The 72089-nt window shown below is 39.2% G+C and overlaps 1 protein-coding gene across 1 annotated transcript; it reads left to right on the top strand.

Moving 5' to 3' along the window:
- Window positions 1-26917: 26917 nt before the first annotated feature.
- On the top strand, window positions 26918-58226 carry ENPEP (glutamyl aminopeptidase; the record flags this gene model as incomplete). Its single annotated transcript, XM_079534111.1, has 20 exons — window positions 26918-27534; window positions 32186-32327; window positions 34873-35004; window positions 37384-37504; window positions 39729-39883; window positions 40514-40627; window positions 42397-42531; window positions 45844-45909; window positions 47766-47831; window positions 49010-49161; window positions 52201-52280; window positions 52636-52763; window positions 52908-52963; window positions 53771-53921; window positions 54685-54758; window positions 54855-54956; window positions 55051-55221; window positions 56662-56802; window positions 57765-57843; window positions 58089-58226. The coding sequence occupies 20 exons, from the start codon at window positions 26918-26920 to the stop codon at window positions 58224-58226; spliced, it is 2820 nt and encodes a 939-aa protein (XP_079390237.1).
- Window positions 58227-72089: the final 13863 nt, after the last annotated feature.

Genomic DNA, 72089 nt, shown 5'->3' with positions numbered 1-72089 from the left:
GAAGTGTTTAAGAAAAAGAGTAGGTTTAGTACTTAGGGACATGGTTTAGCAGGCAATACTGATGGTAGGTGGACAGCTGGACTAGAGGAATCTTAGAGGTCTCTTTCAACCGTAATGATTCTATGGTTCTCACCCATCTTTCCATCAGCTTAATTTCCCCACTGGTATCACCTGGGGACTTCTTCCTCACAGAGGCATATATCTTAGATCTGGAAGAAGTCTTAAAGTTAAAATTATGTTATGTATGCACTGTAGAGGTGGGGTTGAAATAAAAGTAGTCAGCCCAGAAGTCCTACATGCTATCTTAACCCACACTTTCCAGTTAGTAGGAAGCAGCACTGTACATTATTGTAACAGTAAAAGGATAGGAAAACTTCAGAGTGGAAGAAAAGCTCAGGAAACAGGCCAGCAAACAGATTCTTCTTTTAAAGTTGTTCTGAGGTGTGCATACTGGGCTACATAATATTTGGTATAGCATCATGCAATGGGGTGTGCACTGAACTCCTTCCAGGCTGTGCTAGCACTCCATTACTAGCAGGTTTTACATGTTGATAAAGACAAATATACCCTGCAGTGATGACCTCTTGAACTAAGCAGTGTTCAGTGTGCAGGACTGCGTTGGCACAAGGCAATTGTCAAAATGTTTCTCTGTCCTCAGCTGTCTAATTGCGCTCAGGGAACTGACAAAAAGGACAACTCTCATCAGCTGCTTTTTACCTAGCACAGAGCAGGCCTTCTCTCACCTGATAATTCTTGGTCTGTCCGGGGAAAATTAATTACATGAAATAATTACAATTCTACAAATCTCACCATTCAGAGTTGTCTCTGCTGTGCTAGAACTCTAGAGTACCAGGCTTTGGGCAAATGCTGCACAGGAGAGGAACTGTCATCATGCCAAGTGAAGAATGTGCTTTATACCATCTCCAAAATTGAGAGTCATAAAACCAGCAGGAGACAAAGACTCACAGTTAAAATTAGGGCATTTACACATGCTTTGAAGTTCAGATGCACGTTTGAAAAACTTAAGAACCCCTAAGTTCATCAGTTCCTTCTTCATCCTTAATTCCTATTACATATGGAATATTGTTTGGTGTTTTTTTTTTTGAAAGCTCTCTACTTTGTAAACACAGATAAATCCGAAGTTACCCCACAGAAACTCCATTAGCGTCCAAACCCTTTTGAATCTCAGAAATTTCCAGTTGTACCACTTCATCTTTGTCTCTACAACTCATTAAAACCTGTCTTTATTTTCCTGAGAGTCAGGTTGATTTCCTTTCTCCTGTGAGTTACATACCAACAACCAGATTTGAGAGAAAGACTGAATTGTGGTCAGAATCTGCCTGGGACTCTGGAAATGAGCATTTCTGTTCTGCTTTACTAAAGGTGAGCTTTGTGATGTTGGGCAGATCATTTACTATTTCTCTGACCCATTTTCCTTCTCAAACCTGATGAAAATAATATTTCCATGCTTCACAGAAGAGTTATGAGCATAAATTAATTCATATTTATGAGGTACTAAAGGAATTCTGATGAGTACCATAAAAACGCTGACTTACAAATAAAGACCTCTCTGTGTTCTGGCTGTCCACTGATATAGCTGTTTTTCTCCACTTCTTAAAGTAAGGACTTCTTTTCCCAGAGTAATATTTTTCACTTGTGACACTTCTTGATTTTACCTCAGAACAATGAGTACTTGTACACTGCAGTTGCAGTGATTATTTTTATGCATGATGTGCTATATATGAAGTTTCGGTGTCCTTTATAGCCAAATAGAACAGAAGAGTTTCTTTTTAAGATTTATTTTTAAAGCCTGTGAAAAAGCAGCAGACTTGCAGCTGACAAGGGCGAAGCATGGCACCTTAATACAAAAAAGCAGAGGGAGGATGGGAAACAGAAAAGAGCACTGCTTATGATTGCCATTCAATCCTAGGGAGACTCCCATGATCCAGGATGTATAAAGTGCCCCTTCTTACTCTATCTGGAAGGCAGGTCTTTAGTGGGCTTCTGTAGTCCTTTACCAACTTTGTTGGTGACAACAACAAATAAATAAACCAGAGTGAGGAAGCAGAGAAAAGCAGTCTTACATTCTTTCCCTTTCATGGATGAACTTGAACCCTGTTGTTGGCACACAAGGTAGGAAATCTTTAGCAGAATCTACAATGCATACATTGTACCGTAGTGCTTCCAGTAATTGGTGCAGTCCTACCTAAAGAAGGGCTGTTCCTATGGGGAATGAGCAGCATTGCTGTCACAGCCTCCTCAAACCTGTGCAGTGCTTGGATCAATCCCATTTTCCACGCCTTGCCACAGGGCAAAGAGCAACGTCTGCTTATTGCTATGAAATCTGACTAAGGCCTATTGCAGTCGTGTCGAGTCGAGTCAGCAGAAAGGCTTGGGAAGGCTTACAGTAATGCAAAAAGTTTATCTTTCTCTCTCAAAAAACAGAACCAAACAACAGTTTTAACATCAGCTTTCCAAAGGATATCACATACGCAAATTAAGATTTTCGTTGCTTGAATGCACTTATTTCTCAATGTATATTTATGTTAACATGCAAGTACTGTATAGGAGTTAGCTATACCATGCTATTTTGAAGTCTGCATGGCTAAAAGGAAGTCAGTATATGCGGGGAAGGAAGTTTCCCACTGTGCAAAGCAGCTTTAAAAAAGCAGTCTTGAAAAAAGAAAGTGATTGAAAATCCTTCCCCCTATGCTTGAGCAGCATTAGGAATAATAGGAAGCTGTGTGGCATCATTCAAAAAAGAAGACAGTTGTGTAAGTAAGACCCTGGTAACAGGATTCAGGCAGCCCATTGAGTATTCTTGCCTTTGAATGTCCTCAAGCTGGACGAGAGGAAGAAGGCAGCATTTTAAGCCATATACTGCCACTTGCAGGTCAAACTAAGTTCACATCAGCTACACGTGGCACAGATAGAAGCCCATAAACGCATATACATGTAGTTCAGGCTTTCAGAGAGGGATTTGACAGATGCACTAGAATTTGACATCCTCTCCAGACAGTAAATTTGAATAAAGCTTGCTTTTGCACCTGTGAGAAAGCCTTTAGCGGCAAACATCTCAGTAAGTTGGATTGCATGCATGAGTTACTGGCGGAGGAGCAGAATCCCTAGATTTTCACAACATTGACATTAATGCATGTTGAGAAAATGCTCTTGAACAGCCAAACCAATTGATATTATTACATGCAGCTAGTTCAGGACTGCATCAGTGTGAGTCCTGGTCTGGGGAAAAGCACTCGTGCTTTCACACCATCTCAGCCTCACGTCAGAGCACTTCTTGCACTTGGTGCACACCCATGCTGCCATTGGAAAGCTCTGCACTGCTCCAAGCAGCTACTTTTCTGAAAGAAACAACCGTGAGGCTACCTGTGCAAAGGGCTTGGCCAGAGGAGATGCAGCAGTTCAGGCTGTGGGCATTATCCAGGCACTGTTCATGTAGCAAGCACTGGATAGTGAGCAATCAGAGGGGAAGGAGGGCAGCAGACCTGTCACTCCCAGAGCATCATGCTGCTAAGAGATTTCAAAGCTGGCAGAAGGACCCAGGACAGAGCCAGAGTGACACTAGTTCAGTATGTCCCAGTTGGCACGGTCCCCAGGCTGAGGTTCAGAAGTGTCACCTCAAACAGCACTTTAAAGCCACTGGCTGAATTTGAAGGATGGAGGGTTGGTGCTCTTCAAGGCCTAAGAAACAAAACACAGCAATGCTTGCCTCAAAGTCTTCAAGCCAATGTACATTTGAAGAGAATTCAAAGAGTTGGACCTAAGTGGTCTTTGACGTCCCTTCCAAACAAAGCCATCCTATGATTCTAAGGTTTTCCAGGGAGTCGCAGAGAAAATTAGGTTCAATGCAATGTATGTAAGAGGTGGCCCCCATCTCGGAGTATAGGTGCATTCCTGTTGGTATTTTAAATTTGTAATTCATCAGCAGAGCCTAAATTGCCCTGTAAAGATCATATTACCACACAGCCATATTATGCCCGCATGACTTCATCACAGTAACATCCCAGTCATAATTTGGGCTGCTGTAAAAAGTAAAAAAGTGTGAGATTATGAAAACATTAATTGCTTTTCAGGCAGCAGAGTGACCAAGCTCTGCACTCTTGACAATATGGGATCTGTTCTCTTGTTAGTGCACTGCTGTACTCTTACATGCTCCAACAGTTGGGAAAGAATTCTGTTAACCTGTGAAAGGGTGACTGAACCTGCTCATCTTTGGATTTGGAGTACACAGACAGCTTATATAGGGAAGAAATAGATATGCCTGCTGTTCCCACTAAGCAGTTTGAACAGCTGAAAAGCAAGGAAGCTTAAATAGCTGCACTCAGCAAATTAAGTGGCAGTGAGAAAACTGCTCTGGAATTAATTGGTTGTGGTAACTGAACATGCTCCTTGATGTAAAACTTAATTGCTCCACTTTCAATATATTATATGCATTTCGCTGGACTTAAGCTCAAAGTCATTACTCCTTTCTTTCAGATCATTTCATTCTTGCATTTTTGTAATTAGGGATTTTGTCTGAAGCATCTTAAAGTAGTTAAAACTTGTTTACATTTGTACAGGCTGCTCCCTGACAAGTTTTAGTAAAAGGTTTTGCTAATTTGTACCACAGGTTAGGGGAAAAAAAAGCACTTTTTTTTCCTAGTAAAAAGACAAAAACAAAACAACACAGAAAAAAACTCATCTGTGAAAGTATATGTATAGAAGTCTGTTGTATGCATACAAATACATAGGTCGCTCTGAAAGTTATGCCTCATTTATTTCCATGTAAAATACAACAGATACAAAGAGCACAATAACACTATTGGATGGTGTAAATTCTCAGCTACAAAACACTGTTTTTTAAGCCTCTGCCCTTAGCTATGCATTTTTGCCAGCAATGAACGAGAGCCTCTATGTCACACATGTAAAAATCTGCACCAGCAGAGGTGAACCATTGTTGCTGTCATCACTGCTGAAACACCACCCCCCACTCCCCCCCACCTCACTGTGCTCACACCCAGTGTTTGGTGTGAGCATTCGGCAAGCTTTGATGAATGTCAGTGGGCACCATTTCGTCAGCATGAGGAATTCGGTAACACACTTCCACATCAGACATTAATCTGTCAGACTGCCCCTCTGCTGCCATCTGTCGCACAGTAACAATATGCAACGAAACAGTGTTGGGAAGGTTCAACTGCTGCTGCCAGACCAACAACATCCACCTCTGATGTCTTGGGCCAACATAATAAAACAAGGGGCATTAGTTTCTCAGCAGCTCTCATACATTTTATTCATTTAATGTGATTGTAGTATAGTATTCATATTTCTAAGTGTTTTGGCAAACTTATATTAGCAGAAGAATTAGCAGAATTAGCATGACAGCATCTAAACCTAAATAGTAGCATTAGTAACCTAAGCTTGGGTTCTTGATTTTCTACATTTAGTTCTTCTAGAAAAAAAAAATATATATATATCCTTGGAATCTAGTGGGACAAATGTATTAAGCTGTTCATTTTTTTAAAAATGAACAAACAAAAAACCCACAACATTTTAAGAGCACAGGAAAAGGATATTTGAATTTAAAAGCTTATGTATTTTTAATCTAGACCTTACACTCTATTTATTCCTTCAAGTCTGTCAGCCCCTCAAAGGTTGAAACATCTGTAACTCAATCAACTAAGGGAAAGACTGGAGCATCCTCATTGTAACTCATTGTAACAAAAAGTGCTGCATGCAGTATCTCTGATTAAGAGGGACACAAATTATGTAACCATAGTTGCTCAGAACACCACAAAGTTCCATTAGTGAGCTTTGGTTGCTTTTAGGAATCTCAGATCGTGTCTGGTTTGATGTCACAGGTAGTGGAACAGAGTCTGATTTCCATGACCAAAGGAAAATGACAACAGGGTTAATTAAACCAAATCTTGCTCTGTAACCTGAGGATAAGTTTGCTTCCTGGTGCATGACTGAACAATTTATTTCTCTAGAACCTGAAATTTCTGAAACTGTTTTTTACTTTTCTCCTCTTAAAACTTATTTTTTCTCAATCTGTTATTTCAGAGTCTAATACTGGGTGGCATTAATGAAGCAAAAGGAAAAATATATAAGACAGAAACTGAAGGATTTTGAATCTTACAGTGGTATGCGATTGAGGAAGTTTTAGGATCATATGAGGAGCCCTGAACACCTGGAAATCTTCTTTAATGTCCTTTGGTTGCTTATATAAATCAGGCACAACTAATCAGAAGAGGTTTATTTCTAAGGTTCCAGTAGAACAGACACATTTTTGAAAGATATACTGTGTGCACCTCAGTCTGTCACCCGCCACATTTCATCTGACCTCAGGTTCTGTTCAGCTCCCCACCCTTAGCACAGAGTCAACTGTTAACCTTCAAGGATACATCAGGGTTTGCAAGAACTCATAATTATAAGCTTCTGTTTTTGTGCCATTCATTCTCTCATCTCTAGCTTCAGACACTGCACAGAAAATACTCTACCTCAGTAGCCCTGTAACCTTGGAGCCATATGTTTCTGTGAAGTTAAATTTCACAGGATTTTTGTGCCATGGAAGGAGGGGCTGCCACTGTCTAGAGAATCTGAAGCACGTGCACGCAGAACAAAATAACGTGTTGAACAGATTTTTGACAGAGGTTTTCCCTCAAAACAGACAAACAAACAAACAAAGGAACACCCAGGTATATGCTCCCATTTGTTACATAGATAAGTAAAATACAACACTTTTTTATAAAGTGGAAGAAATGCAGAGATTTAACATCAGAGTTCCCATTTGAACTACAGAGGCCACAAATCAAAACACTGGATTCACCCTTAAAATTTTCTTAAATTCAGACCAAGATTATAAATATCAATCTGATCTAACATGCTCAAATTACATAAATGAAGGCTAGTGCCAAATAAAGATGCAAATAGGACATGCATTAAGAAAAAAATGTTTCTGAAGGAAGGTTTTAAAATTTCAATAAAATAGGCTACTATGGGTGAATATGCCCACAAAGGAGAAACATCTTAGCCTCAGGGAAATGTTTCAGAGGCAATTCTTATGAATAATACATAATTTCATGGGCACTGTTTAAAAGTAATTAAAAAAAACTGTGTAGCATGCAAGTGACATGAGAACTTAAAACCCTGGTTACCTGAGACTAGGAAGAACTATGGAACTCTTCCTAGATAGGTTAGGAGAAATATAATTCGTTCCTGTACAGAAAAGATCTAATGATTCCCTCTAGTTTTCAGTGGCTATAATAAGGTAGCTGCATTTGTTGAAGGGAAGAGCCACAAAAGGTAGGAACACGTTTGGGTCAAGGAACAGCTTCATCCTTCTCTGCTCAATACAAAGACATTCTCACAGTTTGGTTACTCATTTCTTGGACATTTTAAGTTAGTTGTTTTACATCAGTTGTTACTTTGAAGACCAGTGTTTGGAACAATTAAAGAATTATGTTTTTCACAAGCAGTTCAATGGCAAAGAAGCATTCACAGATGATACCTATCACACCTCCTGTGTTAGTAGGGCAAGGCTTTTTGATAAATATCTTCGACTTTCCAGTCAAAAATTTCATTAGTGTGTCAAGACAAAAGAGTAGAAAAAGTATTCCAGGACTGAGCAGGGTCATCAGTTGTTATGCATGCAGTGCTGGTCTTATTTCAAGGCTCACAAATGTGCTAGTGTACCAGCTCTTGCTAACAGGAATGTCAAGTTCAGTTGTAGTTTTTCTTGTTCAAGGGACATGTCTGGAATTTCATGTGAATACAGAAGTGTCTAAAGATGAAGAGAACATATCTTAAAATACTCGACTTTTTTGTGCAGTTTGGAACCTGACCCCTGGTATTTGAATGTTTTATTCTTCTAGATAATTCATGTAATTCATCTTCCTTGTATGATTCTTCTGCAATGTTCAGAGGGCTTCCTATACCCAGCAGAACAACGAAGCTGAGTTCAGGCAACACCTACTTGGAGAAGGGAAGAGACAACTCCTCTGGATTCTCCTCTTTTCAGTGTACATAAACACAGAGCAAAGACGAAGATATCTAATCACTCTGCACACTGAACCACGCTGAACCCAGCTGGATCTGTGTTGGCCTCTGAAGAGCCCATTAGGTACAACTCCACCACATCACTCTGGGTTTGCAATTACAGTCTCTAAGTCTGCTTTGGACCAGTGTATCTTCATTCAGTAGCTGATAAGGATCAACTAGTTCCAACCTCTGCCTGGGCAGGATTGTCAGCCACCAGATGAGGCTGCCTAGGATCCCATCCAACCTGGCCTTGAACGCCACCAGGAATGGGACAGACACAACCTCTCTAGGAAGCCTTTTCCAGCATCTCACTACCCTCTGTGTAAAAAAATTTCTTCCTAACATCTAACCTAAACCTCTTCTCTTTTAGTTTAAACCCATTACTCCTTGTCCTACCACTATCAGATCATGTAAAAAGTCACCCCCCCTACTGCTTGTAAGCTTCTTTCAAGTACTAGAAGGCAGCAATGAGGTTTCCCTGGAGTCTTCTCTAAGTTGAACAAGCCCAGTTCTTTCAATTTTTCTTCATAGGAGAGGTGCTCCAGCCCTTTGATTACCTTTGTGGCTTCCTCTGGACCCACTTCAACAGCTCCAGATCCTCCCTGTATGGGCAGCCCCAGACTTGGACAAAGTACTCCAGATGGGATCTCAGAAGAGTAGACTAGAGGGGGGCAATCACCTTCTTCTCCCTGCTGCCACCCCACTTTTGGTGCATCCCAGGATACTGTTTGTCTTCCAGGAAACATTTCCCAATAACACGTTCTCACAGTTAACTGAAATTCCAGGGGTAAAAGGAGTGTATCCATATATTAATGACATACAGGAAATGCCACCTCTGCCTCTGACAAATATCCTTTAGCTGGATGTATAATTTTTCTCATTAGCAAACTGAGAAAGTATGTTTTTCTGTTACAAATGCAAATGTAACATTTGCGTGGATCAGTAAATATTTTTCCACTGCAATGTACATAGACCTGACAATTTGAATCTGACAGGAATTGCAGTGATAATTATGCAAATGCCATACAATACCAAAGGAAAGTAGTTTCTTAAATATTAATGTGGGAATTTTTATGTTACAATTATTATAGCAAGATGCATAAGATTAGAAGTGTACTGACCATAAAATGTCTCTGACCAATCTATTCTGCATGAGTGGTAAGGAAAAACTCAGCACCTTCTTTTGTAATTGTGGCCATAGTATTTATTATAAATCATTCTTATTAATCTGCCTCCAGGTATACGGCTATGCAGTCCATCCATGAGAGCTTCCACGGTTCTTTAATGCCCTGCAGACTGCAAATTGCCAGGATACATCAGTCTGCCACTATCACTGCACACCACACAGGGTTACTTGAGGCCGTTCTCACTGTCAGTCTGAAGGAAAACATGTTATCTATAACAAGAGCACTGTGGTTTTTCTGTGCCATTTAAAGTGCTCAGGAAAAATTTTTATCGCATTTGTATGGCTGCAGATTAAAAAGGCTTCAAGTGCATTTTGTATCTAACAGACAGTTCACCATAGAGTACAATGAACTCCACACCATGAATGTTCAAAACATAACAGTTCTATTATTGCAATAATAGACCATTTAGAAACTGATCTCTTGCGTGGCTGTCAGCTGCAGCTTGGTGCTGAGCACAGCATTAACTACTTCTTCCTCAGTTCCATTAGAAACTCAGTTTCTTGTCTGCTCCTTAATGTTTAGAAGACCTGGCAAGTCACAGCAGTGCTCGTTTCAACATTCATTACATCCAGGATACCTACTGAAGATGTGGAAACTGAGCATCCATTAATAATCCCTTTGAAGATAAAGTGAACGTTTTTTATTGAGGACCCTAGAAACACAAACAAGAATGTTTACTCATGATTTGTTCTCTGACCCTATCATGCTACTATGATTAGGTTTCCAGCATTTTAGACCACAACTGACAGTAAGAGTTGTCACACTGTCAGGCCATTGCAGTGTGGAAGGCATCATATACTACACCATAAGTGGTGTGAAAGGTGCAAACATGAGCTCTGCCTCAGGCTGTAAAACTCAGAGACAAGGATGAGAGCAGATTGACAAAGAAACTGACCCACGCTTCAACACTTCATGTAATCTTCCTGTTATCTAAATTGTCCTTCATCAAGGAAAACTGGCTAAAGGTTGCCATGACAAAGGAACAATAAAATAAATCAATCAATCATGTAGATGTTATTATCTTTACTGCATTCATTCTGTTAATAATTATCTCCCTGCCAGTTGATGTCAGCAGCAAGTTACAGAACATGGGCAGATTTCTCATCTAAATCCTACTATTCTATTTATATTTCTTGATCACTCTTCCTGAACCATCCTACAAGCAAGATTTTATGGTTATCTTTAAGTTTTGTAAGGCTAACCTGCACTGGCAATAAAAGTGATCCTTAATACAAAAGTATCTACGAGGGAGCAGGACATACTCTAAATTAAACTATAGCTTCCTTTAAATCTACACTACAGTTCTTTAATAGAACTTTCTGGTAAAAGTTCATACAGTATGAATATTACCTGGGTTAGACAGTACAGAAAAATTGATTTGACAAGTAAGATCATCCTTCTTTGCATCATGTAGAAAATATCTTCTGGCATTTTCAAGGTGAAAGTTTTCTTTCACCTTTTACAAAGGAGTGTGCTAGTCCTCAGCAATTTTCAGCAGGGAGTATACAGCTTGTGCACGACTCTGGCATTCACCTCTGCTCAGCTGTCTTCCTCCCCTTTGGATAGCAATCCCCTACAGCAACGTCTGCTGTAGCCCCACAAGCAAATGGCACCCAATGCACAAGTTTCCTGTGCTGCAGCTGGAAATTATCATTATTATGTCCTACTCCAGCCAGAGGAAAGCTGAATGGAGAGGGACGATATTTGCCAGTTCTCTTTGCAAGCCAGGACACAATGTGGCACTTCAGAAGTGAGAGAAGGAAGATACTGCAGTTAAGTGATCTACTAGAAATGTGTAATATAAAGAACAATACATGAAAATACGTACTGTAAATACCCAGATATCTACTTAGGTACTTCCCATCTCAAAATCCAATAAAATGCAGTAGCCTCACTTATTTGCTGTCAAAAGGAGTACAGAATCATATTGGAAAAGACCTACTTGTCATCCAGTCCAACCACCCAGCTAGCAAAAATAGTTGTCACTAAATCAAGTCCCTTAACACAACATCTAAATGTTCCCTGAACACCTCCAGGGTTGGTGACTCCGCCACCTCCCTGGGCAGCCCATTGCAGCATCTGACCACTCTTTCAGAAAAGTAGTATTTCCTAACATCCAGTCTGAATCTGCTCAGGCACAGCTTGAGGCTGTTGCCTCTAGTCCTATAACTGGTTACATGAGAGAAGAGGCCAAAGATGCAATAATAAGTGATAGCCTGCCATATTAGCCTGATTACTGCTACTTAAGAAACACATCTACGATAAAGAAAAGGATCACATTACTTATATTAATAAAGGGAGGTACTTGCCTAGTTTCTCAATGTGTGTTAGTCTGACAGATTTCTATGTAAACGTTACATGTTGCTGAAATCCTGAAAATTGATGTTTTCTGCAATTTTTTCAAGCTCAAATGGGATCTGCAACTGAGCAGCTCATAACTGAGACATTTTTCTGAGTTCACTTATCCCTTTAACTTTGAGACTGGACAATGATTTTCCATCTGATTTTCCCAGTCACTTGGACTTTCCGTAAGTTCAACAGTAAAGGAAAGCAATTAAATGTTAAGCTGTGTAGGGACCTTGAGGTCATGAAGATATTGTCATTCATTGAATAGAGATAGAATAATGTTGTTTAAATACAGGTGTGCCTAATAGAGCGGTGCTGTAACACATTCTTCACTGCAGCATCAAAGCAAGATAGCAGTCATGAGATTTGTCTGATTATGTAACTCCTTTTCAGAACACCCGAACTGATAAACGTGCTCCCAGGCACATTGGAGCAAACTCAGCAATATTAGCATACAAGAACTTTTGCCTCCACACAGCCAGTAACAAATAAACATTTCTATTGCTTTTAAAAACTTGCAGACAGGTGAAGGTCCCATTGATTCACAGCATTAAAACATACCAGTTTCTGTGAAGAACCTACATCTCTTTTTTTGAATAGAATATTGATTCTAGTTTTTACTCCTTGACAGAACTGCACTTCAACAGGAACTTTATGTTTATTGTTCGATGTTCTTGGCGTCTCAAGTGATGCAAGTTGTGACAGCATCTGACCTGCTTTTATCGCAACCATGAGACAAAAAATGCTCTTTGAGACATCATCTGCACTTCATTCAGGTGCCTTTTGATCGAAAGAATCTGAATTGTTAGATTTTATGGTATCTGATGAATTTTTTTAGTGCTGCTGTACTTTAGAATAATGGGAATTACTCTTAGGGATGATTGTTAAAATCTTGAAATAAACTAATTAAGTAGAAGAAAACATATGCAAGGTCAGAACAAAACATAGAAGGTAGAAGATGAGAGCTTCTGTTTACGCTGTAAGAAAAGTAATTTGTCACCAGAAATAGATGGCAGGCGTCTCCTGATGCCAGATCTTTCAGAATACCAAATCGTGCTCTTGCTGATAAGAACACCACTGTTTAGATATTTTTGCTCAGAAACCGTGGAACCAAACCATGTCATCAGCATTTGACCTTCCAATGCATCTCTGCCCCTTCAGAAGTGAAGGTACAGACACTGAAACATTTGCAAACTCAGCAAAACTAGGCTTGAATATTCCAGCTCATAAAATAATTCTGACTAGGAAAGAAAAAAAGCAGGAAATAGGTGAGAATGAACATCAGTAACTTTAATAGAAGGGAATTTATTTCCACAGATTGAGTATAACCCAAAACACACTTCAGAGGCTTGGAGTCCAGAACTGGAACAAGGGAAATTTTAGTGACAGGAATAATAAAACAGGATGCTAGAGCCTGAAGAATAGTAAAACTCAAGGAAGTCTGCTGTCTTTGGAAACTATTGCATTTAGTTCGTTTCTAGTGGTGGGAAAGAGCAAGGTAAGTAGTTAGGCTCTTTTGGAAAAGCTAGCCAACAATGGAAAATATATCCAACCTTCTTGTTAAGGCTAAAGCTGGTCTAACTTTTATTCACACTCACTATAATCTCTAGTTACAATACTTTATGTCTATTAAGTAGTTGGCTGGTAATAAAGGCCAAGCTACTCCCACCTGCCAAATGAATGAGCAAGTGAGGATTAGGGCAAGTCTTCCATTCTGTGCTACTTCTATTTAAGTAGTCCCAACATTGAACTCTAAGAAGAGACAGCCCTACAGATAAGATGGACATGAAGCAAGCACCTAATTGACCTCTTCAAATCCACATTTAAAAAAAAGTGCCTCAGTGCTCTATCAGAAATATCTCTTTTAAGGGGAAAGACTTTCCTCCAAGGGATGCTGAGATTTTGGTGCTATTCAAGAGGACTGTGGACTCATTTCTTTTTCAGGAAAGACAGCTCTTCCTTACATCAAAAGCAAGCTACTCCTGAGTCCAAAATGAAAACAAATAAAATAATTAGTGTCTGAAGAAAGTGCTACTTCTGAAAGTGTAACTATTTTGTGGCTGAGCACAATTTTGTAATCCTTCTATTGGAGATGAAAGGCAAAGAGAATTTCAGTCTTAAATCTAAGATGTCTTCAAGTTGAAAAAATGATTTCAACAATGACTACCTGAAATCAAACTCCAAGGCTATGCTCTTATAATTCATTTTATTGTACAATAAAACATTTTATTATTTTAATTCAGTTAACGCTAAACCTAGAGGTGTTGGCTTGTTTTTAAATACCTTGCATAAAAATGTCTCACCTCAGCAGAATCCTGGTGAACTGCAGGCCACCAGCAATAAGTGCTACATCTCATGAAGCTGCTGCAAATGCTGTGGAAAGAAGTGTTAATTTGAAAGTCATGTCTTTGTACCAATTTTACAAGTGACTCAGAGAATACTTACTCCTCCATTTTATTATGTTAATGGGAGTGAGCTCTGGTTTGCTCCTTTGCAACAAGAAATTTGGCAGTGAAGGGGTTGGACAGAAGTTAAATACCATTCCAGAAACTTCCTGGCCATGGAAATTGAAGTCTTGCATCGTGTCTTGAACCCAAACATTGTAACGACAGAAGAATATTTTGGAAGCACTGGATTTGATTTTTAAGAGTAACATTTTAACCTGTATTCAGATCTCCTGAATTGTCAGTATCCTCTTAATAACAATCAATATTCTCACAATAAGCTGATTTCTTCTCTTTGTACTAAAGCCAGTACATTTCAAAATGTACTGATGAGTTCTGAACAAACAGTTAACTTCTTGCTACCATAGCACAGAAAGAACAAGTTTCCATTTAAGCAACAGCTGTGGCTCAAAATGTTGTAGATCTATTAACAGTAAAGAAACTGGACAGTGCCTTGACACCACCTGTGTGATCAGGCATATTCACTCAGGTTCCCGCACTTCCACCTTCACACAGATGCAACAAAAAAAAACAAAACAAAACCAAAACACATCTGTTTTGTACTTATGAATGCTAGGGAGAATAGGAGTATTGAATCCAGATGTTCTCAAGGCAGCATGGGAGGAGCATGCCCACTCCAGGTCTTCCACTATAACCTGAGTGGCTGGGCAGCAGGGAAGTGGATTATTCTCACAGAGAAGCTAGTGAACGGGAAGTGAAACAACATTAAATCAGGAGGAAATAATTTCACTCTCCACACCTGTTCTTCATTTTTGTGAGTGAAACATCTATTCCTGTTTATGAATGAGCAATGAAATTGCCACAGAATGAGACAGTGGAAGCCTGCAGTCCTGAGAAACTTTTCTGAGATAGGTAGCAGAGGGAAGCTGCATGGGTTTCTACTTGCTGGAAATGGGAATTAAATCAAACTCTGATAATAAAAAAACATCCCTCAAACCCACATTTCCATTGCTTGTAGGTCCCTTAGATTAAGTCTGTTGAAATTCAATTACCAAAAGCATAGAAATAACCCCAGATCTTTGGGAGCCAGCATAAACACAGGCCTGGTCCTGGCTGCTCTTAGACTGATGGGAGATGGACAGGAGGTACTGCACGTGTAATGCCAGAATCAGGGAAGAAAACCTGAAGCGTTACACATCTGTCATTGAGTTATAAGATAATAAACTAGCCTCACTGACTGTCTGTTCAGGGTAGATTTCTCCATATATGTATCAATCCCTGACAGCAACTATACAGAAATCTCACTGGATCATGAGGCTGCATCTCGGAAAGCAAGCTCCTTTCACCACCACTTCCTTTGGCCACTCTCTTGCAGCCTGCTTTAATGCAGAGCACTTAAGGCAGTTTCCTCTGCTTTCTGGTCATTGCCTGGCTTCACCCCTCACTTTCTGGGTGAGTCCAGTAAATCCCAGCAGATCAGGGGATTTGGAGTTGTATTTAAGAGACCAGTTCATCAAGTCCCTGGAGGGAAGGCAGCTTTAGTGATTTGTTGCATAAAAGCACTTTCTTTCCCCTGTGACAGTAATTTCTGACACTCCTAAAGCTGCAAACATGTTCTGGAATTCATTCAAGTAACTGATTTTTAGAATTTTCCGCTGGAAAAGGCATCAACGGGTAGGGATCATTACCAAGCACAGAAGAACTCAAAAAGTTTGAGGAGATGTATTTTGCACTGCAGAAATGAATCAGGTACAGTAGAAGTGATGGTCTGCCTGAATGGAGCTAACTCATGGCTGGCAGGCTGTTAGGACACTGTCCCACTTGACTACTCAAAGAGACTATGATTCAGGGCTGGACTCGGGACACTTGCAGCACAGGGGAATCACTCTGATCCCCTTGCCAGGAGGCCTGCCCTGGGCTAGGCTGCAGGCTGAGTACCACACTTACAGTCAGATATGAAGCACCAGCAGGTCATAGAAAGAATTTGCTGGGATATAAGTGTTTGTCACGTACATCACCTGAAGCAACATAGAAGCTTTCCTCTCTGCAGCACTGCTTTAGTGTACTGCAGAAGACGAAGTCTTGATTGCTACTGTACTTCAGGGCACGGCTAACATGATGTGAGCACAGACACCCAGCTCAGTGTGGGAATGGCAATAATCCAAGTGATCAGACAAGCATAACCAGAACTCATCTCTTTATTAAGATGAGGCTGTATTTTTGTCTGCAAGTACAGGTATAGTCTAGATAAATTATAACTCTTTAGTAGGTCCCCAAAAGCCCAGAGTTGTACCATGTACATATAAGCCTTCAGTAAAACCTTGGAAAGCAGATACTGAAAATGTTCTACTTAACTTTAAAAAAACCCTGTTTTTCTTCACAAAGCTATTAAGTTTAAATTTATTTTTTTCCCAAAGACTCAGAGCTAGATTAAGTGTTTAAGTTCACAAGCAAGCACTTGTAAAACTGGGCCACTTGCTGAAATGCTTCATGTGAATCTGAGAATCTCAGCTGAGCGTATGCCAAAACATTGCCACAGAACAATAGAGAACAGCCTGTGCAGCATGTTAAACTGTAGCAAGTCTTCTGGAAAGCAAGACTGTGAACATTCTCTCCAGCACTAAACGTACAGTTATTCCCTGTAGGAAGATATGACTTAGGAACACAATACTCCATCTCAGCAAAGCAGAAAAAGCTACTTCTATTGCTGCATCAAGAATATTTTGGTTTTCACTTGGTATTGTTAAGACAACACTGTTGAAATGTTCCACATAGCATTCTAGACAAAAAAAGCCCAGAATGTCAACAATTTGGGTTGTCGGTCCTGGTCCATGATTATGGCCAACTAGAATAAGCAGAAATAACTGGTGGATGGAAATAGGTTTTGGCATCTCTGTGTTGACAAGCAGCTATAGTGACAATACTGATATGAGTCTCTCTGATTTGAGATCATCTTTCACACCTTCTCCATTTTTTCCTTTCCTGCAGGCCATGTCTGAATATTTGAACATCTGTGTCAATAGCAGATATATTACAGATCAAACTAGATGGAAGGAGGCTGCATAGCTTATGAAAAACACATACTGAATCTCCAACTGTAGTGAGGTGACTCAGACTTCAGAACTTGTGCAGAGATACCCTTCTATGATAGTTAATTTGATATATAATTTTTATATAAACTTAACTAAGTAATATATCAGAGTTTTTTTATTCCTGTGCATCACTATAGCAGTGTATCTTCCTCAAAAAAATGTTATTCCCATTCAAAAAAGTGATATGGGGCTTAAGTTGCAGAAGAAAATTAAACAGATTGAACTTTACCTTACTGCTTTATTCATATACTTAATAAACAACTGTTTTTTTGAAAAAAATTAGGTAAGATCACTGTAAAACTATGCCAAGCAACTTGCCCTTTGTTGTTTTTGATCTTGGGACTGGCTCTGCAGATATAAAGAATGCTGTTGATTGCACCATAGATATGAGTTCTGATTATTCAACTGGATATTGCTCTGAGAGTTCAGTACGTGCTCTTCTCAGATAAGAAGATATTTCAATAGAGTTATTTTAACTCTTTTTTAAGTGTCATTTGAAGGTTTTTCACCAACAGAATAAAAGCCTGCTATGCAATAAGAATTGCATATTATATGAGCTATGTGTTAGACTACAAACAACCAAGAAAAATAGTGCTATCTATCTGCCTATACAGCTATGCTGATACAACTGTTCTATCACATCAAAGCATTCTCCCTTTTCATTTGTTAGTGCCCTACTTTTCTGTCATGTCTAATACCAACAAATTTACTCTCTCAGTAAGGACCAAATTTCTATCCTAAAACCATTAGGCTGCTTTTGAATGCAAGCATATAAATAGAAAAACATTCTGTAGGAAGAAGTGTCAATCAACCTGTGTCTAAATCTTCCCTTAAGACTTGGCAATAAACATAAGCCTGAAATGTCTTAGTTCTTGGTCTCTCAGAAGAGAATGGAAACATTATTGACTTCAGAAGTAGGCTGAAAACAGCATATACGAATATTACTATGTGTTCCTAAAAGACATAGTTCCTAAAGGACATAGGCTGAGAAGTTGTCTTTAATATCCATTTTCTTCTATCATGCTTGTTGGTATTTTTGTGGCTTATATTGTCAGAACTTCTAGGATAGGAAAACTCCTTCTAGAGGTAAAACAAACAAACAAAAGAAAAACTGCAAAACCCACACCCCAAAGTCAGAGGGGAAGAGTGAATTAAAATGAGAAAGGAAAAAAAGGCTTTGCAGGAAATACTTGGCTGTACAACAATATTCCATCCTATAAAACACTGATAGTTCAGCTCCTCCAGGAAAAGTGGAGACAGAAATCTTATAGATTTAAAAGTGAACTGGTACATAAAACCTAAACTCACCCAAGCTCTGATGATCAGCTCTGATTATCAGTGAAGATTCTGGACAAGGGATTAAAATCTTAAACTGGATTCAGATAGAGAAAGACACTATTTGGTTATTTCCAAGTCTAAGCCTCTATATTCAACACCAAATGGAGCCAAAAAGTATGCAGCTCCTTAACTGGTTTTAGAAGACAAAGTATTTTGATCATCTGTGAGATACGGAATTCCTGGATTTCATCGCTTTTGGTGTTGGTTTTTTTTCTGTGCAATCTTTACCAAGTGCTAAATTTTGCCTGTCTGTTATTTTATGCTCTTGGCAAGCTGTACTGCAGCATACGAGCTCAAATGTTATATGTCTGAAGAATCTAGCTGCCTTTATCCTTGTGTAGAGACTTTGATTACTTTGGTTGCTGTTGCTTATAATAAAAGGATCAAATTAGATGTGAGGAGTTAGCTGTCGGACAGTGAAATTTTACTCCCAGGTTAGCCTGGGTTTGCTAAAATAGGATTATTTTAGAACATTTCTGCGTGAAAAAATCTGGCTAGTAATTGCTTTGAAGGACATGACTCTCAAATAATACCAAGATAAAAATAAGTATCACTCATGTCAAATTCCTCCTCCTAACATGACACCCCCTTTCAGGCAAGCTTGCTAACTAGTCCTTTAGTGCATACACTTCATCATCCCTCACCAGTTTGTGAAGCTGAATAATTTTGGAACTTCCTTGGGAATCAGTCAATCTACTCTACTCCTAGTTTTGAAACCATCTGCTCTTCTAGGATTGGGCTGAGGAATTAATGCCCATAGCTTAGGGTTCCCAGCCTCTGGAATATTTTAACTTCAGAGGTGGATGGAATTACTAGGTTTTAGAGATCAAAATACTAAATAATGATACGACTAGGCATTTGTAACTACATAAACCTGTTACTTTAATATATCTTCTTACTCTGGTACAATGTCTTCAGGCTCTTCTAAGCCAACATTTATTTTGGAATTCCCCCCTCTGCTCTGTGATATCCCTTTACTCTAAAGGTCCCCCCTTTACTCCTTGACCTGCAGTTTACAAACAGAGTTTGCAGCTTCCAGAAAGTCAAGCACTTCACAAGCTCTCAAGGAGCTTCGTTTTCACAATCCCAAAAGACAAATATCTTTTGATGTTGGTAATTCTGTTACTTCACTGCATAAACAGATTGTAAGGATCCCACCCATACAAGTGACAGCAACAATGAGTGACAGTCTTGATGATGGATTCTTGATAGTTCTGCATGCCATGATCATCCAGAATTAAATGAGGTGGATGATCAGTTAGAAGTTTCATTTAATCAAGAAAACTCATTTAACTGTAGAGATTTAAGTCTTTCAGAGAGAAAGGTTTCCTACATAAATACCTACATAAATATTCTCTATCTCTTCTTATATCTACTTCAAACAAAATTCATTGATTAATTTCTTGCTTTTTACTTTTGTGCCCTTACCCCATCATTTTAGGATGCTCCCAATACTCCACCCATGTGACATAAGGGGTGAATCTCTATCTCATGCTCTACTCAACCTCTGTAGTGGCAGGGAGGTGAGGACTGATAAAAATTAAGCTAGTTCTTGAGAGAAAGATTCCATGCAGAGCAATATAGATTGAGTAAATGTGATTGAAGCTGCAAAGATGCAGCTTTTTCTATTTCCATTTTGCAGACAAATAGATTTGTTTCAAGGGGAACAAGGGAAGGTAAATATATATTTAATTGTTGACTTTCTTTCATCCTCTAATCTCAATTCATTTTCAAATACCTTAATATAAGCACAATCCCTACAAAGGAGAAAAAGGATTATTACTTTTTAATATGATAGCCAAATGAAAGTTCATGCCATTGCAATCGTTTTCTTTTATCAGTTTCATTGCTCTGGCTGAGAAAATGAAACCAAGGACAAATGCAGATGTAACAGACTTGCAAGCAACCTAAATACACACAGACAGAATTCCACTGACATTATAACTCCAACTGATTAAAAATTTTAACAGTTGTTTTCTCTACTGCTAACTTGTTTCCTTTTACAACAATCCTTTTGCACCAGAAATCACACCAGCAATTTTTCTGTGACTTGGCACAATTTCTGATATCTCTTCAGCAGCAAAGGGCCCCATGAATCTATGCAGCAGAAGAGATCGGGCCTTCTCAGTTCACTGTTATGTGTACAGTGGTTTGCACGAGGGGGTTCAGGAACAGCATCTGTGACCCCTCACTATGAATGCCACAGGTGTGATGCAAAATTACTAGGAAAGATTTTCTTCTAATCTGCATCAAACCCCTGCCTTTGAAAGTTGTATAAGTCTCCTAGATAGTATGGAATAGTCAAATTATCTTAATCTAACATCTACTATTTTTACAATTATCATATCCTATTGTTCTTTTAGCAGACTTTCAAGCACTGGCCTTGAGAGTGCACAAAGCTGTTAAGAGCACAGTTCCATGTTTTAATCTCTTCTAGTGATTAGAAGGATGGTTGATCTTTCTAGTCTGTCTTGCCAGTTAGCTTAATGCGTTTTTTAAGGTCCCCTCCAACCTAAGACATCTTACAACTTCTTTCATTTCCATGTTTCCATGTTGTTGTTTTTTTCAGTAAAATGAGAAACCCATAATTTGTTATATGTTAAAACACATCATCAGCTGATAATATATTTGCCACAGTAGACTCCATCACCTGCTCAGTGAAGCTAGTATGTTACTTGGGTTTAGAACTGTCATTGCATGCTGAGCAGACATCCTTACAGGCCTGGTTAATAGTTTCCTATTTATTTGGCCTCCAGACTCCCACTGCTTCTAGAAGAGGGAGACACATAAATGAGCCTGTCTTAAAGGTTAACATTTTCAAGCTGTGGCTAGTTGAGGTAGGAAGGAAATTTATTCCTCTGCTCCATTAAAAGTGCTTTTCTTCTTATGCCCTGCTACCTAGACATACGAGCAGATCAATATAGCTGTGTTAGATGACACAGCAATGTTCAACGGCAAAGGTGGCATCTCAGGGAACTGCAACTCTTATGAAATAGATTACAAGTATTTCCCTGAACTGCATGCAGGGGGAGAAGGTCTAAGGTATCACCCTCACTCATAAAGAAAAGAAAGCAAAAGGAAGCAAATTCCTAATGCTAGGTAGATAAAATGACTGCACAAGTTCATCTGTGGATTTCCTACTGAAAGTTTCACGTTTTCATGTGGGCCTTTCAGTCTCCCAGCATATTCTACCAGTTAAGTAAACACTGTAAATTCCCCTTTCCTATCGCTTTTCTTTTTTTTTTTTTCTTATTAGGAATTTGTTAAAAAGCTGTACTAAATGGCAGGAAGATGTCTTATTGAGACAGTTTGAGACAAATGTCCATATAAGTTTATTTGTATTTTGTTGATCAGTAGAACTCGCCTCAGGCCATTTTTAAAAAGGAAACTTCACATTGGAAGCTAGCTTTCCAATTGCAGAGCCATAACCTGTAACTTATTTAATAGCCAGTGTTGATAAGAAATACAGTTGTAAGGGGTAACTATAATAAAACACACTGGAACAAGTAAGGAGTAATCATATTTATCAGAATCCCACATTATGTTATGGCTTTGTATTAGATTAATGATTTGACTGAAAGAACCCAAGCAAGCTCATCTTGTTAGAAAGGCAGTAGATGATTAAGTAACACTTCAGAGCAAAGCAAATTGAGTCTCAGCTGCCTTCTGAACACAAAGTATATAGGATGATGATCATGTTTCAGGACATAGAATCCAAATCCAGAAATTTGAAACAGAGGGGGGGGGGGGGAGGGAAGCAATTCACAGTTGCATTCACTTCCTTCTGAGAAGGCATTGAGATAAACCCTTTCAGCCTTGATACAAATGAGAAGTAATACATCCATCACGAGCCTGCTAGGGGAAACAAGCAGAAGGGATGGTGAGACTGAAAGCAGCAGGGGGTAACACCCTCCTTCTGAGGTTCCACAGCTGTCAATATAGCGCAACTAAGGCCAGCTGTCAAAGGTTTTACTGGGGGAAACAGTTGTAACTGTACAGCCAAATGTACCTCTCAAACCAGCTTGAAACATTTGTATTTCCACACAACACAAACCTGAGAGTTAAAAACTGTCAATGAAAAAGCTGAGTGAAGCAAGGATCACTCTAAGCCAGCAGTTACTAAGATCTTTCTGGGGGATTCATAATTGCTAGATGATATTCAGAGCTGAATATGGAGACAAGATTAATCATTACAGGCATAAGAAAATAAAGCATAAGGGAATTACTTCTGGTACAATTCACTTCTGACCTGGGGGAACGTCACAGTTTCACATCTCTCATGTTTTGAATGTTCATGGGGGTAAGGAGCCACAGAGGAGAAGTCTACAAGTGCAGTTCTGACAGAAAGCAGTCACTAAAGAAGATTGCTTCATGCTTTCTTTTTTCTGCAACTATGGATTTAATTAAGAGTGTTGGTTTAGTGTAAAGAGAGCCAAATTGCTCCTGATGGAGGCAAAGAGGCTCCATTTATTACAACAACCCATAATTTCATAGCTGGGGCAGCTCAGGGACAGGCAGGAAATCAGAGGTTCTTTGATTCTGCTGCCCTCATATCGTCTTAATGTCTCTGGACACAGGGAGCAAAGATATCCTTGGCATAGGCCCAATAAGTACTTCGTGTTATTCCAAGGATGGACTTGGCTTGGGGGAGTTTCATTTGTTGTGATTTGTTGCAGAATTTGATTTTTATTATTATTTTTAATATACTTTGTTTATTTCCATGTCTTTGACACTTTCCAGAGCAGCTCTTTGCTCATTGTTGGTTTAAATCAAGGATTTCCTGGGTCTGTGTCACTTCTCCCTGAAAGCCTTCAGCAGGCCCATGCTAACGCTGTTCTTGGCAGTCACCTGTGGAAATCTTATTCCATTTTCTAATCTTAAAATTGGAAATGCTCTTGGAAAAGAGAAGCTTACCATTTAGAGAATAAAATTTAGGATGCATTTACATTCCTGGCAGTTGTCTGAAAAGATGTTTGGATGTTGCTCCTGTAGCGATGTACATGTCCCCACCAGCAATGTCAAGACAGAGCAGGGTGACATTATACTCTTCTTTTTCAGGTAGCCAAAGGGGCTGGGCTAAACTTGTGCAGTAATTCCAGTTCAGATGGAGAACTAAATCCTAACTCAAGGTGAAACTGCTTCAATTAAAAATCACAGGATCACAGAATCACAAAAAATCAACATGAAAGAAATGTCTAGTATTGTCTAGGTGACTAATAATATTGTTTTAAACCCTTTCCAGTTCTCTAGAAATTAAACTAAGCCAATTTGTAGCCCTCCAGTGTTAGACAGCACTTGCTAATTTTGAAATAGACATGCTAGTAGTTTATGCAGAAGTGGCTTGGGGTGAGCTTTCTTGTCACTTTCTGTATTCATCATCTTATACAAGCAAAAATATCTTCAGCATTTTGATGAGGGGCCATGGTGCTCATCTGCATGATATCCTCTCTGGAGAGGCAGATGATCCAGATAGGGTAAGCCAAGGCTGGAACATTGGCACTTCCTTTGAGCACTCTGTCCTTCTTTATTGCTGCTGTGGAACTAACAGTTCAAGCCTCATCCATCCTTGGAAATGTGTATTGGGTCATTGCTACCTAGATGTCTTGGCATCTACACAGCTTAGCACAGCTGCTTGCTGTTTCTTCTCTCACTGCACCATAGTGCCAGCTAGGAACAAAGCATATTTCCAATGCAGAAGAGATCAGCCTACACTTAAACTATCACTATCAGAAACGCATTACACTTGTTTTTGGCTAGAACTAGGCTTGAATCTCAGTTTTTGTAAAGAGATCAATACTGAGTGTGTGTATAACTGCTACTGCTCTCAGTTGGCAGAAGACACCAATAATCTCTATTACTTGTCGAGCTAATACATTTGTCACTCCTCATTAGCTTGTAATAGCTTTTACTGCTACTGTTTTTTTTAAGGCCTAGGATGGAAAATACATATATTTTTACTACTTAGGAACAACTCATCTAGATATGTTTCCTAGCTCTTCCTGGAGGAGGTAATTTTTAACAGTGGAGAAAAATGCAAGACTCTTCGTAATTAAAATAAATAGCTTGTTCTGCAAACCATAGGCTTAGATAGCATTTTTAATCTTCAAATTAAAAATGTAACAAAAAACCTCTTGACTATGGAGGATGAAAATCAGACTGATGTAAAAAGTATGCTTGAAATCAAGACACATTTAATATCTCATCATTTATGGTCTGTTTTGGCTTAAGATGTCTTATTTAAAATCTATTCTCTTTCTGTTTCCATGTCATCTTCAATCAGAACAAAACAAAGGCAGAAATGGTTTTAAATGTTAAGATCATGATCTTCAGTGCTGGCTTTGTTGCTAGAAGTTAAACTCTTACCCAATCCATTAAAGGGCATTGGTTTCCCTTGTCATATCTAGTTTTGATCATGAGAAAGAAATGGGAAACAATAAAACCAGATATAATAAGAAACAGATTTCAGCTTGTTTTTTTTATTATTATTATTTTATTGGTTTTTCACTTTTGAAAATATTTGAGTAAGAGTTAACTTGATGGTCTGAAAAAAAGGAAAAAAAAAAGACCTTTTCTCAATTCATGATGGAAAACTTTGCCTTTAAAACAATAAGCTATATAAATAGTAATGTGCTATAAGAATGCTGATGTGGATGAGGTGGCATAAGATCCTGGTGGCAAGCTGGCAATATTTCAAAGGGAGACTTACAAAGTTTGCAAGCAGATTCATTTCTAAAAAGACAGTACAGACTGGGATGAAGTCTAGCCTGGATAGGCTCCTTTCCTGAGCTAGTTTGTCTCACTGAGTATGTACGTTCACTGAGTCCAGGTCCTGAATTTCCCTGTGCTTGTGAAAATTTATCTGTCTTGAAAGAAAAAAGAAGGAAGGAAAGGAAGGAAAGGAAGGAAAGGAAGGAAAGGAAGGAAAGGAAGGAAAGGAAGGAAAGGAAGGAAAGGAAGGAAAGGAAGGAAAGGAAGGAAGGAAGGAAAGGAAGGAAGGAAGGAAGGAAGGAAGGAAGGAAGGAAGGAAGGAAGGAAGGAAGGAAGGAAGGAAGGAAGGAAGGAAGGAAGGAAGGAAGGAAGGAAGGAAGGAAGGAAGGAAGGAAGGAAGGAAGGAAGGAAGGAAGGAAGGAAGGAAGGAAGGAAGGAAGGAAGGAAGGAAGACAAAAAGAAACAAAAAAGTGTCTAAATAGTCAGAGAATTGTAACTGATATGAAGAGCAGTGTTATCTGTCCCCTTACAAACTAGGATAGGAGACATGAAGCCAAACAGATGTGTCTGGTTTAAAATCTTCTGAAATGGGTTCTGTAAGCGGAGGAAAAGGGTTAAGAAAATTGAAGTTTCCATTCTACTTTGTTCTCCTTCTGTTCAGTGCAAACAAGGTCAAGACCTGTGCAGATTGGTGTTGCATTAGCAACACCTTGCTTGCAGGCTTAGCAAGGCATTCCTTACAACATGGTTTTCCAGACAGAACTGGACTCTATTCAATTAGTTTGTTTCAACAAAGTACTACCCTATGATGGCATGCAGTAAATGCTGAATTAGATCTTCAGTGAATAAATCACATAAGTGCATATTTAGAAGTATCTCCCTCAGCAAGCATTCACAGGCAGCACCACAATTGCACTGAACAGGCATATCCCAGGCTGCCTGAGAGTGCGCACAGCAATGAGCAATCTCCTGGAAAATTGGCCCTATGAGAAAAGGAGAAGAATTGGACATATTTTAAAGTTTAAAGTTGGTGATCAAGATTGACCATCCCATTGTGCATTCTTCTGCCCATGACTGCCTCAAATTCCTCAACAAAGGTAAATGAGCCTAGAAAGGAGAATGGTTGAAACTGCCTTGAAAGATGTATGTGATTTTGCTGGATTTTTGAGACTTTGGAGATGTCATTTCACAAACTATTAAGGGGAAGTTCGAGGAAATCTTTGCTAGTAAAGGAAAAAAAAAAAAAAAACCTAATCATAAAAACCCAAACAACACATAGCTCAGAAGACCAACAAAAAACAAACAAAAAAAAAAAAAACAAAAAAAACAAAGTAGTGGCAAAGGTTGAGACTTTGGAGCAGTTACACCTCTAGCTGTGAACCCCTTCAGAAAGCTGCTGACAGAGCTTTGGCATCTGATCATCTCCTAACTGCTGATTAACATAGCACTGTTTTATATTTAACTCAGGCCAGTGCAGGAGGGGCTGGGGGTGGGGTTGTGTTGCTTAAAAGGGGAGTGCAGTAGGAACAATGTTCTTCTGTGTTGGTTCCCTCGGTCTCTCTGCCCCGCTGCATGCCTTTTGATCATTCATGTTTCCTCTAAATGCATGTTTCCTCTAAATGCATGTTATCTTTAATTAATTGAGTGCCTTGTGGAAAGCAAGGTGGGAGAGACAGACAGAGAACAGCTACAGCTACACAATTAATGTGCAACCCAAGTCTGCTAGTTTACTGAAAGTAAGTGCTGAAGTGACTTATAAGCTTTAAATGATTCATGTTTTGCTCTGAGAACAGACCTGGGAGCTGAGATGGAAGGCATGGATTTTGAGGATAAGAAGTCCAAGAAGTACTGCATCAAGACAAAGCACGTGGCTATCATCTGTGGCGTTGTTGTTGTTGTAGGTCTTGCTGTGGGTCTTGGTGTGGGATTGAGCAAATCCCAGCAATCTCCAGAGTATACAGACCAGCCGGATCAGCAAGCAACTTCTCCTCCCACTGTGGATGCAGGTCCCTGTCCTACTAGAAGTGATGATTCTGGAGACTGGATAAATTTCAGGCTACCAACCTATGTGAAGCCTGTCCACTATGACCTGGAAATGAAGCCTGAGATGGAGACAGACATTTACACTGGGACAGTCAATATTTCTATTGCTTTGGAACAATCTACCAGCCACCTGTGGCTCCACCTGAGGGACACCAAGATTACAGAAATGCCTACACTCAGGAAATCCTCAGGACAGCAAATTGCTCTGACTGACTGTTTTGAGTATGAAACACAAGAATACATAGTGATGAAGGCAGAAGCGGAACTTACTGTCACTGATGAAAGTGATCCCTATATACTCACCCTGAAGTTTCAAGGCTGGCTGAATGGTTCCCTGGTTGGCTTTTATAGGACCACCTACACTGAGAACGGAGAGACTAAGTAAAGCAGATTTTATTTTATTTATTAAACTTTATTCTCTATTCCTGCTTTCTAAGACCTGCTCTTTTTCTGTGTCAGCTTCGCAAACTTGTCTCTCACCAACTTGCTGACATTTCTGAGCTGTTCTTTCTCATTCCCCTAAGGAAGATGCTGTATTTAAACCTTTTGGCTGTTGACAAGAGTGGGCAAGAGAGCTGGGGGCTTTATTTATTATTTTCAAACTACCAGTCCAAGGTTGTGCTTGAGATTTGCAGAAGGCTCCCTCAGAGAGACAGAGACACTGAGGCCTGTTTTTTATCTCTGTAGTCCAATAAATAGAATATGGCTCTCACCACTCTCTCCTGTCATTCCCCAACGTAATAGTTTTGGTGTGAAACACTCTTGTGATAGTTTTCCTGACATAGTGCTTCCTTGATGTTGCAAGCTTGAGGAATGTCTAAATTCTGTCATTCCTGCAGCTGGTTTAAATTATGAGTTAGGGAGATCCAAACTATGACGATTATACTAGACTTGGAGTTTCTGTGCTCCATATCCCCCTTTTTTTTTTTTTTTTTTTTTTTTTAGGAGCATTTAAACCTCATTTCAATTCCCAGATTTGAAATGCTTCAGGGGGATCCTGAAAAAGCTATTGTTCATGTTGAGGCAGTCCTTCTCAGTATATAGAGAGGACACAATGCCACCCATTTTACAATACTTACATTTCTGACATGATTTATTCCAGCCTTTACATTTAGAAGATAAACTTGGCTAGACTCTCCTAGGGCCCTCTAGCAAGCCATAAAACCATGGTCTGTTTTCCAGACACTTGTTTGCCCTCCTGGGACAATGGTGTCATGTGTGAGAGTTGCATCAGTTCCATACAGCTGCTGGCAGGCAACACTGAAAGCAGCAGCAGTGATTGGCACCAGCAGCAGCAAATCCAAGAGGCAGAGGAAAAAGCAAGCACTCATTTTTTATATGTAAACATGGGTTATCAGATCTGGGAAGCAATCATGTGGAGAACAGTATGAAACCCCACCAATTCTTCTCTTGCTCCTCCAACTACTACCTCAGTGTTGTTCTGATTCAAAGTTGCCTTGATTTTATACAGTGAGCAACTAACACCTTCACAGCAGTTTTAAAGTGTAACCTGTTAGAATTTTTATAAACTAGGGTATGCTACTTCCATCTTGTTGAAGAAAACCTTGATATTGGGTGAATTATCCCATGTTTGTCACAACAACAGAACAGCAGGACCAGAATGCAGGTCTCCTGAGTCACAGAGCAGTAAGGCGATTGTCCATTCCTCAGACAGTGTAGAAAGACAAGGACCAAGCATCTAAGGGTAGAAAGAAAGGAGATCTTAATGATCTAAAAAAAATCTTACAAAGTGAGTATACTTCATTGAGCTCCTACTCCTCGACCTTAGCAAGAAGTCTGAAAATGCTCAAGACAAAAAGGAAGGTGTGTGAGGTTGTTTCTTAAGCTTGACAAGGACTCTAATAGGAATGTGTGAATGCTGATTTCTGAGATGCTTTCAACATGGTTAAGTTTAAGTAGACTGTCTCTGAGGCAGAAGAGACCATGTACATGCTAGTGGTAAGTACAGCTTTGAAATGAGAGCAACCACCATCCAAATTTCAAGCTGCTACTATTTGGCAGCAGGGTCGGACTTGAAGATCTTAGAAGTCTCTTCCTGCCTACATGATTTTATGACAGGTTAAGGAAGGATGGTGAGGAAAATGTTTTCTTACTTATTAAAAATGTGTTTTGCCTTGGCTTTCTACTCAAACCCAGTGATGACTAGCATTAAATTTTTCTTGACATTTGCCTGAAGCAGATAATTACCCTTGAAAAATTTCAACCCAAATGGGTACAAATTGGATCAGGTGATAGCAAATTTCAAGGAAATCCACTAACAGTGGATGCAAGAGAAAAGGGAGCTGAGGTGAAAATCAGAGCCAATTGTAATTAACCTATGCCCCCAGCCTTTCTGGGACAGTATGAGAAGCAGTGGGACCTTCTGAGAAAATTAGTGGTCCTGGAAGTCAGCTTCCAGGATAGAGCTATCAATTTGTAAGGACAAAGGTTTGCCAAAGCATTGCTGTAATGCCTTTTGTTTACAAAGTGGGCAGAAGTCCAGACTCTTCTGTTGCTTAGATTCAAATCTCCCATCATGTTTTGTGGAAAACATGTAGGTCTGTGATGAATGTGCCTGCAAGTCTAGGAACCTTGAAGTGGATTTGCAGATACCTTGGAAACACAGCTGCTTAAACTGACATGGAAAAGCAGGTAGGGAACAGGAGAGCAGAAACTTTGAGAGTGAAGGTTTCAGGCATAGACCTGCCTAGATTCTCCTGAGGGTGCCTGAATCCAGTTGTAAGCACTGAAGTCTTTTCCTAAAACTACTCTTTTGTCTCTGGGCACTTCGTTCCCCACTGATGAAAGGGGAATGTCTTCGCCTATTAAAAATAATGTAGTAAGTATAAATATATCACAACTGTGTTGTTTTCAGATACTGGGGAAAGGCACAAGAGTTTTTGTATTATTGATTCTTCTAACTCACCAGCTCCTGTCAGTGAATGTGCTAAAATCTTCTGTTATTTTTGCATAGATATTACAGAAATAGAAACATGTCAAGACATCTGATTTTGATTTGACATTGCTATTTGTGGCAGTTTATGGTTTCTTTTTCATAGGAGTTCTATCTGTCCTTCATAAGAGTGGAACAAGAAGCTCGTAAATGAATACTCAGTTGGTCACATCTCTAACATATAAGAGGATCTGCATTTAGAACTTTATTGATTAGAGAAAGGCAATATTTTGTTGTTGTTATTGTAAGGAAGTGACACTCCTGCCTCTGGCTCAGAAGCAATATTTTCTCGAAAGAAGCAATGAATATGAACTTAAGGAAAGGCTGGTAGAAAAAAACAAAACATAACAAAACAACACACCTCATTTAGCTCAAGGGGGGAGCTTTATATACTAAAACCTTGTGTTTTGGAATAATAATTGGGAACAACAGCTGGATGCAATCTCAGATCTTCATTCCTTATTACTACTGTATTTACAACTGCTACCTCCAGTTCATATTTAAAGTTCTGAATATCAAAAGCAAGTAGAAGGGTGGAAGCCACCATGCAGAGAAAAAAAATCTTATCTAAGGTCTACATAACACAGTTTGAAAGGAAATTGCATCATCACATGTTTTTAGTGCTACTTCTGTGCAGGCCATATCCTGGATTTCTCATATAGAAACAGCAGTGCTGAGATTTTGCAATGCTGATATCTGTTTGCCTCCACAAATATATGAGGATAGATAATCACCTTCTAGATCAAAAAAGCTATCATAGTGTCATCAATCTTTAGGAACAAGATATAAATGTGCCAAGATATATAGCCAAATTTTTAAGCAATAGATGTGAAGCGTTGTCCTGAGGACTTGGCAGTTAATTTCATTGTGAAATAGCTTTCTAATCCAACCAAAAGTAAAGAGTGAGATCAAACAGTTTACCAAGCAAGTGAAATTCTACTGAGACTGAAGTTAAGGTGAATGTTCATCATGCTTTCTGACCATTAACTTTAGTTACTATTCCAGTGAGCATAAATGGTGAAAATGCAAATCTTATCTCCAACAGGCTTGTAAATGAACCTTGTTGCTTTAAGTTCCTAATGATCAGTTTAGTATTTAAGCAACACAGAGAAAAGCCAAAGGCAACAGAAAAATTGAAAGTTTGGTTGTAAAGTGAGCCTGTAGTCTAACTGCAGATCTGTAATTTACGATGTACACTTTTAATTACTTTTTGGAAAGAAAAACTACCTTAACGTATTCAGAGCAGCTGTAGAATTGCTGTCAGAAAATGCCCAACATTCCAGATTAATTAAAGAAGCATCTGCATTCTCTTTCACCATTAATCACTGGAGAACACACTCTGCCACTGAACAGTTCATTAATGGGGGAGTCTAATGCCACTGTGAGAAGCAAGCATACAATACGAACTTTCATAACCTTCACCTTATTTTTTTCCATGGCTCCTTATTTCCTCCAGCAGTTTTTGCAAAAGTGAGATATCTTTCTAAACTCACCCTACCACAGTGAACACAGCGTAAGTTCTGTGCTAGGATGTTTACCTAGACTTTCCATGCTTTCCCCAGCAGTTTTCTTATTGGAGTCAGGCAAATGTAACAGCAGCAGGAGATAAATGTATTTGGTAACTATAGAGAAAGAAACACATAGGCAGGGTGAGATTTCAAGGGCACTTAGGAAAGTGTCTTCCTGGAGATGTTCAACACTCCAATCGCAAGATTGGTGCAGAAAACAGTGGGAATGCTCAACAGAAAGGTGAGCAAATTTTTTACCACCTGGAAGGGGTCATTTGTCTCTTATTTCTGGCTCCTGAAAATATTCCTTGAAGAGTAATTGTCTTTAATTTTTGCTTTAAACCTAGAGGATGTTGATGACAGATTTTGTGGTACACATGTTCCACTAGCCTATATGGTGTTAACTTGTGCATTTGTGATATCACTTATTTTTATGAATGGGCAAGTACACAAAAATATTTGTATTTGGTTTTAGTTCATGAAGTTACTAAATACTTATGCATTGCAGATAAGATTCAGAAAGTATGCAGCCAAGGCTTAGAACAATCTGCCAATCTGTTGTTTGTTTAAGGAGCATTGCAGCTACTGATCATGAGCCAACAGATGCACGGAAATCATTTCCTTGCTTTGACGAGCCCAACAAAAAAGCAACTTACAATATATCTATCATCCATGAAGACACATATGGAGCACTTTCAAACATGCCAGTACAGGTATGTATTTCCCAACTCTACTGCCTACAGGGAATCATTCCGTAAAGCCAGGGGATCACGAAGCCTTTGTATGTTTACAGACTCTACCAGCTAAACACAGTAAAACAAATGGTTAATAAATATTCCATAAAATACAAGTGGTTGTTTGGTTAGAAATCCCAGCAGCCAGTCAGCACACTACATAATACTAAGGAGCCACATTCAAAGCAGATATGACATACATCTTGTCTTTAGCTAGCTGGCCCTTTCCTCAGATAGTCTAGATGAGTAACCCCTACTAAGCATATGCAGGTAGTGGCAGGTTCTTCAGTCAAACCAGGTGGACTCTGAGAAGAAATACTCAGGAATACAGCGGCTTCCTTTGTGGGGAGTCCCATAATAATCAGTAACTACATAATGTTACAAAGCAAAGACTTGCTGATCACAACCACGTGGCAAAGGAAACCATTAGCAGGAAAGTCTAGTACTGTTACGCTTAATATCACAGAATCTAAAAATCCCTCTCAGCTCAGGGCTATGGACACTTGTCAGTCCACCCCAACAGTAATTCTCTAAATAATCTATTTCTGGAACTGCTGCATCAAATTCCAAGCTTGGAATGAAATTCAGTGGCATCTATATCTGGGCACTCTAGAAGAAGACTGAATGGCTTTCAGCAGAGACAGCTTCAAATGAATAGCTTAACTGAATGCGTAGTCCAGTGTGCAATTTCTAATGAATGTATTCTGAAGTGGGAGATAAAGTGCCAAGTACAAACAGAAAAGGAGAAAAAAAAACCACAAAAAAACCACCCACCAGCTTCCAGCCTTGGAGCTGTTGACATTTGCATCTTTCCAACCGCTCCCCATCCAAAATACAAAGGTCTGCTTTGCTGTGTACTGTTTTACTTAAGGAGTTGCCCAAATCTTAACTATGCACTTGCAGTGCAGCTGAGAGAACTATAACCAGTCTGACACAGCAGAGACTCACAGACCTCTTGCAAATTTAAATCTCCAACCTATTGTTATTAAAAATATTTTTAAGATACCTAAAAGAGAAACAGGTGCTTTGGCAAGCAGCACATGTGAAAGGAGAGCATTTATGGTAGCTTTCCTTAAAGACCTCAGATAAGTGAGGGCACCGGCAAGGGATGTAAGGGCGTAAAACCAGATGTTTTCAAGATTTAGTAGCTTTTGAGATTTACTTTAACTCTTAAAGTGTAGATCTTGTCCCTAATACAAACATTAAGCTTTCAAAGGGCTAGGTACCACTTGTTAATTAATTTGCTAAAATCCAAATACAGGCAGGGAAACATGATGCTGCGTTCATCCTAGGGTTTGACTAAAAGACAACAGCAGGACCATTTTTCACTTGGTCAGATTAGAAGGTCAGTTGCTCAGGGACGAGGGATCTCCGGAGAATCAGTTCAATAGACATAGACACAGGTGTCACATAGACACATAGTGCACAGGACACATTGTACATTATGTATTCATAACAGCTTCGGTTGTATAGAGCTTTATAATCCATGTGGCAACGTCAATTCAGCAAAGTCAGGACCATGTACAGTTCATTTTTATTTCTCAGAGGAGTGAATTTTGTTTAACTTTTTTTCAGTGAGACCCTGACTTTGTTGAAGGCAGAAAATACAGTAAATCGGAGTCCAATAGTGAAAAGTAGATTGTGAATATATCTGTGAAAAAAAAAAAAATTACTCATGAAATCACATTAGTGGTAACATCCAGTTTGTATGCTTCATTTCCATTGCATTTATAACAAATGAACCTTATAAAGTACTGAATCTCCAATAGACTAGTGCCTTTTATATATTTTGCCTTTCTCCTATTTTAGTCATCCAGAGGATCCAGAGGATAACTTTTAGTCATCCAGAGGCTCAAAAAATTATCAGACTGTTCATAGTAGATAATGGATAGCAGAAATTAGTATTCAGAAAATGAATCGCATAAAAAACATTTATGAATTTGTTCATGCAGTTCAGCCGAGAAAACCTAGAGTGCTTTTTAATTAATATACGAAATAAAAGCTACTATCATGTCTTAAACAACCCACCAATTATCAGTGCTAACAAGTTCAAGATTTATTAGTGCAGACTTTAACCTAACTAACATCTCTGCACTCCCTGATGCCTACATGTTGCACAGATTTAAAAGAGGACAGAATCCAGCATTTCTTCTGACATGTCCATAGGGATATTATTTTATGCAACTATTTAAAGATTTTAAAAAATTTAAAGATGCATAAACTTTCAATAACAAAACATATTGAAATACAGTGTAAAACTCCTGCTGGCAAAATTCCTATGCATGTGAATGATTTCAAATCATTGTTGCAAAATTAGAATCAGGTAAACTTATGTAACAGAGAAAAACAGTTTATTTTTGTGTATTTTGTCTGTTCTCATGCCATCAGAAATGGGATGCCAAAAAGAGGTAAATTTGCAGAGGTGATTTATCGTATCTATGTAGTCTTATCCCTCATAAAAACATTATACTTTCTTTTGCATATGTTTGCAATTTCAGACTCAATTCATTTTTCATTTCTGCAGGAAACTGTATCACTGGGTAATGGCTGGAATCGGACAACTTTTCAGAAGTCAGTTCCCATGAGCACTTACTTGGTATGCTTTGCAGTGCACCAGTTTGAGTGGGTAGAGAGAAGATCTAATAGCGGAATACCTGTAAGTTCTATTACAGAGCAAACAACAATTCAGATGACAGATATACTGTAATTTGCACTTTTATTTGTAATGAATCAGCTCTTTTTATAACATAAGCAGGATTTTTTCCTTTCCTATAGTGTATTTTACATGGTAGATCAAACTAAGTGTTCACAGTGGTCCCTCCAGGCTTCTTTGGCCCCAATGGATTCCTCTAGAGTTTAGCTATTTCAAAAACAAGAATTTCACAGCTGTAGAACCATAGCATTATTTGGATTGGAAGAGGCCCTCGAGATCAAACTGAACACCAGTTCCCATCACTAAAGGATGCCCTTACTGCCACATTTACATGGTTACTAAATATTCCGAGGATGAGGCCTCCACATCTTCCCTGGGCAGTCCATCCAACACTTGACCACACTCTCCCTGAAGAAATTCTTCCTAATGCCCAATATAAACTGTCCCTGGTGCAACTTGAGACACTTTCCTTGTGTCCTATCCTTCGTCACCTGAAAGAAAACTGAAGAGAACTTCTGTAGAAAGTTTTAGAAGTTGTTCAGTGTTGTAGAAAAAAAAATGCAAAAAGAATTGCTAAAGACAAATGCTGAATAAGGCAGAAAACTTTGCTTTCTAGATATAAAAATTCACTTACTAAGTGCTCATCCATGCCACGCTCCAGATTATGGAAGATTATGGATTTGCTTAGCTGAGCAATGAGATATTCAGATCTGTTGACTGTTGGGAAGAACATTCCATAGTTTGCTATATAAACTGTTAGCAACAAATCATCTAATGGAAAGTATCCACAATCCATATATTTCTGTCATAAACAATAGCATGTAACTCACTCACGATACGTTATTTAAAAACTCTGCCATCGTTCCTGAAAATCATTTCCCTAGCAAAGACCTCAACAGAATCCATGGTGGAAAACATGCCCACAGCTGGAAACAACTCTCCTGATCTAATTATCTGTCAGGTACCAAATATCTGCTTTGGAAATAACAGAAGAGATTACAAGAAGAGATTTGAAACTCAAAATCAGTTCTACTGCACACTGAAGGTTTGGAACCCATTAATATGAATCAGTTAGTGGACTGAAGACTGCTAAATTGGGTAAAGAGCTTACTGAAGTAGAAATTACAGATTGTAATTGCGAACTGACCCTGAGGGAAATCCCTTGGCTGGGATGGATTCCCAATTGAATTTCATAAGCTTTTTTTGGTTTCTATTTATTTATTTATTTATTTTTAATTCCCTTCCTATTTCTGATCACTTTCTCATCCTTCCATTGGAGGAAGTGTAATTTCATGGTATTGAGACCAATGTGTTGTCAGGCTCAAAGAAGGCTCCTAGTGTAGGGTAGCTCCTTTGCTCAGTTGGGATCCTAAATGTCTGGCTGTTAGACAGGACCGAGGAGTAAACAAGCCACACAAACACAGCCAGAAGAATGTGGCCCATTTATAAGAGACAAAGAGCCTACAAAAAGATGTACCAGCTATCCCAAAGCCAGAAAATTCACTCAACACCACAGACATTCAGGGACAGGAAAGAGGACAGCGCAGAGTTCCTGCAAGCACAGCACTGCAGTTCAGCTCTGGGGTTATATACCTAGGAGTACTTGGACAAAGAAATTTAGAGGGGGAAAAATAAACGGCTCTTCTTGAGTTCTGAAGGGAAACTTTGTCTTTCCAGCATGAAGATAATGTCTCAAAAAGCCTTTTCACACTGTAGGACTACTCATCATGGTTATGAATACCGTAAGGACTCCTGGGCTCAAGGTTTCCTATTATTTGACAGTGACAGCCAGAGCAGCCCCAAAGCAGCACACCAAATCCAAGGGTGGAAAAGCCAGCACTCAAGACATCATTTTTTGCCTTCATCAAAGTTCAGATATTCAAAAGGAGCATGGAAATGATTCCCCCCACACAGAGATAAAAGATGTGCCTTCTCAAAGGGATTTCCAAATTAATGAACAGATCAGATCAAGAGGATTTCCTTCAGGATACTTGTGCAGGTATCCTTCTTGAGAAAACAAGGCCTTAAAGAAGGAGAGGCTGGTAAGGCACTCAGGCCCTCACCCAAGCTTTGGAGTGGGGAGATGGCCTTTGCCAGCTGCTGGAAAGAGGTCTTACCAGTTTTGCAGCATTCTCAGATAACATTGACTTTGTCTCTCTTATGTATGAGATTTGAAAAAATTATATATCATTTGACATTTAAAACAAAATGGCATTTAACTTTTTTTGAATGTCAGGAGATAGAATTCAGCATTCAGAGAGCAGTCTCTTAGAGAAAAAAAATGCAGTGCTATGTGTGTGCATGTTAAGTTATTTTTCAATGCTTGCTACCTTCTGGTTCCTCTTTACTGAAGACTACTCTAATTGTCTCTCTATTTTACAGCTGAGAGTTTACGCCCAGCCACAGCAATTACACACGGCAGAATACGCAGCAAATGTAACAAAAATTGTGTTTGACTTCTTTGAAGAGTACTTTAATTTGAGCTACTCTCTTCCAAAACTAGGTGATTATTAGTACTGACATTTTTCTTTTTGCTAATTCACTGTCATTATGTTTCTCCTACTATTCCCTGTGCTTTGGTGGAAAACAGAGCATGAAAGTGTTTGGTTACTACCTGCTAATATTCTTTCAGGATGTAAAATTGTACCCATGTAGTTCTTCAATATCATGGAAAGAGAGTTGGTGTCAGTAACAATTCAGTTAGCAGTTCTCACAGATGAACTGATCCTGGCACAGTTATTTTAGAGTGACTTGTGGAAAATTAGAGGAATCACTGGTGACATCAGCAGAGGAACATGATGAGCTAAAATAAAGCCAGATTAACTTTGAGAAAAACACATATCACTTTCACAAGGCCTTCTGGAAGAAAGTCAGCAATGAGATAAGTAAAAATATAAACTGCCAGAGTGTATGTCATAGTATTTACTAATCTCAAAGTGGGTGTGTAACCACATCTTAGAAAGACGAATGTAGCCCAGTGTATAATTCAAGTTGCTACTGCTGGACTGACAAAAGACAGAGCAAAACAAAAGCAGGTAAAATATCAGATGATTCCCATGGTTACAAAATAAGCCAAAAAATAAAGTACCACTGGGCATCCTTTAGCTTGGGCTATATGGACTGTGGACTTGATTTATGTAGCTTGAAGTAATAAAGTCAGGAATGTAATCTGAGCTGTGAAAATGCATTGGAAACATCCCCTTCTAAAACCTCCAAAGAGGTTCATAAACTTCAATGTTTTTTTCCCTCTAACCTCTTAACTACAAATAAACATGTCTAACATTACTTTAATGATAGATACTTACCTCCTTTCAAAATATTGGAGGAGTTTACTGGTTTACAATCAGTGAATATACAGATGCTATAGTATATACAGGAGTTCAGCTGATGTAATTACTGTACTAGAGTAGGAAAAAAAAGGACACTCATCCCATCCTAGGTTCGTGTGGTAAACTCCAGTGGAGTGGATCTCCAGAAGAGATCCTTCCCCCTTGGCAGTCAGCTGTTAAATGGGTCTAGGAGAGATGGAGCCAGGCTTTGCTCGCCTCAGGTGATTAATCAGGCTGTGATTCAGCAACCCCATACAACTGGAAATATCAGTATGCTATCATTTTACACACTGGTCCCTATTAATAGTCGGGACTATATCTCATGCTGCATAACCAAGCTTCCATTTCCATAAATGCCTGATGATTTTGCACATGATTAGAGATCTGTTTGCATTCCAGGGCTAGAAACACTAGGTAAGCAGTATCAGAGGGAAGATGCTCTTGTGATTTTTCTCAGAACGTCTACTTGTTGTATCACTATTTTTTATTTAATTTGATTACTGCATTGTTCCCTCAGTATTAAAAGTCATCTAGATCAAACCTGATGAATCAAATTTGGTTCTGCAAAGCATTTGAGATATTTCCACCTGAGTTACAGCTTCTGTAATTGCCATTCTCCTTGCAATCCTCATTTTAACACTCTGTGAAGCCCCTGCCAGACTATTGCCTTTGATTCTATTATCATATTGTTTAAATTAAAATTACTAATTTCTGTTTTCTATTAGGGTGGAGTGATGGCTGTTCGTTCTATTCAGTTTTAAATCCATCTGTACTTTTTCCACTCACTTGAATAGAAAGGTAGTGGTCATTATTTGTAGAAGAAAATGCCAGTCCAATTTAATTCACAATTCTCATTTAAACCTGTATTGATTACTGACCATGAAGGAGTGACCCTCACAAATTGTCAGGAGTAGAAGCAGATGTTGTTCACTGCATGGGGGATTTACTTCAGTTAACGCATCAATAAATATCTTTAATACAACAGAGTGACAAACAATGACATGCCTCACTATGCCACAGTTAGTTTCAGGTGGTTTACTGCCCACATCCCCAGATAATACCATTAATTCCTGGAGCCAAAATTAAGTAAGGTATGATATGCATGTTCTCAGGAGATGGCATAGCATCCTGTCTCAGGGCAGATTCTCAGCTAGTGTAACTGATTGTAGCTCTGTTAATCCCAGAAGAGTTTAGGCTCTTGCTTTCAGCTTCTATAGGCCAGTTCTGTGCCTCTTAAGCAAAGATTATGGACTCAGTCCACAGCAGTAAGCCAGAACCATACATGCAAAACATGCATAGCATTTCAGAGCAAAACAGGCTATGAAAAAAGCAGAAAGAGGGTAATTCAGCTGACTTAAAAGACACAGTAGTAATCATGTTCTCTTTCTTTCCATGCAGATAAAATAGCTATTCCAGATTTTGGAACAGGTGCTATGGAGAACTGGGGACTGATCACATACAGAGAGACAAACTTACTTTATGATCCGAATGAGTCTGCCAGTTCCAATCAACAGAGAGTGGCAGCTGTGATAGCCCATGAGCTCGTTCATCAGGTATGTTTTAGGACACAGTTCATTTTTTAAAGTGTTTTAAATGTGCAGTAGCATTTTTTTAATTGGGAAAGTTGTATTAATTAATCACATCTCAGGATACTCTTCGTGTGCTCACACTTTGATTGCAAACACCATATTAAAACCACTCCCTGTTAGGACTTCACACTACCAGAACTACTATAACTGCCCTTGAATTTTTCTCAGGAAATTAAAAGCTTGGGTCCATACGGTGAACCAGCTTATGAAAATCTGTCTGAAATGTCTTAAATGAACTAATTTACATGTGCAGATGTCTCTTTTGGGCAAGCAAACAGGAACAACTACACACTCTGGAGGCTGTCTGAAAACATATCTGTACAAGCACAAATCATCAAATCAAGAGGAAGTAACTAAAAATATTCTCATGGCATATGAATCATTAGCAATCTCCCCAGTAATATGTAATTTTATAATAAAAAGTAAGTTTTTAACATCAGGCAAGGACTGAATTCCAACTTAAACACCAGAATTAAGATAATTTTCATCTGGCAACAGCAAGAAATGTAAACAAATATGCTACATGAAGATGTGAAATACAGAAATGTACATTTAATACTCAGCTACTTCTTCTTTCAATGTTTATAATTACAGTGGTTTGGAAATATTGTGACGATGGACTGGTGGGATGACTTGTGGTTAAATGAGGGATTTGCCAGCTACTTTGAGTTCCTGGGAGTAAATGTTGCAGAACCAGAATGGCAAATGGTAACTATTTCTGTCTTGTAGAGGGATATCAGGGGTGGGGGAGCATTTCAGAAGAGCGCATGTAATGCTATAACGCGATGGAAAGCGCAGCAGTGATAGCAAAGTAGCAAAGTCGTAGGCTAAAAGAAGTGAGGATATGCTCAAATGCAGCAGGCACAAAAAAAAAATCTGTTTACCCTTGGAAGGCCTTTGATAGGCAGAGATCTCCAGCAGAACACCCTTCCCTCCACTGCCAGCACTTAAATGAGATCTGAGGAGTAGATCCTGGCTCCATCCCTTCCAGTTACTCAGGAGCATTGCTTGCACCTGAGCTTCCCTGAGGCTGGCCCTGCCTTCTCACCAGGTGCTCAATCACTGGTTCAAGCCATAACTTGAACCATAAGCATTTCCACTACAGCATAAAAATAAGGTAACAATGACGACAACTTAAAATATATTGATTTTTAAAAAAAAACACAACAGCAGTGTGGTACTGTGCAATATAAAGAAAAGGTTTGATCAAACATTTCTACCTCCCTATGTTATAGTCTGAAACTAATCAAAATAAACTTTGTAAAATTTTAGTCCACTGAGAACAGTTATTCCTTCTAACAAGTGAAGTATTTAGTTATTATTTTGGCATACGATATCTACATGGATTCTGTGCAGAGCCTTAGAGCTGTTGAAAGGTTGTTCAAATATCCAGCACTGGAAGATAGAGAATCTCATTTATTTAGGTTGTTTGGCTGTAGTAACTCTTTACAACTTGAAGTGCCTCTAATCTGCACAATGTAAAGTTAGGCAGTGACAGTGAATGGCCTGTGGTGCTAGCTGTAGCAAAAACAACAGTTGCTTCCAAGGCTTCCAGAAAAAAAAGAGTAGCTTTAAATAATCATTACGCTGTGAGGAATGATAGCAGTGTGCAAGGAAAGTGAGGTTTCTGCCAAACAAATGTGATGGCACATGGCGTTCATATTTCCCTTAGTCATCCAGGAGTAATGACATTATATATACTAGAAAATGTACAACACATACCCTGGAAGGAAGTGGATATGTGCTGTAAAGATTAACCCCATCATCAAGACTAGTGATGTCTGGAGCAGGCAGCACCTACCTGCTACTCAAAAAATATCTGAGGACAAAAATCATTCTTGCACTTCTTTTGGACTTTGAAGTAGGAGATCTGTTGTGCTGCTTCCATAAGAAATAACAATTTTCATTATTGAGCCTAGAATTTAAAAGTCCTTTTCATATGTAAATGTCATATTCATTTTAAGACTGAGCACCATTTCAGCATTTTCATCTTATGGAGCATTAGTAGAGAAAAACTAAATTGAAATTTAGTCTTGTACCAATATTGATTAAGAAGTAAGGGGATTTTGCTTACAAGTTATTTTATCCTTTAAAAAATGATAATTACCAGTACAATGGAGAAACCTCCTTCCCTCTCTCCCAGCTTCATTTTAGCAAGAGGAACACCTAATGCTTTGAGATATTGTCACACTGCTCAAATCTATAACAAAGACTTCTTTTATGCCTACTGGGGGCTATACTGTGATATGATACACATGGGAAATGGGATTTGCAAAAGGTGATTTATCATAGTTAAGGAAAAATTGTATCCCTGCCATCTCAGAGGTAAAGTATGAATTTGCAAGTCCTCTTTATAGGATATGACATTTCATTCCATTTCCAAATGCCTCCCCCTAGAGAAGCTGCAGCTCAAGCTATTTATTTTGCGAAGTATACAGTCCTGCTTTGTTAATCTTCTAACACCTTCTCTTTGTCAGCTTGAGCAGGTTTTAATTGATGATGTTCTTCCAGTAATGGAGGATGACTCTTTGCTTTCTTCCCATCCAATTGTGGTTGACGTATCAACCCCAGCTGAAATCACCTCTGTGTTTGATGGGATATCCTACAGTAAGGTAAGACATCCTCCTGCAGTGACTTCGCCTGCAAAGAAAGTGGAGGCTTAGGAGAGGAGATAAAAGTCAGAGGAGTTCATAGCCACAGTTCCTAAGCCAGCAGGGGCTGTATTTGGACAGAGCTTTTCTCTGGGATGTTCCCTGTTATCACTGATGATTCAATCAAAAGTGATGGTGAGAGTAGTCGCTGATACCTGCAGGATCTGCTACTAGTAATACTAGAGTTTGAATTAAATTAAGCCTGTCACTGAACAGCTCCCTCTCCCACCACCTTATGTGTTGATGCAGCCCAGTTAAATCAAGACACAGTCTAATACAAGGGCAGATGTCCATGTGTCCGCTCTCTGTCTTCCCTGGGGTAACTCTGGGACACCATAACTTCTATTTTTAGGAAGCAAGGCAGGGAATCAAGCAGTGAAAATAGGAAAATAATTTTTCGTCCTGTATTGATCAAAGGATCCCAGGCACCCTAGAAGTCTGAACAAATATGGCCTATCTCCAGACTCTACAAGCTCTGTCCCTAAACAGGAAGATGTTAAATACACAGTTCATTGAGTGCTGCGGAGCTCAAGCAGTCATCTCCCATCCCATATTGCTTATGATGCTGATAAACATGGTTGTATTGACAGCTTCCTTATGATTATCTGTGGTTTCTATCTGATGTTTTCACTGAACATGCAAAATCCCCCATTGTTAAGTTCCACTTGTTCCTCTCCAAGTTCTCATTCCAACTAGAGAAAAAGTATGTATTTCATTGATTTTAGCTTACTCGTGCTTCAGCTAAAATCTATAGCCTTAGGTATTACTTTTATTAGCTAGACTTGATCCATCCATTTCCATCACTTTTCTGTTCTCAACTGTTAAATCCTCTATCCAACAATACAATCAGTATTTATTGCATCATAAATTCCTCACACACAAATCATAAACCATACTAAAACCTATGTTGTATAACACTGACGTTCTTAAATCAAGCTAATGAAAATCAAGAAAACGTCCAGAGTTAAATCAAATACACAGGACCAAAATGTATTTTATTGCCTAAGCAAGAGGCACATCTTTGCGCAGTCTAAAAAAAAAATAATAATAATAATTGAGAAAAAAAATCATAGCTTTAACTCATCTCTTGTGCCTAGATAATTGCCACATGAATTTTTTCTTTTTTTTTTTTTTTTAAAGCAAAAACACTTGAAGACTCATGCATTGTTTGGGAACATTCTGCTTGGGATATAATTTGGTTTAGGATATAATTTGGCTTGAATGAGAAAGTCTTCACGTAGATTTAGCTCAAATTACTGTTGGTATTTATATATAAATGCATGACAAAATTAACTTGTTTTTCTGTTTGGTCTTATTTTGGCTTCTCTTTAGCATTTTTCTTAGAAAAACAATCTCCTCATGATAATATCCATCAATAAACAAACAAAGCATAATTTGGAATGTTCTGTTAGTTTTACCATAGCAATTACAAGGCTTATATGATCCTAGAAGTCTAATGAAATGCCTCAGGATCTGTGGAGCCATTGTAGTGTGTTCTGTAAATGAACCTCTAGCTTCTGCATGATCAGGACGGCATTATGCACTAGAAAAACCACACTGGAACAGAGATGGATGAATGCAGAATTGATATAAATAATTGTGTTCCAGTTTAATCATCCCTTTAATCATCTTAGTCTAGAAAGTCTTGTTAAAATAATAATGATTTTTTAAAAAATCTTTGTAATTCAAGCATTGATTACCTTTCTAGGAAACAAATATTTAAGAGTTCTGCTGGAAATTCTCTCCTGGGAGCCCCACAGTTTCAGAACCTCCCAGCCAAAGAAGCTTAGGATTAAAAGTTCCACATTTCCACTACATGCAGTCCAATCATATGCTTGATAATCACTCTAACTCAATCAAAGAAGTAGAGATACCATCAGATGTCAGCTACTCAAGTTAAGGTTGTTTTCTTGAATCTTCCCAAATATTTGAAATATAGAGAAGAAAACACTGGGGTTCCTATAACTAGTAATTTTGTTAGCATGGGTTTTTCCTCATATACTCTCTGTTATTAACTTCAAAGGACGGACATGAGAAAAAAACGAAAAGCAACTGTATTAAGATACATCAACTAACTATGCATTGCAATTTAAAGGAAAATAAAACTTCACGGGCCTCAAATGCTTGCACAAGTGCTTAATTCTCCTCTGACTTTTATTATAAATGGGAGGGGATGGTCTGTGAGAGGTTATATCACATAAGAAGTGGCTCATAGATAAAACTGAGATACCCTACCGCACACACACTGCCTTATGATCACTGTTAATCATCAGTAGCCTTATGAAAGAACAGATATTCATTAGTGGCTAAGTTTCATTCAACCATTTACTGAACATACTTTGTGTCAAATAGATTTTTTACTATATCAGAAAAAGTATCATCTACTAATCACCTTGACTTCACAACAATAGTTGGTTCTGAGGCATACCTCTTCAGTTACTTTCCTTAGATGAGTGCAGCCAAGTTTTTATTCTCAGACACATAAATAAAGGAGACAGGATTTACCAAGAACTCATATATAACATTTATGTTTTCATGGGACAACTGGATTTTTAAACCATTCATAGTATTAGGCTTTCAGCTGCCAATTGATTTAGTTGGAAAAATGAAAACACACTAATCCCCAAATCATATTTTGCATTTTAGATTTGTGTTGCATTGCTTTTCACTTTCCTCATTTTTTGCCTACATTGTTCTTTGACCTGCACTGTTCTTTGCTTCTTTCATCTGCATTCCCTCTGTGTCTTTCTTCTTTTGAGGTCCTAGTTATTTCTGTGACACCAAAGTCAGTCTCTTCTCTGATCCTTGTTCTACCCTGCTTCAGAAACTAAAGCTTTTGTATCAGTAATCAGCAAAATTCATTCTGAATATGGAGTTGACATCCCCACTATGTGATGCCCCCAGAATTGCAGTGTGTTAGTTCCCTATCTGCTGAGCATACAGTAGAACTTGCTTCCTTATTCAAGCTGTGGCTGGATGTGACTGGTTCCTATTTGAAGAGCAACAGGGAGCCCTACTTGTACTAATAGGCAGAGTGCTGGCATAGTCACCCCCAGCAGCAGGCATCTGATCACTGCTAAAGACCAACTCTCACATGCAGAATTAGTTTTTTGTGCAGGCTGTGCTGCAAAGGAATGAGATAAAACACATCCTTTGTTAGACGGATAGTTTCTACTTTTGCTTTATAAAATATTCATTCATATGTTGCTTTTCAGGTGAATGTAAATGCAATGTTAAAGCAGTGTGGAATGACCTTCTTCCCTTTCCCCTCAGGGTGCATCAATTCTCAGGATGCTTCAAGACTGGATTACACCAGAACTCTTCCAGAAAGGGTGTCAGGTATGAATGGCACCAAAACATGCCAGGAAAGCAGCTCTTCCTCATGGGGCAGCAGCAAAGTCGTTATTCAAAAAGCGAATATGAGAAATTCTGCTATTAGTGGGAGAAACATTCAGCTTATTTCAGTGCTGAATGGACAATGTCAAAGTAAAGCTCCACTCTCCCACAAAATAGGAACACAAACTGCAGGAAGATTTGATAGTCTGCCAATGAGAACCAAAATTTATGACAGCTCATAGCAGAGGAACTTCTTAAACTGTTGGGTTGATCCTGTTGTCAGCTAGAATTCCTGCATTCAGCTGTAAAGCATATCTGCAGCTTTATGAGACTAGCCAACCCCAGCCAGCTTTGTAGGAAAATTCTTACAGATGTAAACTGCTCCACGTCCTGAGACCTGATGCTGGAGCACTCAGCCCACGGGAGCAGAGGCAACTGGGAGTAGAAAAGGGAGACGTTGTCCAGTTCATAGTTTTCTCTCTTGGAGGAAAAAAAAAATATGGTGCTACTAAACTATAGAAATTGAAAATAGCATAGAGAAGACCATCCAGAAATAAGGTCATCTGCTCTTTCCATTGAATTAACATCTGATGTCTCTGGAAAGTTACAATGCAGATTTACCAAATACGCTTTTAATTCCTTCCCTTCTGGAAAGCACATCTATGGGCAGCTACAGGAAAGTTGTATTTTCCTTGTTTTTTCCCTTTCATACATTCAGTCAGGACAGTCCTATGATATAGGAAAACCACCTTGTCCACGAAAGATAAAAGCTGCTTCTTTTCCCAGCTTTCCAAACACAAAAACAGGTAGCTGCAGCTAACAATGAGACAAACAGCACCATCTACTGACTAAATCTCACGAGGTCCACTTGACAGGGTAGGAAAGCACGCATTAAACTGACAGAAAGGGCACAGGATAGGAACAATGTTTAAAGCTGGCAGATACAACATTATTTCTTATAATGCTATTTTTTTCAATTCCATTTTGACCACAGCTTAGAGGTGACCAGACTTCTCTGCTTCCACAGCTAGAGAAATCTCCTGAAATAGCTTCCCCATTAGAACAACCTCTTTCGTTCTACAGAAAATTGCAGCAGAGCATGCTGCTATCTATTCAAATGAAATACAAAGAACATACAAAAGTGCTGACTCTCAGCATTATGGGATACATAAAAAGGAAGTTTATCAGATAAATATGAATCCATTTAATCATGTGGTAATACAAGATGGATGCATCAAGGGGCTTTACGCTCTGACAGAAACATCTCTTCAATGAACAACTTTATCTTCTCTAATGTTATTTTTGACTTTGCTGGTTTTCTCCTTGAGATGGATATACTTAACAAAATTGTTCATAAGATGTGAAGTTCTTGTCTGGAAAATATGTGTAGATACATATGTAGGAGTATGTATATCGATAAATAAATCATAATGTATTATGAGTGATTTAAAGTATTTCAATACTTTCCCACCTACAACATTATCACTAGAAAATGCTTCTTTTTATTTAACAGACCTTTTCAGTATTTCTGAGGAACTTCTCCATACTTTCACCTTAGGCAAAGCTAGAAGCATCGCTTAAAGCAACTGTTTACCTCCTGTACTCATGAAATTAAGGCAACAGATCTCCTTTTTTAGGACAGCCTAAAACATTCCAGGGGTATTGTGCAGGAACTCTGTTGTGGCCTGTAAAGATGGAGAAATAAACCAGTGTACAAATAGCTTAAGGTCTCTCCAGGTTCAGTAAAATGTCACCCACAGATACTCCATGCAACTGATCCTATTTGAATACATGCACTGTTTTCATAGGAGACAAAGAAAGAACTGGTAGTATTTTCACAGTCTTCTACCTCCCCCTAGGCATATTTGAAGAACCACCATTTCCAGAATGCCAAGACACAAGATTTCTGGGAAGCTCTAGAAACGGTATGTATCCAAGCTCTCACTTATACAAATTCCAGGTCTCACTCTACTGATTTCAATTTCCTAAACAATCTATATTCTATGGCTCTTCTGTCAATGAGAGATCATAAGCTAGGCAGCCTCCCAGCATATTACAGCATAACTTATTTCTAGGAACTTTACCTTATTTCTTTATCTTTGGCACAAGAGTGTGGGGAGTGGAATAAGAAAAAAGAAAAGAGAACTTGTTAACAAACAACCTGCTTCTGAAACATCCCTTCTGCATTTCAAACTCATTTGATGGGTGAAAACATTCCTCATTCACCACACACACACCACATCCTCAGTCATCTCTAACCAGATTAATGTGTTTGAAAGCTCTCAATATTATAAATCACCAACTAATTTTGATGCTTGTCTCCACCTCTATTTTCCAATTCTCAGCGTGCTTGTTTTGTGCCACAGCACTTTCTGATCTTTCCCTTTCTGTATTGCTGACCTGTTTCTTTCTATCTCATTATCCTTTAGAAGTCTACCTAAGAACCAGGTTCTTCCCTAAAGCTATTTCCTTTCCCTCCCTTCACTCAGGGTGGACACTCACCCAACCCAAGTTGCACCTGTGTCCCCTTTCTAGTTCCCTTTTTCTTCTTGATCTCATGCTTCTTCCTACTCAACTACAAGCTCTCTCTGATTTTCTGCATCTTCACATCACCAAGTTTATCTAAAAAAGGATGCAGAGCATAACCCTTCCCTCACACTCAGAAGTCTGAGGAGGCAAAAGCAACTTTCTCCAGCTCCAGCCTTTTGAACAGAAGTTCTTGGTCCACAGAACAGACCAATCTTACATTAGTTTAGCTGCTGGTGATAACAGCGGCTCCCCATTCACACTTGAAACAAAGCATGCTGCAATGCAACTTCTAGCTCTAGGAAGTCTTTTTATGCCCTTTCTATCCTGTTCTATTACTTAAAAAAAAAAAAAAAAGAGAGAGATCTTGCAGCTTGCAAGAGGCCTCCTTCAAAGAGCCCTCGGTATTTCTTGCCCATGTTACCAGCCAGTCTCCTTCCCACATACTTCTCATTTCCTCTGTCTGAGTTCAAGTTTCTAGATAATTCTTTCTGCTAGAGATTGTTTTTCGTTTTTGTTTTTTTTCTCTTTGGCCTGAGTTTGCTTTTGCCCTGCAACCTTCTCCCATCATTCACAGGCAAGTAACAAACCTGTGAGTGAAGTCATGGACACATGGACAAGGCAGATGGGCTACCCTGTTTTGGAGATGGGAAGTAATTCAGTACTCATACAGAAACGTTTTCTCTTGGATCCCAGTGCAGATGCTTCATATCCTCCTTCTGATCTTGGGTAAGACCCTGCTGTAAATACCTGTCCAAAATATACATCCTCTTACTGACATACAAATAGGCAGCACTGCGCTCCCTCTTGGTAAACTTAGAGCTTGTTTTTTGTTTTTTGTTTTTTAATAGCAGGAATTTAGATGAAATATTACAAATTTAGGACAGCCTCAGCCCTTTGAATCAGGGCTTCATCATCAACCACCATAGAATGAAATTGGACAGGGTCTCTCACAAGACCTCATTTCCATATGCAGACATCTCAGATGTTTGCAAGATACCTGCTGAATTACTACAAATTACAGTCTGTCAGAATAAAGAAAACTGCCACAAAATTGTCTCTACCCAGAAATCAGATGTCATGATCCAGGTATTTTATACTGTACAAACTTATTCCTTTTCCTACATGACATAGGATGTATAACGTAACACAATACAGGATCTTCTCTACATCTTTTAAAAGCACAAATTACTGTGAAATAGTTAGTCATTAATAAATAATACTGAGTCTTACCCAGAGCTGTTTTCTTTCTATTTAGCTCAGGCTAACATTGTTAAGCTTAGCCTTACTGCATTAAGATTTGGATATAGCATACTGCATTAAGATTGGAATAGCAGACTCAGGAATCCTTTTGCCTGAATTCAAGACTTGGAGTGCCTTGCCATTTGTTATTTCTTGAGTAGAAATCCCAGCATGGTTCCTGCTTTAGCCTGTTGGGAAGCTGAGCTTTATACTGTTATACCATTCCTAAAGTGAGGACGGAATCTGATTTTGACTGTGTAATGTTTATAAATGACTTGAAAATAAACTGCAATAATACATATATCCTAATGCTGATATTATCTATCCTGGGACAGACCTAACCTCTTGCCTAAAAGCCGATCTACTGAAAGTCAGTACCTCCCACTTACAGCCTCACAGATGAGGATGAGGAAGGTCCTGAAGAGATTCTACACCAAAATGGGACAGGCCACTTAATGTCTGGATGCAGGGTTTTGATTTAACCAGTGAAAACTATTAAGTCTTGTATATGCTTTATCCTTGCAAGAGGCCTCCCTCAAGGAGCCTCCCTCGGTATTTCTTGCCCATGTTACCAGCCAGTCTCCTTCCCACACACTTCTCATTTCCTCTGTCTGAGTTCAAGTTTCTAGATAATTCTTTCTGCTAGAGATCGTTTGTTGAAAATTTCAGGTGTGGTATCCTGGTCTGCCTGTTTGTTTCAAGCTTGTTTGGCTTGAAAGTGACCTCCCCTAAATGCTGACACTCAAAAGAAAAAGAAGTTCGAAATCTTGTGCTTTTAAAATAGTGCTACTGGGCAAATATGTAACTGCACCATAGCACATCAGGAATGTGACCTCAATATGCACAGCTGGGAGAACACAGCTATTGTATCTGATGCTCGGAAAAAGCATTTCCATGTGCAATCCCAAGACCATATAATGAAAACTAAATAAAATCCCTCCCCTATTAAATGCATTTGCAAGCCATTTTAAAAAAAACAATCTTTTACGTGCTTCCTCTTGAGGAAACTCAATACTGAGGCTTCTGGTCAAAAAATAACCTCTCTAAATTCTATTGCAATAAGCTATATAAGAGGACTCGTAAAAACTCAACGAGTATAAGTCCCTTTAAATATATATATATTTTTTAGAGGATACAAAACAATAGCTGATGTTTCTTCATGGAGACAACAGGATACAATCATCTTCATTTTGGTATTTCCTGAAAATTAACAATTAATCATTTAATACACAGTTGTAAACAAGTTTTCCTATTATTGCACTTGTCACAAAGGTGTTTATATAGAAGAGAAATCACCCTGGGTTGGACTGTAATATGCTAAAATGGATGCTAACAGCAGGTGACTACCCAAAAGGGCTTAATAATTTTAGCAGCAGTATGTAGGCAGTTGTGCAAGCATGCTTTGAGCATGCTCTGCCATCCTCTTCCACTGACTGCCCCTTCACAGTCTTGGTCAGGCTGTGCTGTGGCTCTCTTACAGCCCTAGTGTCTAACCTTCAAACTATTCTCAACACATTTGGATATGGGGCACAGCCCAGACTGAGAAGCCTGCATCTAGCTGCTGTGACTACTCACAGATGTGAAGAGTGAGAAGTAAGGTCACATTTGGTATTTCAGTTTTCTCACCTGTAAAAAAGGTTTAATAACACTTAACCACTTGTTAATAACACTTAGCCACTTATTTCAAGTGAGCACTGTGAAGATTAACTAGTATCTGCACAGAGCCCTGGACATATTAACACTGACATGAGTCATCCATGTACAATCATCTTTTACTAAATTAATTGCTGTGCTCCTTGTTATTATCTGATGTGACATGAAGATGCTACTTAAAAGAGCTGAAAGTTCCAGTGTTATGGTAATAAGCTACACAGCACAGCACACCAGAAATTCATCTGCACAATCTCTGATTATGGGTAATTACCCTCTCCAGTACAGTTACCAAGAGGGGGAGGCTATATTCAGAAAGATATGGCCCTAACACTTATACTGATACCCTTAGGAAAAAAAAAAAAAAAGGATTCTCTGTAGGCACATGATCAACAAAGTACTGCAGTAACTTAGACTAACACATCAACATTGGATTCTGGACAAAACCATATTCTACTCCCTTTCTCAGTCCACCAGATGCATTTGAGAACTTTCTATAAATAGGAAGTATAAGAGAAGCTATTTTTATTCTCCATCTCTAGAACATGAACACACTCAGACATTTCACGCTTTTTACTTTACTTTTCAGGGAATATAACTGCCCCAATCATACCACAGCAATGTCTGACATTTTGTTCTCTGAATAGAGTATCACAGTACAGAAATGTCTTTGTAACATAGACAACAGCTATTGGTAAAAAGCTAGGGAGGGTGAATTATGAGGGATATTTGGTAGATGAATATATGCACAAACACACAGTTGCTTCATAAAATGTGATGTACACATTTAGCCCAATTAAAGCATACGCTGGAGTCTTATTTTTAGTATTTGATTTCAAATATAATTTGATTCTCTTTCCCTTTAAATAATTTCAGTTACAAATGGAATATACCAGTGAAATGGGGACTGGGGAATTCAACAAATTACACGTTCTACAACGTCTCTGATTCTGCAGGTAAACCTCCTCGGCTCTTTTATGAGTAACAAACAGACAAAGATTTTCAGTATCCTTCTTCAGTCTAACGCAGACGTGTCCATTTTAAATTTAACAAACCAGCTGCCCCAGTGTAACTCACCATTTTAACACAGGTGTTGATATCCAGTTCATAATGCCCATATTAACTAATTACTCAAAGCCATTAAAAAAAAAACAAAAACAAACAAACAAAAAAAAAACCTAAAAAACTAAGTTGAGGCTTAGCTCTTATTTTGATATTCATTAAAACCAAATATTACTTTTGGAATCAAGGTATCTCCAGTGAGTTCTGTGTTATTTAAGATGCACCGACTAATCACTGTTTGTTTTTCAGGAATTACAATAACATCACCTGATAGTGCCTTTCTGAACATTAATCCAGACCACATTGGATTCTATCGTGTCAATTATGATAGTCAAAACTGGAACGAATTGACGAATCTTCTGGTCAGCAACCACAAAGTGAGTGCCACAATATTAATCTATCTGGTTGGTCTCTAACAGAGGTTTATAAAGGCAGGTTGTTTGTTTGTTTGATTGATTGTTTGTTTGTTTCCTGCAAATAATCCATGTATTCTTAATGACTTTCATGCTCTTTTTGTATAGACTTTTTCAGTTGCTGACCGTGCAGGGATTTTGGATGATGCCTTTTCCTTAGCAAGGTAAACTAATTCCCTGCAGAGTTCAACAGAAGTTTTTCACTTTCCATTTTCTATTAACTAGAATCCAGTGGCCAAAAGATAATTTCTGAATTTGTCTTGTTTTTCACCTTACGTTGCCCTCTAGAAGGAGCAAATAAGAGTATGTATTGGTAACTTGCAGTATCAACATAGTCAAGAGAAATGCTCCCTCTCTACTTGGTAGAGGAAAAAAACCTCTTTAATTGCAGAGGTTTCAGAAAGGAATACTTTTATCACATAGAAAACGATGATAGAAGCACTTCAGATGAAGTTATGCATTCTGAAAATCAGAGGTAATGCCTACAATGCACAGCACGGCATTAGGAAATTACTACCACCTCAGATATCTTTCTTAGAAATGTGCATGGAAACTCCTAGCTCTTGTACCCAAACTCACTGATATAGATAAACTTTGGGTGAGCTCTGTAACAACCTCTAAGTCTGAAGCTCCTCAGCGCTTCAGTATTTCTACAGAACTAATGATTTCTTTTGTATGACTGGACTTAGTGTAGTCAGTTACGGGCTACTCACTTCTGGGAGCTCTGGGCCCCTGCATAATATGGGCAACTTCCTCATTACAGCAAGAGCTCCTGCAATTAGGCATTGACCAAAAGTGATTCTCGGTGGTGTCTTTGAAAAACACCTCCCAGATTCCATTCCAGACTATTTTTCTCCTTCTAAAATTTATTAGTTCAGACCTTCTAAAGTGAGTAGTATTCCGGCATCTTTAAAGAAGTAAGTTCTCCAAATCCATCAAAATAACATAAGTTCTGTTTTCTCCCTTCTCAGAGCTGGACTTGTGAATTACTCTGTTCCCCTGGAGCTCACAAAATACCTAGTAAATGAAACAGATTATTTACCTTGGCACAGAGCTATATCAGCTGTGACTTACATCGCAGACATGCTTGAAGATGATACAGATCTCTACGTCCAGTTTCAGGTGATGAAGCAAAAATATATTCCTGCATGGGATCAATGGATCTGACAGTTGAGAATCAGTAATGGCAATAATATTGAAGTTTGATTGATTTTCAGTGTTGCTGAGCTATCAGCAATTAGTTTTTGTTACTCTACTCTTAAAGAAATGCTGAAAACTGCTTAGCACTGATTTCTGAATTACCTGAACTGCCAGCTCAGGTCTATGCATTTGGAGGAAATAAATTATGCCTGCTTATTCTTATAATCAATCACCATAAGTCACAGTACAGAGACTTGTTTGTCAAGGCTGTCCTGCATACAACAAATAAGAATGTACAGGGCAGCAAGAGCTCTGACACCTGTCCTCAGCACAAAGGATGACTGTATCTCAACGTGGCAGTCAGAAGATTTGACAGTTGACCTGAAGCTGAACATGATTTAATGGTCACTAAAATAACTATGTCCTCAAGTCAAGATCACCCTTGCGAAAAAGTTATGGCAGTGTGCCATTGCTATGCCCTGGCTTTCATTTTGGGGCAAAGACAAAGCTGGAGAGAAGCAGGGTGACTTTTGTTCTACTTGCATATCAGCGTTGCAAGAAAGAATGCATAAACGTGTTCAGATTTGACATGTCATGGTGAGCTGAAAAGATCATCTGCATGTGTGTTTGTATCCCTTTTCATTTAAGATATGGTAGTTCTTGGAAAATGAAAGGGAATAAATTATAAATATACTGCCATTTAATGAAACCTATACAAATAACCATCTCTTTTTTTCTACCTCAGCAATATTTTCAAGCTCTGGTAAAACCCATTGTGAATAAACTGAGCTGGACTGATTCTGGAAGCCATTTGGACAGGTTGAACAATATTTTTACTATTTTTTATCATATTACTGATGGATTCAAGGAGTGCTAAGGGAAATCTTTCTTTTTCTTTTCCTCTCTCTTTTAAAGGCTTCTTCGTGCAGCTGTTCTAGGCTTTGCATGCCGTATGAATGATGCAGAATCCCTTAACAATGCTTCTCAGCAGTTTGAGCAATGGCTACAAGGACAAATGTGAGTTCTCATGGGTCCTGGCAAAGTGACTTGGTCACAAATCTCCAGCAGAAAAAGAGGGAAGAATATTAAAATACTTTTTTTGTTATTCTAGCATTGATGTAAATCTCAGACTCCTGGTATACCGCTATGGGATGCAGAATTCAGGCAATGAGTCATCATGGAATTACATGTTCAAGACATACCAGGAAACTTCGTTAGCACAAGAAAAAGAAAAACTCCTGTATGGCCTGGCATCGGTGACTAACATCACCCTTTTGGACAGGTGATTTCAATGCACAAGGATCATTCTTTCCCTAGAGCTGCAACTATTCACTGTTTACTCTTTCATTTCTCCTCTTTCTTGTGCATTTTTGTCATATTACAGCATGCAGAACGCAACACATTCTCAAGCATCGTTATTTAACACCCACCTCTGAGACTGCATTATAGTAGAAAAAAAGCCTTGATACGTTAGTGAGCAGATATTGAACACATGGTAGCTTCTGCAAAAGATCAACAGCCCTCAGCTTTTCCAACAATGCCCTGTGTAACTTTAGCTGCCTAATAGTGAGGCATCAGGAGAAGATTCTTTTTCTACATTTCCTCTATAATTAGAAAAGAAAGACATGACTTCCAGAGCACTGTTCATTCCAGACCAGGAACAGGAACCCATCAATGGGAAAAATTGCATTCAGCAATGGGGAATCTGGATACTGTACTGTTCTGTGCAGCTGTCAGACGAGGTGAGCATCTCCCCAGGCTGCCACTCTGGGATGCACACCTTGGTATGTAACTGTACCATACAGCAGAGCTTCTGGCAAATGCCCTCACTGGAGCCATTTACCTCTTTGTAGGAGCCTTGTTTAAATACCACAAAATGGAGCGGTCTGCTTGAAAGAGTTCCAAGTTCAGACAAGATGGAATAAGGAAAGAGTAAATATAAAAGATAGTTAGATTAGTGGTAGTAGGCAACTCTATTCATAATTTTTGTAGCCATAACAGCCATAACCTAAAGCCATTTGATAACTAATCACTGTCAGAATGAGGACGTAAATTAATAATCTAGACCAACCTAAATTTGCAGAAAATAAAAAATTACTCTTAAATTAGGGAGAATGTATCTATTTACTATTAAAACAATAAAGGAGGGAAAAAGAGCAAAAATTGTTTGAGAAAATTGTTCCAGTCGCTAGCATATAGGAAAGAAAGAGCCTTAATCCCAGCACATGAGAGCCAAAGGGTGGTCTTCTACAGCTGCTGCTATGAAGCTAAGACCATGCTCCTCATCGCCCTGCACATGTGCATGATAAGGGTCCCCTCCTCTGTCAGTCAAAATCATTTCTGCTGTGAGTGGGAGAATAACTGCAGCACTTGCAGACATGCTGTGCCCAAATTAATTCATTTGAGTGAATAAGGATTTCAGAAACAAAGCAACAGCCCAGCTTTCAGCATGAGCATGTGTCCTCATGGTCCCTATGAGATCTTTATAGCCTGGACCACTACTTTCTGATGTTTGGACGGGTTGCTGACTGCTCCAACTTTGTTTTCACTGCATGATTAAAATACTGAAATACTACTGTCTTTTAGGTATTTTGAAGAAGCTAGAGATGCATAAGCTCTGCTTCTTTTCTCAGGAGATGTCTAATTATTCAGGTTTCTTTCAGTATTCTATTATCTCTTGATACAGTTTTCAACAGATAGATTCTTACGGGATTTCTCTTAGGTATCTGAAATACGTCTTCAACTCCAGCCTCATCAAAAGCCAAGATGTGTTCACAGTTGTGAGATACATTTCCTATAACACCTATGGAAAAACAATGGCCTGGGACTGGATTCGTCTTAATTGGGAATACTTAGTTGACAGGTATGCTAAGGAACTCATTTGGAATTTTAGATCTACATCCACCTGTGTATCTTCTCATATGCCAGGTCCTTCTACACTTTCACTATAGCTATAATCATTGCCTGTTTTTTTTCTTCTTGAAAGGTAAAGTTTGTGATCATTCTATAGTTTCTCTAAAAGCAAGAGGTTCTTATAGTCAGCTTCTTTGTATTATGGAAAAAAAAAGCATATTCAATACACAGTGATGACCACCTGCAATGAAAAAATATTTTGCCGCTAACTTAAAAAACATTCTTTCTCTAAATGACCACTACCAAGAAACTGTGATTTAAAAAGCATAAAAAGTTCTACCAACGTGTAGAAATCTTGTAATTGGACGGAAATACTCCGCAATAGTTGTGTCTCCACTCTGATGTAGAGTTTTCTTTTTATAGATTTCATAACAATAAATTGGTGCACAGAGAGGTAATATTACAATTCATTCTGCTGGTGATAGCAACCAGCATAGGTGAAGATGAGCAGCTGCATTAAGAGTACACCATTTAGTTTTACTCTTCTTTCTCCTTCTTTTTAAAAAACGTGTGAAGGCACAGAAGCCAAACACACCTGATAGTCTAGAGCTGTGAACCAGACTGCATTTCTGTTGCTCAGCAGTTTGGTTCCAAAACAGCAGGACGTGCTGGGAGGAAAAAAATGTCTTTAAACTATTTCCAATATGAAACAATAAGCTATTGGCTGTAAAATGAAAAAGCAAAGCAAAATAAAACAAACAGAAAAGATCATTCCATTAGTAGAAGTATTTTAGAACAGTATAGATATTCTGTAGGAGCACTATTTTTCAAGCATTTCCAAAAACACCAAAATCTGGGTGCATGTTCTGTTGTACTGCATTTAGAAGTTTAAGCTTCACATAACTGATTGTGCCCTTTATTTTGAACAGTTTTACATCAAATGCTGCTTGATGTTTTGTTTTGTTTTCCTAGATTCACTATCAATGATAGAACCCTTGGTCGCATAGTAACTATCACCCAAAACTTCAACACTGACCTCCAGCTTTGGCAGGTACTGTGCCAGCATCTCTCTTGGTTTTCTGTCAGCATATTTTGTAATCTACTGGTTGGAAAGCTTGTTTTTTTATTCACCAAGTGTGTATAGCAGCATGGATTACTGTAAAACTATTCCAGTACTACTAGTCAGAACTTCAACGTTTCACTTAGTCAAAATTGCACTTATCTGGTCCCCATAAAAACATACTTGCTCAACACTAGTGTTATTTTTTTCATGTCAGTTCTTTCTTTCTTTTCCAGATGGAGTATTTCTTTGAGAAATATCCTAATGCTGGAGCAGGAGAATCGTCCAGGAGTCAGTCAATTGAGCAGGTGAAGAACAATATTCAGTGGCTGAAAGAAAACAAGGAGGAGATACAAGTGTGGCTAGAGGCATGAAGAGGCCCTTGAAGTCTTTGTTAAAAACATCAGGCACTCATTCTGGGCATGCAGATCCTCAGATATTTAGCAATGTGGATTTCGCAACTAGGCAACTTAGAGGACCAAGGTCTAACATTTTTTTCTACAGACATTCAGGAGACTAGTGCCAGAGCAATCTTTGTGTAGCTGCTTATCCTGGATCCTGCCAGTGAACATGAATAGCTTTATATTTTGAAATATTAATTTCCCTGAACAAATATTTCAAGTTATTCAAGGCAGAAGTGATGGCAGAATTGGGGTCCTTTGTGATCAAGCTAGTCTCAGATCTTCCATGAACCACTCTGAAAATCTACTTCTTGGTTCACACAGAAGTATACCTACTATACTCAGGGATTCCTTTCCAAGTGCACCTTGTGGGACCTTTGGGTATTAAGCAGAAATATTAACTTTGTCTGAAAATCATCCCTTATATTTATATCCATAAAAATTTTACATTTGGAATTTAGCTCTGCGTTCCTATACTGCAAAAAGGCCAGTTAAGCTTCTTTCTGCACTGATTCTGGAAGTTTAACTACAGATACACAAGTGATCAATATTATCGGCTTCTTTTTCAATGTTATCAGTTGAGATTCTGTAGCATAGGAAAGCAGTTGTCTCAGTTATTTTTGTCTTATTTCTAAGTCTTGTCAAAAGAAGAACTTACGGCAGCCGTTACTGCAAACAAGACAGATGGTACTTCATCTCTTTTCTTAAGGAAAAATAAAATTTAAAAATCTACCTGGAAAATTGCCTTTTTCTAATAAAGGGAAAACATGCAGAAAAGCAGCTATTTCATAGCCCAGCTATATGATACATACATCTGTAGTGACTTCAAAGGGGGAAAAATTTTTTACTGTTTCCTAAGAACTACAAAAATACAGCAAAATGAGGTAGAGGGAGCAATGCAGTCCACTGCAGAAGCAGAGGAAGCAAATAAATGACTCTTCATTCCCAGTCCCTCTGTCACTGCCAGGCACTGGGGCATCTCTGCCTGCTTGCCCTTGGTTGTGTTCTGACACAGCACAGACAGCACACATCAGCATCAGCACCATCCTCATAACCTTCTTCTCTGCTCTTCTGAGTGGAAAGGAGCAGCAGGAGTGAGTCAGCTTGAGCCAGCTCCTGTCTGAGTGCCCTGGGAGCAGGACTGTAAGCATCTTCCCTTAGGTATATCTGAGAGAGGTGAGGCACAACTGTCTGGAAACTACAGAGGGATGGGATGATAGAAGCATGGAATAACACTTGTTTTTCCTTCATCCATTCCAAGGGATAGCATTGAAGAGATGGTTCTAATGTACAGAAATTCTGGGATACAAGAGAAGCATATATATGCCCAGGTGGAAAGACTTTACCCCATTCCTCCAGGAGATTTCAGGCTGGTAAAAATTTGGGCCTCTCCCAAGATACCCAAACAGTTTTGACAAGCCCAGACAGATCTGGTGACCAAGCCAGTCATTCTGTGAAAGGAAAATGTCAGCAGCCATTTACCTCGTGTAAACAAAACACGACAGGGTGTTGACTAACAGTGGTAACAACTTAAAGTAGATGCCAGCTTCTCTTCAAGGCAGAGTCAGCAAAGGGCCAAGCAATTTCTTCCAGCTTTCCTTACTACTCACCCTGACACTCAGAGAACTGTAAGAGTGAAGCAGCTACCCAGATGCAAACCACTAGCAGATCAGGATGTGGGGAGAGGTCTGGCCCTGTTCAGCTGCCTGCTCAGGAAGAGATATGGCAATCCACCTTCACTGTTCCCTTCTTTCAGGGAGTGAATTGAAAGAACAGAAGGCACCTGTCTTGGTTTCAAGGTCACAAACTGGTTTGGTTGCCCCACACTGTAATACTATCAGCATGTTGTAATGCTGTGACTCTATGTTCAGAAATTTCTTTTGTACTACCAGTGCTGTAAGCTCTGACTGAAGGTTTTTAACTCCACCCAAGCATGGCATGTAACAATACAGAACCGAGATGAAGATGCTCAAGCATGTAGATCAGTGGTTTCCCCTTTAAGAAAAGACAATGAAATTTGGCAGAAATGACTGATCCTACAGCCTTTCTTATGCTTCTGCCACAATTCACTACAGGAAGAAATGTATGAGACATTGTGAGAATTAGGTAAGATTAAATAGTTACTTCCAGAGATTTCTATCCTTTGTTATATTAGATCCTACTACCACAGAGGGGGATCAAGCTTGCCAACCTTGTTAGCTACAGTAGGAAGCTGTCATCAGGAAAAGCAGTCAGGAAGATTTACTGCGGTGTTGGAAAGCTCTAGCAAAAGCAGCCTTCAAGCAAATCCCACAGACATACCACTGGGCACATATTGGCAGTATTATGTATCACTGTTGTAGAAAAAAAAGAAAGTCAATTGGAGAGAGAGCCAGAAAAATACCACCAAGGTAAAGTGGGAGCAGGGAGCTGAGGACAAGCCTGAGCAAGTACTGGGCATGTGACCTTGCATTGTTGAAAGGGAGAAGGGGATTTGAGGTAGCCAACTAAGCAATGGCCTCTCACCTTCAAAGTCCTTCTCTACTCAAGCAAACGGGGACCATGTGCAGTGTTTGTGTCTGACTGGTACTGGATCAGAGAGATGTTAGGCGAGTACTTGGGTGCTTTTGATGTTATAGAAAGGTTTGTTGGATGTCTGCATTGATCTTAAGTGGGTAGGTGAGTGTGGAAGTAAAATCCAAAAGCCCCAGAAGAAGGCTGCTTTTATAGCAGGATAAAGATCCTGTCAATTTTAAATAATGTTCTCTAGATTATGCAGTGCTCTTGCTACCTCTGAATGGTTCATGGAGAATGTTCTGTATGGCATGTGTCTCTTTCAGACTGTTTGTCCTAGATGGATAACAAATCTGGTACATGCTAAATCTTTCGGTCAGGAACTAGTGCATTTACAAATGGTCTGTGATAAGCTTAAGAACGCCAATTTGAAACTGAATCCAAAGAAATGTGAACTGTTTTAAAAAGAGATAATTTTCCCTTGGTCATTCGATCAGCAAGGAAGGAATTTCCACTGATAAAGTCAAGTGAGGGAGTGCAGAACTGGCTGGCCCCTTAGACCCACAAAGATTTTGGAGGCTCTGCTACTCTTATTGTATCAGAGTGAAAACTATTGTACACAGAATAGAGAAACGCTTTGAGTAACCTAAGTGTGATGTGGAGTTTAAGAGGGGCCACTGTTGTTGTGACTGTTCCAGTGTTGCCTTACCCCAGCCTTACAAATCTTTTTCATATCAGCCACAGCTGCATATCCTATAAAGCCTGTGGCCTCAAGAGACCATAAACTTGATAGGCACATGAAAATGCTTTATCTTGATGATTCAGGTAAAGAAACAACTGAAACCCCACAGAATTATATTACCTCACAGAAGAAAACATAAAATGAATAGCAACGATGAAAATTCCACGAGGTCTACAACTCCTCAGCTGAGCCAGTTTCTAAAACAGCAGTTAAGATCTCTACCGTATATTCAGACATAAAGAAATACCATATATCTATGTCTCACTGTTGAAATAGGTCATTATTAGGAAATATCCCTACAGTCATCCTACAGTGATCAGAGCTATTTCCTACCTACCCCCATTTTGGGTGATGGCATCTTCCAGCGGCTTTGAGGATTTAAGATGAAAAAAATCAGTTTGTGGTGTGTATAGGAGAGACCAGCCCAGCAGGGTCAGAAGGATGGGGTCTCACACCATTGCTATCAAGGGCAGTACTATACTTCCAGGCTAAGAATTCATTTTGTGCTATATGTGCCCACTGTGAAAGTTTGTCAAACATGGCTGTGCTCACTTCCCCTACTATTTAGCCAGAAGCCAACTGACATGGAGGTATCCCAATTTCACACCCAGCAGCTGAAATGTACACTTGTGCACTTCCTGGTTCAGGAAGATCGACCTAGATCAGACTAAGGAAATGTCCTCCAGCTCACAAGCTCATGTGGGTGCCCAAACGTCTGAACATTTCCAAGATGTGCTCTGGAAAAAAATACAAGTCTATTTACAAGAACACCTGAAATGCATTTGGTTCGGATAAATCTGAGAGGTTTTGTATTCCTGGAATATATTGTAAGTTGTGAGTGAGGAACAAATCCTGAAAAACAAAGGCATGACACTATCTGAGAGATCCTACTCTTAAGTATTTGTTCTAGTAATCCCTCACACACAGAAAACCTTTCCATATCAACTCTCTCTTCTTCACACATTGATGTCCAGGGATTGCTCTCAGCTGACACTTGCCTACAAATGATTTAATGATGCTGAAGCAATGTGTACAGGTGGTCTCAAGAAGCAGGGAAAGGAAGAGATTCAGACAAGAGAGAAGACTGGAGCCTAACTCTGCAAGAGGAAGGCTGGGGGTACAGAATTTTTCTTCTTTTTAAGCCTCAACTTGAAATAGATGCTGCAGTTCTATACATGATATGCACTGTACAACTTTCACTCGAGCTTAGCCATCCATGCTAGCTTTGCTTTGGAGATAGATAAAATGACCTCTAAACATACTTCCCAGTACCTCTGTATTTTTTCAACAGTTTACGGTGGGTAAGATACTGATCACTGATAACATTTTCTTCCAGGGAGTGCAAGGCCAAGTGCATTTGAGGTCCTGTCACAGCAACTTTCCCATTCTGTATTGCCTACTGTTAGATGCACTCACAAACTGCAGTTTGGTTAGTAAGTCAATCCAATCAGGAACTACATATCCTAGAGCTACAGATCTTGTATCTGTAGCAGGTCTGCACCTTGAGCAGAATGCTCTCCAGAAAGTAGACAGTGTAGCCATCAGCCAGAGCAAAAGTCTCACAACATCATGGTAGGAACTTGTTATGCCACTGGTCGAGTTCATATGAGCTGAAATAGTTGCTATGGCTATCTAGGAAGCAAATTTTGCAGGTGTCTGGTGGGTAGCCAAGCACAGATTTGATTCATTTATTTTAGTAAATAGTCTCTTTCATCAAGCTGAAATTAAGGCCACCCACATTTGTTAAGTAACTTCAGATGGAGAAAACACTGTGTGCTTAAAGGTACAAAATCACAGATGAAAAGTCATCAGCTGGAGCATTTACAATAAAAGCAAAAAGGTCAAGGCTTCTTTCTCCTCCACGGAAATGCACATGAACTCTTCTACATAACAGTATACTGAACCTGGTCTTTCAAATTCCCACACGGTGCTTAAATAATAGTCAGGATTAAAAGCAAACAAATAGCTCTCTAGTTTGGTCTGTCATTGAGCATCTGAAAGCACAGGAGCACCAGACTCTTATATTTTATCATTACTTTAAGAAAAGATGGATGTCGTTAACAGAGGTGCTAATAAGCTCAGATCTGCATCAGTAGGCCCTAAGCAATTAGGAATGTTGAGGAGCAAAATTCTATAGCACAATGGTTTGAGCAATAGCCCGAAGGGGAAGGCATGTGGTTAAAAACTCTCTCCAGCAGAAACAATAATTCACCACCTCCCACTCAAGGTCTCCAACCGCTGCATGTAGCGGGTGTTCCTCTGCTCTGGCACTCTGGTAAATGCAGCCCTTCTTTTGCCTCACCACCTCAGGGACCTCAAGCCAAAAGACTCGGTCCTGTGGAAGGAAACATTTTTGTGTCAGGCTAGACAAGATCTCAGCCTTTCATTTCCTCAACACAAAACAAAGCTTCATTCAAGCTGCACAGACTTACTCCCCTCCTCCCTAGTTCAGGAGAAAAACAAACAAACAAAAATGTGCTCCCCCAGCGAGTGCCCCAAAATAGGCTTTGTGCACAGGCTGCTGAGCTCCTCAGCCAGACTGCGAGAGAGGAAAGACAAGCTCCAGGCGGGAAAGTGAACCAGTGCAAACTGCACCCTCAGGTATTGCCCTAGCCACAAAACAGAAGCATGCCATTGCACAATTTGAGAGAGGCTGATGCAAGTAGGGACTGGTTCTAATGAACTCTGAATCAGTCACTCCATTATTACAAATACGGAACAGCCAGCAGAGCCAACAACACACGATTAGCATTGAAACAACATAACCGACAGAAAGGTTAGCCATGGCAAAGATCAGATTGCAGGAGAAGGAAATCAGGTATGTGGCCAAATAGCATGTCATAGTTGGCACCAGAGCAGCTTGGCCAGAAAAGTCAGGGCCAGGATTAAGAATGTTGTTCACGTGAGCATGCTGCTATGCTGATGCAACAGTGCGGCTCCCAAAACAGAGCATCCTGGACAGACCACTCCCCACAAACACTTCTTTAGAGGCATGGCTAAAAGAGAACAGAACAGAGAACAGATGTTTGGCCATCTGTGTGTTTTGAAAGCCTGGAGAACACTTCCTTAGCCCAAAACAATCTGCTCATTCTGATCTAATGGATGAGCAGTTTCACTCAGGAAAAACAAACAAACAAACAAACAAACAACCCTTCTGGAGTACCAAATGAACGTGGAAGCAATGTGCAGGATAGGGTACCAGAAAGGCATATAAGTTGCCAAAGTAATTTGATGTACATGTCCTGATGGCATACATATCCTACCCTGGGTATTGCCTATTTTAGATGTTAATAGATCCAGATGAGTTATTTTAGAGCTCTCAGCAAAATACTGATATATTTTTCATATTATTTTAGTTGTGACTCCTTATGCAGGAGATGAATGCAATCGATCAAAGACGAATCAGATGGGGAAGATTAAGGGTGGAAAACAGCAAGCATCAAAACACCAGAAAAATAATAGCATCCAGTTTATATTACAGGCAAGGTATTTCTCCCCCCACAATATATAAAAACATAACTACTATAATTAGAAGCTATTGCTCAAATACTTCTCAGTATGCAACTTAAAAATTACGATGGAAAAAAAACAAATATTGATGATCAGGAATATGCAATTTATCTATGTTTTGCCTAATCTCATCAGAATGTAATATCTAGAATGATTTTATGGTTAAAAGTGTGGAAATAACTACGCAGAAGCATCATGGAAATATAAATGAACGTTTTGTTTCCTCGTGAAAGATAGAAAAATCAGTCTCCTGTGTTGGAGAGAAGGGAATGCACAGAAAAAAAGGTTCCTAGTTTTGCTTCTCCACAATGTATTAAGAGCGTCCTCTAGTGACAGTTAACAGTCATTGCATAAAATTATCGGAGCTTCAACACAGTGTACTTCATCGTTTGAAATACATCTAAGAAAAGAAATTTGTCTTAAGGATCTTAGGAATAACACCGGTTACTGGACACGTGGGCACTGATAAGGAACACTGAATAAGACTCTTAACCTAAAATTAACAGCTATCATTTAGCTAAAATTTGTAAGCGTGTTAAAAAAATACACACAAACAAAGCCCTCAGGTCCTCTGTCACTTTTGAAAATTTTGTTTAGCCATATGAGTTCTTAGGAACTGCTAAAAATGCAAGTTACGTTTCAAAAAATGCTAGGCACTGCTATTAAGGATCAGGAAGTAAAACGCTCAGAACTGGAGACAGCCATAAGATGCACACCTGTACTCAGCAGATACACTGTTATTCAGGAGTGATGGTTGTTTTACCTCAAGGAGTTGTTTGCAGCCAAAAAACGTTGGGTTTTTGTTTCCATTTTTGTTTGTTTGTTTTTTCCAAAAACAGCCATATGTGATTTGCAACAGTCAGAAATGCACATGAACTCACACCATTCTGCACCATGTATTTGTAAGCTCTTTCCACTTATGCACCTGATTCCTTAAAAAGATATTACCTTCCTTGCAAACTTGAGTTTTTTATAAACATTCACACAAATGTGTTTCAAGGAGCTGTGGAAACAAGCAGTTTCCCTTGAGCTTACCAGATAGCCTCACTGAACTCAACAAAACATGATGGAGCTGCAGCAAGAGCTATGCTGCAGTCAGGATGGTCTGTAGAATGGCAGAGCCCAGGTTGAGGAGCCACATCCTCCCCCAAAGGACATCTCTGTGCAGAATTATCCTGCTCATCTGACAACAGCCTGCAACAAAACTCTTCAGTCTGGGATCAGTATTTCCAAGACAGGCTTGTGTTTATCTTGTTTAATCCACTGCTTTTAAGACTGATATATTCTTTCATTCTTCAATGAAAAGAAGTTAAGAAATATTTATTTAAGATAACTTGCCATCTGCCTTTAGGTCGTTACAGCATTTACAGAGGGTCAGCTATCTCAGTCCATGGCTGTTGTCCTCCCACAAGCACACACCTGCTTCGACCTCACTATCCGGGTGAGCTGAGCTTTGATTGCAGGAAGTAGACTCAGGCTTAACACCACTTCTGCAGTTCCCAATAATCCCATGAGACCTTCACATTGTTCAAAAGGGGGGACGGAGGAGCACGAGAGAGGCTGACAGTCTGTGGCCCATGGGGGAGAGCATCCAGCTATCAGTCACCCATTCCAGCAGCACGGGGCAGTGGGGCTTTGTCACAACAATGCAGAGCCTTGAGGAGAAAGCCTTGTCCCTCTGTGTGGTGGCAAGGAGGGGTTTGGGGAATTATTTGTGCTGCGTGAGTCAGTAGAGGGGGGGGGTGGGGAGGTAGGGTGAGTCTGCCCTGACAGGAACAGAAATATGAAGGACAATTCTGCTACGTATGGACATGTCACAACCCCTGGGCCTACTTCTGTGAGGCAGTCATCTCCTAGTCAGGAGTGGCTGCAGCTTCTTCCAAATTCTTGTCTTATTCCAGCTGCACCACACAGAGACCATTTTTTTTCTCTTTTAAAGAAAACGCCTCTTCTGAGAGCACAACCAGGGTTTGGCCCTGCTGTCCATGACAGCCTGGCAGTGCCGTAAGAACCTGTGTGTGCCAAGGCAGAAACGACCTCCTGCTGTTTACCATGTTGAGGAGAGCTCTCTGCCAGGGGCTGCCCAGCCCATGCCCAAACACAGAGACCTTCGGGTCTCCACAGCAGAACAGTGAAGCCCTCTACCAGGTCTGGGGCCCCTCAGGAGATACTAACAGCATCAAGCTGCCAGAGCAGCTCTAATAAATCAAAAAGAAAATGGGACCCACATGCTTATGAAATCCATATTCAGTGAACTCATGTAGCTCTCCAAAGGTCTGCTAGTTAACCAGTCTGCTGTTTAAGGGAAGGCTTTAACAATGTACGAGGCATAACCCTTTTTAAATAATATTATTTTAAATGCAGAAGGGCTTATCAAGCACTCCTTATCCAGGAAAGGCTCGTCTGGAGCGAGCACCAATGCAGCCGTGGGCCGCGGGCTTGGTGGAGCTGCACAGAGCCACCACATCTGCCAGCATCAGTGCTGCAGCAGTCTCACTAGAGGGAGCAATTTATTTTGAAATATTAGTCAATATTAGCTCAGCGCTTAGCTGGGCCACCAGTGGGTCAGATCTAAGAAGGCTGTTCAGAAGCAAATGGGCATTTTAAGATAAGGAGACAAACTAGAGGAATGGAGAAAAGACAGCACTAATTAAAAATCCCGACTTCAGAAACTATAAGTTGTGAATGAGGAAAGGAATGTGTACAGCACATGATTTCTTTTATGTTGTTTTTCATGCTGAAACAACTACAGTAGAGCTTCTGTCCCTGTTTCTAGTAGAGTTCTTATTTTCAAGGGATTGCAGATCATTTTTATTGACACTTGATGTGAAATTTTTCTTTTACTTTAAAACATGCTTAGAGTTATTCTCTTCTTTTATCATAGTCTGTAAAAGGAAATAAATTTCCAGATGCATCAGGATTCTCAGATGTATTGCTAGCACTCAGGCTCTCTCAACATTTGCACCTTAAATCATTATTTAATGTTGAGTCATAAAGACTTTTCTGTAAACATTTATTTAGTTCCTTACAAGGTCTCCCCTCCAAAGGGAGTAAGTGAGGGGTGTTACTGCTCAAAAAAAAAAAAAAAAGAAAAGAAAAAAAAAGGAAAAGAAAAAATGAAAAAAAAAGGGGAAGAGAGAGGGGGAGTTTAAAGTATTTTTAACAATATATTTTACAGATATGCTCTAAATCTGTCACAGTTCTATGTTGCCCTTATTCAAAATCTGTATCTGGGTAAGTTTGTTCTGGACTTGTACAGTGCCAAGCATGGGGAGGTTCTCAGAGACCCGAGGCACTGCGGTGTAAGCAAACAATACAGATTTAATACTGACTGTGTTTATGCAGCCTGACCCGAAGTATCTCTTAGCTCCTGGGTCCTGCTGACGGCCTCAGCTATGTCTTGCCTCTGTGCTTCAATGAAGTATGGGGACACAGTCACTCTGCATCTCCAAAATGATCAGCTTTGTGCATCTGTGGGAGTGCAGAAAGTAGTTCTTCGTTTCATGTCCCAAGTAAACAGTTACTGGATGAAAATTACTTAATCTGTTTGTTTCTGTGGGTCTTGGATACAGCTTTTAAAAGCCCTAAACCTAGCTTCTGGTCCACAAAAGATGAATTTTTTTGTACATGGGGCAGCAACCATGTGATAAAATTTATGGAACTGGAGCTGAAAAGGTCTACATATGAGCAGCATGTTAACATCGTTATCCCTATGAAATGTACAATACAGCACTAGATCAACGTTGTAATTATTAGCAGAAATTATCAACATCACAGTTGTGTTTGGTGATGATGTTGGCTCTGTGCTTCACCCAAGCAGCTATCAATTTTTACTTCTCAAATTTGATTTATGTAGACGACTGACTTTATAACTACAGCTTTGCTGCATTTCAGAAGGCTGCACACAGGCTGGATGGAGGTATGCACTCCGCTATAGGCACTGGCAGCGTACTGGTACAGAGAGCACGATGTTATACTTAAGGAAGCTGCACTTGTGATACTGAAGGATCCCAGACCATTTATCATAGCCTAAGGAGAAGAAACAAAATCTGAGGAAGAGAAACGGAAAAGAGGGATGGTGCAATATTTATCTCCATCACAACCTGGAAAAACAATATTTCTTTTGCAGTCACAGGCATTTTACTGTCAATAAAATAAAATCTCAGTTTTCACTGAAAATATATAATATATATATATTGAAAGAATGGCAAGCACAAGCAAATTCAGATTTAGGGCTTTCCTTAAATATATGAATTAATATTGGGAGAAAATAACTTTCTGTAGTCTTAATCTCTACTAATCCACAGTATTTTTTCATTCTGATACCAGACTCAGATTTTCTGGTAATACTTCACAGAAAAAAAATCCAGTCCTTTTTTTTTTTCTTTTCCCCTAGTTGCTTTCTTTAATCTACAGGTGAATGGAGATTTAGTAGATGCAGCATCAGGCAAGGAGGAAGTGAAATCTGACAGTCTGACAGAACATGACTAACAATCAGTTCATGCATAAACCCTTTTTGTTAGCACTGATGTAACTCCTTTGCTGAGTGAGCAATGAAAAATCTATTTGGTTCTTTCAGACAAATACTGAAGCATGAGCTTAATTTTGACTACATGAATAATGTCACTGAGTTGATATACCCAGCATTAGAAATTTGAAAATATTAGCATCTTCAGTTAATTACTCAGAGATCTCCCACTGTTTTGAGAAAGAAAAATAAAGAAAGTCCCAGAAAGAAAATAAAGAATATCCTGAATTCTAAGGGAAGTTTAAGGAAAAAAAAAAGGATTAAAGTGGTCACAAATTGCCTTCATGTATTACCTCTCCAGCTTCCCATCACTTCTAGTTCTGTTGTCCTTGAATTATTGCAGTGCCTATCTTCATTGCATGTGGTCAAATAATCGTGATGTAACTGAATGGTTGATTGTACTCAGAGAGCATGTGCTTAAAAATGGCTTTTGCAGCATAGCTGAGCTGAAGCAACTGCAACAGCCTATATTCTGAATTGCTTAATTTCTGTTAGTGAAAATCCAGAGTGCCTAAAGACACAAGTTCTGTATGTAAAGTCGAAAGTGATCCTTTAATATTTAATAATTCCCTTACATTGACTTGTCTATCTCACAAGAACTTCCTTATGGTCCAAGGATTAGTTGCTGTGTCAACAGGGTAAAGTTAGCCCTTAACGTATTTATGATTTTATTTGTTTCTCACAAAAATGTGCTGGCACTTTGGTGGGAATTGAGTTTCTTAATGTGACAGACATCTCAGGAAAGCTTTAGAAAGCTCTATTTATCTCTTCATTTAAAATGTGGGATATTATGCATAAAAACAAAAATATGACCTATTAAAAAAGAAGCTTATTGTATTATTTCCAATCCTGAACTTAAATTCCTGCTTTCTCTTCACATTGTTGGAGGAAGGGAAGTTAAGCTTTCACAGTCACCAAGATATGTGCAATTCACACAGCCAGAGTGCTATACAAAACTCACAAAGGTATCAAGTAATCAGTTCATTGGAGGAAAGTGGGTTCATCTATTTCTGCTATAAGAAGAAGTAGTGCTTTGCAGAAAGCCCTTTGCCCTTTGCCATGTGAATTAGCAGCACGCCACTGGTAATCTAAGTGGATTAAAAAGGAGTAAAGATTCCTAGTCCCTGAAAGCCTGCTCTACAGGTAGATTTTGTACGAGTGTAACTGTGTCGGTTGCGTGGGAGACTTTACAGGGAAGCACGAGGGGGGTCTTTTAACTGCGTCTACAGCTTCTGGTATCAATTCACTTACAGTGTCAGGAAGGTGCTTGCAATTCATTCCCTTTCCTGGCAAGGAATAATAATACCAGTATGGGGTCTTTATGTTGGTATAATGGCAGCTATGATGTGGGGGAAGAGGGGAAATTTGTGCCGGTGCTCTTATGCCCAAGCAGTCGGCACAACACAGCTTCTGTGTGCAGACAGGGCCGAAACAGTGAATTTCCCAAGAAAGACAAGGGAGACTTTCTGCAGCTATAAAGCACCGAGCTTAAGAGTTTTGCTGGTGAGCATATCTGGGAGCTTGGCATGCTGACTAGATAAATGTTTAAAAATAAGTCTAGTGCCCAACTTGACAAGCTTGTGCCTTCTTGAATATATTTATTTGAAGAAGAAAATGGATTTATCTGGAAGCCTGCTTCATTTTATTCAGGCTCTCATCAGGGATGTAACACTGACTTGCCTTTTTCCTTACTCACCTGAATATTTTTGGTATCTGGAGACAAAGAAGATAAAGAGGGTTGTACTCTATTAATCACCCTTCTCTTTGTTCTCAAGCTACCTTTCTTCCTTCTATCCCTCCTCCAAACACACCTCCCTTGCCAAGTCTTTAGGGAAAAAAAAAGTAACCCCTGCTGTGTTCTTTCAGGGACTCTAGCACTTACTGGTACAACATGTAACACTTGTGTCTGATTAGCTTTGTTGGTATCTGAATGGGAGCCAGTAGAGAAAAGGAGAAAAAAAAAAAAAAAAAAAAAAAAAACATAAAAATGGAATTTTATAAATAACAGATGTGACCTTTTTTATGAAAAATGTTTTGTTTTTAAAATGTTCAGAGTTTTAAAGAAAAAAAAAATCTAATTCTGTTTGCTTATTTTGTTTTTCCTTTTTTCTTTTGTTCCTGTCTCTATTTTCCTGAGGGTAGAGGGCAAATAAAATTTTCCAGGGGAAGGAAAAGAAAGGAAAAGTATTGTCTTTGTTTTCAGCATCGTAAAATGAGCACAGAAAGGCTGGAGTCCAGAAGATTGCACAAAACTAGGATACCTCAGAGCTGACATTATTCTTTGGGTACTCTCTACAACACGGTACAAATTCTCTTGGCATTAATTATCAGTATCCCATCTAGCAGTTAATGGGGTTTGAAGAAATAATTTTGCAGAAAATAAGTATTTTTTTGGTGTTCCCTTAGAACCAATACTTCTGATAGCCTCCCACTCTGTTACTTGAAGATCGGGGTAGAATGAGAATGGAGCCAAGCTGAAAGCTGCTAAAACATCTCCTCACATCTTTCTCCTCTAGCCATCATAACAAGTAAAAATGTCCGAGCACGAGTATAAAACTGCTTA

The sequence above is a fragment of the Tetrao urogallus genome, assembly GCF_951394365.1.
Source record: "Tetrao urogallus genome assembly, chromosome: 4".
Lineage (NCBI taxonomy): Eukaryota > Metazoa > Chordata > Aves > Galliformes > Phasianidae > Tetrao > Tetrao urogallus.
Note: the sequence above shows the minus strand (reverse complement) of the source record. Positions and strands in the feature narration are given on the sequence as shown.